Raw genomic sequence first — 72,089 nt, 5'->3', positions numbered from 1 at the left:
AAAAGTGTTTTTTGCAAAGAAAAAATATTACTTGATTGCACAAAATAATATTTCTGTGCAAAAATATTTCCTGAGTAGAAAATGCTGTTTCTTCTACAGAAATTCCTATTTCCTGCACAAAAACTATGTGTGGCATTTGTGCAGAATAACCCCTAAACTGCAAAAACACTTATCAATGATCAGGGTTTCTCCTTGTCAAGGTTCCTTGACACTTGACAAAAACATGCATCTGAGGAAGTAGGTTCAAGTCTATAATAGTTCATGCTACCAACCTCTTTCTTTCTAATAGTCTCAAAGGTGTTACAAGATCCCTTTGCATACTGTTTTTTCAGACTAACATGGTGATGTCTTTGAATTCTGTTCTTTCAGAAAAATGTTTTTGTACCATTTTAAAAAATATTTTTTCAATATTCCTTCTATCCCTGTTGTAAAAAGCCTCACTAGCACAAGTGCAAATGGCTGAAAAAAATTCCTATGATAAACCTTTCAGCCAAGCCCTGGTTTGTATCTGCCCTGCAGAATTAATCCAATTTGATACTGCCATAACTACCATGGCTCAGTGATACAGAATTCTGGAATTTGTATTTTTGTGAGATATTTAGTCTTCCCTGTCGGAGAGCTCTGGTGCCCCAACAAAGACAAATCCCAGGATTCCAGAGGATGGAGCCATGATAGCTAAATTGTCATCAAACCACATTAATTTTGCAGTGTGGCACCAGCCCTAGTTTCAGTTACAGGCCTCCACACTTTAAAGGGTTTAGGTAGTTATGTATGTGCTGGGAAAGACTTCTGTCTGGTAATATGGGGCTTCCAATCAGAGGAGACAATACTGAGCGAGATTAAGAAATAATTTAATTTTATTCTTTTCCCTCAAATGGCTTGTGATACTGACAGCCTGTCAATGAGGGCTTGCCCTCACATGAAATTAATTTCTTTCAATACACAGATGGTTGCCTTGTGTCACACAGCTTGGGAATTACTGGGATAAGGTAACTGCTTAGACACAGAAAGGGGCAAACAGCACACCTACCCACTTAGCTCACTATTTCATCTGTCCTGCTTCTCAAACAAACATAATAATCCCTGATCCGATGATCTCCCCATAACTCCCCCATCCCTGATTGTCTATGCTTAAATCTTTGCAGAGTGCATCTCCAGCGAGAATGTCTGTGCCAAGCCAGACCTGACAAACATCTCCTTCATATTAAACTTTGTCTAGAGATGGGGGTTTCTTTTGATTTTCCTATAAAAGAGGGCACCCCTCCTCCTAGCTCTGAAAGGTGAGCAGAAGATCAAAGCAACCAGTCTTGGAGTTGCCAGACGGAGCACAGATGACGTCACTACACGCAGACGGAAAATCCATTATTCCCCTAAAAACAAATAAACAAAAATGAACAAGCCAAAGCCTTGTTTAATGGCCTTTTGGGCTGGGGTTAGACGAAACATCAGGAGCTATTTAAACATCTCAGCCATGTTGTTTGTTCTGCAGAATACTGTCCTTGCATCCTGCCAGCTCTAGGCATCGAGCTGGCTTTGGCCTCATGTGGTTCCCAGCTGCTTTAATGCAGCTGTACTAATAGTGAACATCACATGCTGCTGCTGACATTTCACGGCCTCTCTGCACCCCTTTTTTCAAGCTGAGCAACATGGAGATGACTTTTATGGCTAGAAGAGCAGAGATCATATATTAAAACTATGGTTAGAACCAGACCATTCAGATTTTGTCCTTAATAACTACTCTTTCTTTCATACTGGTAGAATTGCTGGACTTGAGTTATTATTATTATTATTATTATTATTATTATTATTATTATTATTATTAACCTTTATTTATGAAGCGCTGTAAATTTACACAGCGCTGTACGTGCAATCTTTTTAGTTAGACGGTTCCCTGCCCTCGGGCTTACAATCTAAAAAGACATGACACAGTAGGAGAAGGGAGTCGTGGTGGGAAAGGGTAAGAGGTCCAGCAGTTCCTCTCTACCTCCGAGGCCTGGACCAAGGCAGATGGACTGGAGGGAGGGCTTGGCTTCAAAATGGAAGGTTAATCATTTTCCAGAGTTAATGCCAGAAAGTAAAGAAGATCCTTGTTGAATTAAAAGTCTGTCAATTCAGCTTTCATGTTTTATTTAGGCTGCCGCCACACTGCTACTTAATTCAGGCCCGGCACATACCTTGGATTCTGTGCGGGCTAGCAGTGGCCTTTTTTCCTATAGAGGGAAGCTGCAGCAGCCAAACCGCGTGGCTTCCCGCCGGGAGAAAAAGAACCCGCAAAAAGCAGGTTCTTCTAAAGCTGCAGCGGCGGCATAACAATTGCGTCACTTGTGTACTCATTATGTAAGTGCTGCACAGTGCCATTTGGATGCCATGCAGCGCTTACATAACAATTGTGGTGCCCATGTTTACAGGACGCCCTCATTGTGACGCCTTTGTCACATGCTAGGGTTGCGGGGCGTGTGGGCGCTCTGCCCCCAGGGAACCCTAGCCCATGACGAGGGCGTCACAAAGGGCCCGTGTGTATCTGGCCTCAGTTTGACACTGCTTTAACTATCATGGCTCCATCCTATGGAATCTTGGCATTTGTAGTTTCTTGTGGCACCAGAACTCTCTGGCAAAGAAGGCTAAATACCTTATAAAGCTACAAATCCTGGAATTCCACAGCATGGTGCCATGCTAGTTAAAGCAGTGGCAAACTGCATTAATTCTGCAGTTTATGTACAGCCAGAGACCACCAGATGCTTCTGTATAGCTTGTAAGCAAGACAAGAAGTCAGTAACTCTCCTCTTCTATTGTCCCTCAACCAAGTGGTATTAATTGCACAGTGCCTCCAAACATGCAAGTTCTATTTAGCTGTCACACACACTGCTATGGACAAACCTATCTACAATGAATTAGTCTACAGTAATTCTGTTGTTGTTGTTGTTGTTGCTGCTCCTGCTGTTATGGAGGTGGTGGTGGTGTACCTTCAGGTCATCTCCAACTTATGGTGACCTTAAGGTGACCCTGTCTTTGGTGATATTTGTTTAGGGGGGTTGGCTTTGTCTCTCTCTGATGCTGAGAGAGTGTGACTTGACTAAGATCCCCCAGTGGGTTTCTAAGGGTGAGAGGAGATTCAAATACTGATCACCAGAGTTGTCCAACAAACTACAAATCTTGCCAAGAAAAGCCTATGATAGGTTCACCTTAGGGTTGCCCTAAGTCTTAAACATCTTAAAAGCACACAAGAGGTTTATCCAGTCCATATTCAGGGGAGGGAAGTCAGTCTTTCTTTCTTTCTTTCTTTCTTTCTTTCTTTCTTTCTTTAGGGGGGTATTAGAAGAGATGTTGTTGTTGTTGCTAGCTGTCCTCAAATCAACCTCAATTCATGGTGATCCTGTGGATGAGACATCTCTCAGACACCCTTTCCTCTACCTCTCTGTTCAGGTCCTGCAAGCTCAGGCTCATGTACTCCATGATTGAGTCTAGCCATCTGGCTTGCTGTCTTCCTCTCTTTCTACTTCCCTCCACTTTTCCTAGTGCCATTGCCTTTTCTAATGAGTCTTTAGGGCTGTGCAGACCGGCCTTAAGTGTGGCCTGCACTGCCCCTTTTACAGCCAGATCGGGGCCACAGCAACCACATGCTATACACCATATATGGTATCTTCAGCACTCGTCTCCAGAACCACATCTCAAATGAGCTGATTTTCTTATGATCTGTTTTCTTTACTGTCCAGCTTTCACATCTATACAGTACATGGTGATGGGGAATACAAAGGTGTGGACAATCCTACCTTTAGTATTTGGTATTGTATCTTTGAACTTTAAGATGCTGTATAGTTCTTTCATAACTGTCCTTTCTAGTCCTTATCTTCTTCTAATTACTTGACTATAGTTTCCACTTTGATCAGTGTTGATCCAATGTATGGGAATTCTTTGACTGTATCTACGTTGTTGAGGTATTAGATGCAAAATGACTAAACTAAGGTTGTTATATTTTGGACATATCACGAGTTGATATGACTAATTCAAAAATAAAATTATGCTCAATGAAATGGAAGACATTAGGAAAAGAGAAATATATTACAGATGGATTGATCTGATCAAGGATAAATTTTCAAGACCTGAGCAGAACTGCTGATGACCAGGGCTCTTCGAGGTCCCTCATTCCTAGATTTCCATTAAGTGAAACTGCCGTAACAGCACATAATAACAAGAAGAAGCCAGCATAGGATGAGTTTGGTATACAGGATTGTAGGGTCATACTGCTGAAAATACATTTCTAGACTTATACATGAGTATATACAGTAATCACAGGAAATGGAAGATGTGTACTTGATGGGAATAACATGCTTCTGTGATACAATGTATTCCATCAACGGAGGGAGTATTCTTTATAAATATGAGCTAAATGTCTCTTCTGTTTTAGCCCTAATATTCTGAGGTTGGAAAGAATTATTTTAAAATTACTTAAGTGTCCATTCATTAACATTTTCAAGAACATCCTTTAGCTTGTGAAAACCACCTCCTTTCCCAAGCTTTTTCACTTTATGTCTGGAAATTAAAGTTTGGCTGCCTACCCTTTTATTAATGCAATAATCTTAATCTTAAAAACACTTTGCTGGGAGGATATTCCACTGAAATAAGTAGCAATTACTTTTGCAGTGAGCAGGATACCGAACAGATTATGCAGTGCAGAGAGCACTTGCAACTTAGTGAAAAGATACTAGGACAGTGCTCCATACACCCTCAACTTTCAGAGATATTAGATCCCTCTAAGAGCAGACACCACACTTCTCTTTCTAATATTTCAGCTCTTTTGAGTATGTTTTAGAGACTAAAGTCTTGCACACCATCAGTTTGCTTAAATCTCATCAAAGCCAAATGAGGTGGACCAGTAAAGCCAAAAAGAGAGCAAAAACAAGACGATCCCTCCCAACCACTGGTTTAATTGGCAAACAGAATCTAGGACTAAAGTGTTCAAATAAAGTCATCCAAACAAGTGAAGTGGGCCACTGCATCACTGAAGCTATGGAGATGCTACTGTGTCAATATTTGCTTAGGGTAAAAATGGGTTTTCATGCAAGCCTACTGCACTCAAGAAAGTAAATGATAGCACATTTATGTGATATGAGGCATATTTGGTAGTAATCCAGCATCCATCTTTGAAACATGAGTGCAGGCATAAAGCAGATTTCCATCAGCAGCACCTTTTCACTACAAACCATAGGACCAGCCCTACTGTTTGGGAGAGTGAGCTTGCCAACACAAGCAGCAGATATGGATGGTAATGGAAGCAAACGTTTAACTATTTAAATGGTGTTTTATCACTGGAGATGGGAGAAAAGTGGTTGTAGAAATTTCTGCCCTTGGATATCAAAATTATTTAGTTGGCTTTGGATACTATGCAGCCTGATAAGTACCTAGTACCTACAGACAATAAAGTTTATGACAGGTGGGCAGTAGTGCCATTGACTACAACAATCTATCTTGAACGGACTATTCTAAAAGACTACCTATTATCATTTTTTTCTTCAAGAGTAAAGACAGAAACAGCTAATGGAAAGCAAAGCAAGATCTGTTGACTTTAGTGTCTTGTACTTGAACTACCAGAGGGTTGGGGCTGGCCCAGTTTCTTTTGCATTTGTGACAGCTACAGTTCTGTGGATTGCTGGCAGTTGGTACAATATTGTTCTTAATTGCCATTGTCTACAGAGTTTATCATATGTGGGGAAAATAAGAGGTTTAAACAGTCATTTTCCCTGGAAAGTTGTGTGATCGTGGTGAAGATTTTCACACACATCATGATTGGAGAGGACTTATCCCTTGAATAACCAGGAAATAACCAGCAACAAATCATTCATGGGATTTACCTATGAATGATTTGTTGCTGGTTATTCCCTGGTTATTCCTGGGATAAGTCCTCTTTAATCACCGTGTCACGTGAAAATAGTCACCGCGATTGCTTGACTTTCCTGGGAAATTGGCTGTTTAAACCCCCAATTTTGCCCATAGGATAAAGTCCTACTTCAGCTTGTGGAAACTCTATGAATGAGAGATCTCCAAGATCCCCATTCATCAAGTGCCATTCTCAGATTGTGTAAACTCAGGGCCATGGCTTCCTTGATTGAGTCTATCCACTTGTAGTGCAGTCTTCCTCTTTTCCTACTGCCTTCTACCTTACCAAGCATTATTCTATTTCTAGTGAGTCCTGCCTTCTTATGACATGTCCACAGTACAACAGTCTCAGACTAGCTGTTTTGGCTTCTGGAAGATTTGCAACTTGATTTGCTGTTGGACCCATTTATTTGTCTTTTTCTCAGTCTGTGGTATCCATAGAACTCTCCTCCAGCATCACATTTCAAATGACTTGATTCTCTTCCTGACAGCTTTCTTCACTGTCCAGCTTTCACAACCATACATAGAAATTGGAAATATGATGGTATGGATAATCCTGACTTTGGTAGTCAATGATATACCATTACACTTCAGTATCTTGTCTAGATCCCTCACAGTTGCCCTTCCAACTCTTAATCTTTTTTTGATTTCTTGACTGCATTTCTCAATTTCTATTTTGATTAATGACTGAACCAAGGTATGGGAAACCTTTAACTATTTCAACAATGCCTTCACTGTCTACTTTACAGCTAAAATACAGGAGAGTGTTTGGGGTGAGATATGTCAATTTCTATAAAGAACATTTTCCAGTTCCCCAGATAATTGAGCTACTGTTTGCTTTTTATAGTTTATCTTAATATTAAAGTCAACAGACCAAGCACCAGACTTAACTGTTCAGTGACATAGGCAACAATTTCACTACAGAAATAATGCAGTTTGACACTGCTTTTTAACTGCCATGGCTCAATATTATGGAATCCTGGGATTTGTAGTTTAGTATGGCACCAGAGCTTTGTGACAAAGAAGGCCAAATATATCAGAACACTATAAATCACCAGAATTCCATAGGATCGGGTCATTGTAGTTAAAGCAGTGTCAAACTGCATTATTTCTGCAATGCATATGCAGCAATACCAGCCAGCACATCACTTATGAAAACCCAGACATATCTGGCTAGGCAATATGTGAGTGTGATCAAGAGGTTGCCTAAGATGAGGAAGAAAAGAAGATCTGAGTGGTTTGCTTTTGCCTGAGACCACTGGAAAGGATAAGGTTCTGGCTTCTCCTATCCTTTCCCCTGTGGTGAGTGAATTGGGTGCAAACTGCTTTTGCCATTTGAATTCAGTTTGCTACAACTGAAGCAAGCTGAGAATAAAACAGGAAAGTGGGAAGAGAAGAGAGAAACTAATGCTGTTTAAAAACAACTGAAAAAATAAAAAAAACAGGATCAACTCTAAATCAGGATTAGTACCTGCCAAATTGGGACCGCTGGAGGTTTACACAACGTTATACATAATTGTTACTGTGGTTCCACCACTGTTAGTGAAGATTTTTCTGTTGCCCATATTCAAAAATGAAAAAGAGTTAAATATGAAATAAACGGACCGAAGTAAACCATGATAACCCCTGGAAGCATAGTTTCCAGGGCAATCAAACAGAGCTAGCATTTCACCATCTGTTTCCTGGTCCCTCCTTTTTCCCCCCTTTTCTGCCACTGACAGGAATCTTGCCCCCCCTCCAAAGGAATGCTTGGATTTTATCTTCTAGCTGGTAACTTATTGTTTGTTTATTTGTATCCTGTTCCTGCCCTTTAAAAGGTCCCCCCGGAGTATAGTTTTTGCCTTTTGAACAGTGGCTCTGGCATGTTTTCCTTTATTTGGAGAAATTTAAAATAAATAAATATAAAGGCATATAATTCTGCATTAACTTTCTCAGTTAGATGTTATTGATTTTCAGCTAAACATTGCTGCTTTCTCCTTCAAAACAATGAAGAATAAAATGCTTCCTATCATTGCCTTATATGTGCAGTCTCCAAGCTTTTCTTCCCCTTCCAACAACATCTTGCTGTCACTGAGGGCCTGAACGAACTTGCCAAAATAAAGCTGCTTCGAGTCACTTTGGAGGTATGCTGTTTAAATGCTCCATGCATCCTAACAGGTTGGAAGCCACACCAAAGCCACACTCCAGTCCTAAGGAGTGGAGTGCCACTTTGGCACAGCTTCTGGCCTCTTAAGATGTGTATGTCATTTAAACAACCTCGAAAGTGACCTAAAGAAGCTTTATTTTGCTCTGTCTGTTCAGGCCCTGAGTCCTCAAACTGTTCCTCCCTTTACTGAGCATCATCCTTCTGCTTTGCTTCTGTTTCTCTTGGTTCTACTACCTCTCCTATTTATATAGCAACTGCTAAGCTCCAGACTCATTCTGCCCTCCCACTGAACAACTTGCACTTGTTTCCAGACTATTGTCTATATGATCAGCCAGCCGGGCCACTTGCACCAGTGCAAACTGGGGCTTCACCAGAACACACACTCTCTCTTTTTTTAAAACAACTTTGCATGATGGTGAAACCAGTGAACTTCAAAAGCTTGCATAATCTAATTTGTACCTTTTGGTTGACCTAATATAAACAACAGCGTCATACGTATTTTAATTTTGTTCTGGTTTGCTGAATGGCTTGAAGTGGGACAATTGCAATAGCAACAGCAGCTTCATTTATATACCGCTTCATACTGCACTGAGCAGTCTCTAAGCAGTTTACAACTGTAAGCTAATTGCCCCCAACAAGCTGGGTGCGCATTTAAGTGACCTGGGAAGGATGCCAGGGCTGAGTTGACCCTGGGTCCCTGGCTGGGATTGAACTCACAACCTTGTGGTTTGTGAGTGAGTGGCTGCAGTAGTAGCATGGTATAAGGTTCTTTCACACTACACAATTATACTGCTGAGATCCCACTTTAACTACCCCAGCCGCACTTAACCTGTAGGCTTTTCAAAAACCAGAGCACAGGACATTCTTTGTGTTGAAATAAAGAAGAACCTTCTTTCCTTTCCCATTCTGGGCTATGTTCCTTTGGAGAAAACAGCCAGGGGCATCAATGGATGGAGCTCAAGTTACTTTAGGTGAGGCCAAGTGGACAGAGCCACACCATCTTCTCTCCTGTCCACTAGTGGCATCGCTGGGAATGTGGGGCATGCAGACCACACAGAGTCAGAGGAGCATGACACTTGGTTGGGCCTTCCTCAGAGCAGGAAGGGTGAACACTCTTCCTCTTGGCTACTCCATTGCTGGACTTTCTCCCTGGGAAGGAAGTCAGGCAACAGAGGAGAGGAGGGGTGAATGCTTACCCTTCTCAGGTGACACCTTCCACACCAAACGACACCCTAGCTAGTGACGCCACTGCAGTCACCCTGTTTTTGTCTCTTTCCTCCATCCATTCCTCACCTTTCCTTTACCCACACAAAGACACTCATCTCCCCAAATCCCAGCCAAACAGAAAACATCCCCTTCCTTCTCCGAAAGTGAATTGCAAATATTCAGAGAGCCTCTAGCCTTTAAAAGTTAAAAGGTGAATATTCCATGCTATAACATCAGCTCAGAGGCTTCGCTGCCAGAAGTCCAATATAACACAGATCACACAGCAACTGGAATAGTAAAAGCAGTGTGATTGAAACCTAAATCACATAAGGAATGACCTGGTTCAAATTAAGTTCTGGTTGATTTCTCAGTTATATGGCTCCAGAGCCAGGTTAGGTTGTAAAAGTACAAAGAGGAGACATGAAGCATGTGAATCTCTCTGCTAGAAGTATGGAAGTTCTCTTTCTCAATCTTTTTCTGCTAAAGCATAACCACCTCAGAGCCTCCAAAAGGAAAGATCAATTTTCATTAGTTTGAAAGAATTATTTTTTCTTCTTCTTTCATGTACACTTTGTTTTGGCTGCCAAGCTTATGCTGGCTTTTATTTCTTATAACATTTTGGTTCTATAGAGCCAGGCTTCTTTCTTTTCCTCCTAATAAATTTGGAATTATGCGTTTAGAAACAGCAATGATTCTGCAGCCAGAGTTCCTTATGGTATTTCCAAGATTTGATTCCAACTTCATGAGCTGATGATTCAGCAGTACTGGAGATGATGTTCATTCATAATTTGCAGCTGTTTGATTCCTGACCAAAATGAATTTCCCAAAGCCTCTTGTATTATAGTGTCGAGGTTGGCCACTACTTCTAGTTCATCTCCCTAAAGGGCAGGGGGTAGGAAACCATGTGGGTGGACTTGTGAACTCTTGTTTCCTATTACTGGCACAAAGATGGGTGTTTTGGAGTCCTTAAGAGTTTATTTATGAGCTGAACTGACATAGGTACTAAAGAATGTACTAAGAAAGTACTAACACTAAGGCTACTCAGGAGGAGTGGCTAATGGCCTCCCAAAAGTCACAATGGTGCCATGATTTCAATGAGTTCAAAAGGAAAAATTGAACATCATCCATCTTTTTTACTAGGACTGGCAAACAAACTTTCTTTCCTCTTTATCAGAATTTTTGAAACAGTGCTAAAGCATGAAAGAGCGGGAAAAGAAAGTTTCATTGTCTGTGTGATATCTAATGGCTCCATTAAAGTCACACCAGAGTTGCCTTGTGAATACACTGCCACAGGAGTGTTAGATCTACATTCAGTTTTACACACTGATTGTGTGTTTCTGCATGGCAGGGGGTTGGACTGGATGTCCCTTGTGGTCTCTTCCAACTCTATGATTCTATTATATCTTCCACAGCTTCTCCAAATTGTATGGAGCTTTCCCAGTGCTGAAACCTGTGACAGTAAAGGTTTGGCACCAAGAAAGATCCCATTTAGCTTACAAAAGTTTCTGTAAAACCAGAACTGGATTTGCCATCTCACCTAAAATTGCCTAGTTCCAGGGACAGAAGGGCCTCAGACCTTCAAGTATGGTCTTGCCTATTGTTGCCTATTGTTGTTATCTCAGAGTTTCTGTAACTGAACTTTTTTTCTGGGTTAGAAAACAATAGCTAAGAAAATTAACTTTGCTTTTATTTTATTTTAATCAAAATGTGCATACACTAAAGCAAAATTCATAATAGTTCCCATCATTGTGGCACACTGTACCAGTCTTGATCATGATAGATCAATAAAATATCAATAAAAAATGAAGAGGAGGTCTAGACTGAGAAGAAGAAGGAGCAGAGATAGGAGGAAGGAACACCAATACACAAAGTTTGTAGTTTGGAACTTCTGTGTAAAAGATGAAAAGTTTTGTAATGAATATGGCATTTTCATGTCAGTAAATTTCTTCACAGAAAACAAGCTCCTTGTGCAAGAAGCAGTATTATGTGGGCATAAAATAATATTTTTGTGCAGAAAATGCTGCACAGACTTCAAATAGTCTTTAAGAACTGCAGTTTTCAATAAATGTCATGCAGTAAGTAAAAAAAATGGTAGAATTATATGTTCTTGCCTGTGAGAATGAAATGTATGAAAGTTTATATTCCTAATGGAATTACAAGTGAGATGAGGAATGTGTGCTTCTCCAGATGTTGTTGACCCTGACTCCCAACAACCCCAGGCAGTATGGCCAATGATCAAAGATTATGGAGACTGTAGTCCAAAACTAACTGGAAGTCTGGAAGTATCCCAGTTCTGACTTGCAAGATATGATGAAGACCACTGGATCTAAGCAGTTTATCTATCAAGAATTAGACAGTTTCATTGTCTGCCAATGGCTCTAGTTTAGTATCGTTGAACAGAGCCTTAACGCTCAGGGCAACCTGATGGATGTTAGTGTATCAGTTCTTTTACTTTTAGTCTTTTCTGTGACTTTCACACAGCATACAGGAACATTACCTTTTTTTTTTTGGAAGGAGTTGGTAATGGCCATCCTGGCTGGGGATTCTGGGCTCTGTAGTCCAAAAAGGCAACATTTTCACACACTGTTTTGAATGCTCTTGTTTAATGATAGAATAAAATATTCCAATTTTATTAAGATCATCTCAAAAATAATGTTTTCTGGGGACTGTGTTACAAATGTGTGTGTGCGTGTGTTCTCTTCAGTGTAAAAAACAAAACAAAAATAAATAGCTGATTGTTGACGATAAATGGATTTTATGAACATTTGGGGGGTGGGGAGGGAGGAAGAAACTTCCTCTTACTAACTGTTTCCAAATTTCCTGGCAGCTATAGTTCCTTTCAAGTGTCTTGCCACCCCCTACCTGTCAATTTAGTCTTATTACTTTGGAGACTTTTTTGGGGGAAAAGTTCTGAAGTATCACCTTTTGACCTCTGATGTGACTTTCGTGAAAACAATCTTTTAGCCCTATCATTCCAATCTCTGCATTTCTATCCTGGACATAAGCCAGTGGTTTCCTCTTGTAATAGATACAGAGGCAGGATAACAGATGACAGCCATTCCCTGGAAGACTTTCCCTTTTCCCCACACACCCTTCCTTTGTGTGTCTTTGAAAGCCTGTCATGTAGGATAGAAATGTATTGCCTGTGGTTTGGAAGTGAATGCCAATATCCATGGTTTTCCCCTTCTACAGATTGTTCTGAGCACACAGAACGAGAGGTGGAAAGGCAAGCCAGTACGAACTGTGGAAAAAGAAGAAAAACAATAAAAGTGGTTGAGTTCATACTTGTCTATCTTTTCTGGTTGCATTGTTTTATATCAAAGAATTTTGTGGCACACTGAAGATGAAAAACGTTTTATTTAGCATAAACCTTTAGACAGTACTAGCATAAGCTTTGATAGTAGCTCTGTCTGATGAAATGGGCTGAAGTCTACAAAAGCTTATGACAAATAAAATGTGTTAGTCTTTAAACCATATTTTAGCTTCACGGTTTACTTTGTTCCCCCCCCCCCCAAGAATCTAATAGAATTAGGCCTCCAAGGCAGGTATCCTATGTCATTGTCACCAGAAGAAGTGGAAATAATGTCCCAAAGTTTCAGCCACTTGCTATTGACAAGTTTCTTACCCTCCCTACCCCACCAGCTGTCTCAGATATTTTTCTTCTTTCCAATTTTCAAAGAAATTGATTATTTTCTCTTCTAATTCTTGATTTTGTTTTTCTCTCTCTCAAGCTCTTTCTACTTCCTCTACAGAAATTCCTGACTAAATATTTCTCCTTCTCTACTTGCTCCTTGTCCTTCCTTCTCTTTCATCCCCTTTCTTCACCCTTCTCTGTAGCTACTACACTTACCAGATATACTTGTGTACAAGTCAACCTCATGTATAAGTAGAGGGAAGGTTTCGGAGTCAGAATCATGGATTTTGATATGACTCGTGGATAAGCCAGGGTAGAACTTAGAGGGCTGTAAGAAAGGATGGAAAAGGGAAAACTCCACTTCCGTCCCTCCTTCTCTTTCTCTGGACCTCTCCTGACCACTTTCCAGGTGCCAGAGGGGAGGTTTTAACATTGGGTTCAGGAGTAAAGAAAGTGGAGTTAAAAGGGGTGTTTCTTTGATGAGAAGAGAAGGCTTTAACATCAGATTGGGAAAGGAAAGAAGTGGAGTTAAAAGTGGTATTTCTTTGATGGGAAGAGAAGGCTTTCAAAATGGATCGGAGAGGGAAAGAAGTGGAGCTAAAAGAGGTGTTCCTTGATGGGAAGAGAAGGCTTTTACTTCGGGTTGGGGAGGGAAAGAAGTGGAGTTAAAGAGAGTGTTCCTTTGATGGGAAGAGGTTTTAAAATTGGATTGGAAAACTCTTACACACACACACACTCCTGCCTCAAGGCAGGAAGAGTGAAGAAGAGTAGGGCATCACAAAGGTGCTTGTTTCAGGATCTTTCTAGCAGTATTACTCTATTGACCCATATATAAGTCAACCCAAGATTTTAGGGTCAATTTTGGGGCATACATTTCTCAACTTATAGTCAAGTATATACGATATCTTTTTCCTAATTCTTTGCTGTCCACTTTCTTTTAATCCTTGGAACCCTTAGCTAAATGTTCTCTCCTCCCTATTGCTTTTCCTTCTTCCGTCTCCTAAATACAAGCTCTTGTTAAATGTCTTCACTTTCCTTTCTCTCTTTCTTTCCTTCTTTTTTCACCCAGCGTCAATTTGCACTTGCCTTCACTCCTTTCCTTACTTCCCTTCCCCCCCCTCCTCTTTCTCCTCACTCTTCAGGTATCACGTCTATGTTTGTCTTCTCCCTCCTTCATCATCCCTTTCTTTTTCTCTTTTATCCTCTTTTTCTTTTTACTCACACTTCTCTTAGCTACAATTATCATTCCTTCCTTTCCAGTCTTTTCTCCTTTACTCTTTCCCCAAGAAAATCTTGAAAGCACCCCCCAACACACACACACATACAGAGAAAAAAAGAGAAAGAGAGAGAGATGACTGCAAAGAGAGAGGTAGTAACCTTTTACTTTTCCCAGGAAAGCAAGGAAATTCACTGGGAAAGCAATCATGAATACAGTTGCCTGGGAATAAGTTCCCTTGAACTCAGTGAGACTTCCCTCTGAGCTGACATCCATAAGGTAGTGTGGCTAGAGTATGAGGGAAGCATCTGGAAGTGGAATATTAACGCTGAGACAGATTGTCCATCTGGAATCTGGATTCTCCTGGGATCAAAGGATAGAGTATTCTCTGTGACTCACCATTCTTATGCTCTTGGGAACATTCCTTTTTCTGAAATACCATGCCTTTTGAAGCCAGTCTCTACCATTTCTGGACGAACAAGTTTCTGTTTAAAGGGGTGATTCACTGACCACTGACACTGTAGCCATTTTATTAAGATGAATTAGTTCCATTTGGATCAGTGTACCTTCAACCAAATGTCTATAAAACAGAACATAAAAGAGCCTCCCCACCCTCCCACCCCCATTGAACCTGACAAAATGGTAACCTTGTAGATCATTTTTCCTTTATTCCATTCAGAAATTAAATCTGAACACTGCATTTCTGTTTCTGGCCTCTTTTTTCTTTTCTTTTTTGAAGAATTTTTTAAAAAGAAAATAGTTTTTTGGGGGATTTGGAATTCTGGGATTTGTGGTTTTGTGAGATCTTTAGCCTTCTCTGCCTGAGAGCTCTGGTGCCACAACAAACTACAAATCCTAGAATTCCATATCATTGAGCAATAGCAGTTAAAGTGTTGTCAAACTATATTATTTTCTACAGTGTGGGTGCAACCTGAGTTTCATAGCTCAGTGGGGGAGAACTGGATCCAGTCCAACCGGCTGACAGAGTCTCATCACTATGACACAATGGCAGTAAATAGCTGAGTCCCATACCAAGAGAAATGAGGGAAATAAATAAGCTGTCTAGAAAAAAGAATTTTAGAGTTTTTCATATCAGGATAAGAAATGTTTCACCAACTGATAGTCCCTGGATTTATTCCCTGGGGATATGAACTTTTGATAGAAGTGGAACTGCCTGCTGCACAACATATTTAGCTGTTACCTCTGATAAATGATCAGCGATGAGGTCACTTAAAGATACAAGGGATTTAAAGGCATTTAACCTTGCACAAAACTAAATGTACACATTGAAAGCTGTTGCATGGAATTCAGTTGTGTACTTACCAACAGAGTACTGTACTTGCTGTTCTTTGTGGGAAAACAGCCAAATTGATAAGAATCACACCTGGACCCATTCACTTTAGTTTCCCCCCCGAAAAATGTTACCAATGAAACCATTTCAAAATTCCAAATTAGAATTCATATTCTGGGATGAAAAAAATGTGGCACCCTGATCTCATAGTGATCTGTTTGGATGCTGTGGGAAGCAGACTGAATAGACTTCTGGTCTGGTCTAAGCCAGCAGGGTGCTTATGTTCTTATATTGTGAGTTCTAAAAAGGAGGCAGAAGCAAGGCATTTCAGCATTGTTTTCTGCATCAGCCTTGCAGAAGCAATGAAGGAGTATGGAGAAGGTTTTAAATGTCTCCATCTCCTCCTCCAATTTCCCTCTTTTTCCTCAGCTTAATTCAGGGCCTGAACAGACAGGCCAAAATAAAGCTGCTTTGGGTCACTTTGGAGGTATGCTGTTTAAATGACACGTGCATCTTAAGAGGCCTGAAGCTCCTTAGGACTGAAGCGAGGCTTTGGCATGGCTTTTAGCCTCTTAAACAGCATTTAAACAGCATACCTCCAAAGTGACCCGTAGCAGCTTTATTTGGGCCTGCTGTTTGGGACCTCAGTTGTAAACTAAGGTCAAAATGGAAAGATAGTATTACTCAATTCAGCAGGGGAGAAGATAGGAGGGTGCAGAATTTTTCCCTTCCCTGAAGGCCCAAGTAAAAGAAAACACCTGCACCCTCTCCTAGCTTGTGTGTTACCTCATTATTAACTGTCGCCATCTTGGCCACAGCATGATGTTGCCTGGCCATATGTATCCTGATATTCATCTGTGGAATGTTAGAGGCTATGACACACCCAAGAAAGTTAGAATCAATAAGAGAGAATTCTCAGCTTCTGGACTTTGCTTTTTGCAAAGTAAAGGAGGTGGTGATTGTACCTTGCTAGTGACCCTTTGCAAAAGCCAGAAAACTCTGGTGGTGCTGTTTATGGTCAGCAACTAGGACTACTTTCAGGAGAAGCAATGGTGATCTACATCTCAGAACAGACAGACAGCAAATTCTCTAGCACAGATATTGCCTGCTTCTCACAAGAGTCTTGCCTTTTGTCTGGTGACTATAGGGGCCAGTTGGTATGTGGGGTTAGTGTAGACTTTGCTGATTCCTGTGTTAAATAAAATCTTGAAGGAATGTGCACCACTATTTAAGTTATGTCCTCTGCATATCTACATTGATGGAATAGATATAAAATAAAAATAGGAGTGAGGGGGATGCTCACAACTTACCAGCTGTTGCAAATCTGCTGTCAGCTGATAGATGTATGCAAGCGCTTTTCTTGTTATTATTCTTTCAGAAAGGGGTACCCAGCATTCTTGTTTTCCTTTGCCTCTAAGAGCCAGAAAAGCTGTGCTGATTTTCTAAGCTAATTTAGATGTCTTTGGTCTGTGAGCCAACAAATTGCCATCCATATCATCAGTTTACCAACACAAGAAAACAAAAATTGCTTTCATTTGCTACACTCCTTCATGCTCTAGCTGTGCAATTACTCTAGGGTTTTACTGGCCACCATGGAGGTCTGGAATAAAGAGCCGCAATGTGTGAAGCCAAACAAACAGCAGCTTTGTCCCTTGGCGACCTCGAAGGCTGGTGTCACAGTGATTATCTGCTCTTATGTCAATGTTACTTCAACGGGACCTCAGTGACAGTGAGAAAAACATTGGAAGGACCAAGCATTGCTAAGTAGAGAGGAGGGGGGGGGGATGCTGTGGAGGTATCAAGCTATATTTTCTGGTAGAATGCTGAATCCTCTTGTTTCAAATAATTGCTTATCAGAGCTTGGATGAGTTTGTGCCCGCTATTATAGATGGGTGTTGCTAACATTTAAGGTGGCTCCTGTATCAGAAGAGAAGCATACTACATGATGAAGAAGCAATATATGGAAGAGCTGTATAAAAAAGATGATAAAATGAATGAAATATGTCATGAAGAATCATATCAAGGTGAACCACAGATTCTGGAGAGTGAGGTGGGAGCTGCACTAAGAGAAATTGGGAGGAATAAATTATTATTATTATTATTATTATTATTATTATTATTATGACTATGTTTATTTATACCCCATCTTTCTCCCAGTACAGGGACTCAAGGCGGCTTACAAATCTAAAACAATCCAAATTAATCAGGAGAAATAATCAGGAACAGATGATATCCCAATTGAACTGTTACAGTCCACACAGACAGAATCAACACTAGTGTTAACTAAAATATGCCAACTAATATGGAAAATAAAAACAGTGGTGAATAGGTTAGAAATGGCCAATATACATTCTCATCCACAAAAAAAGGAGACACAAAGGACTGTAGAAACTACAGGCCCATAGCACTGATCTCCCATGCAAACAAAGTCACAATTAAAATTCTGCAGCAGAGACTCCTACTATATATGGAGTGAGAAATTCCAGAGGTACATGCTGGATTCAGAAAAGGAAGAGGCACTAGGGATCACATTGTGATAGCTAATGGAACGCACCAAAGAATTCCAGTAGAAAATCAGCATGCCATAAGCCAGGGCCAATTTGAGGGTAGTTAACAGCAGTAACTGTATCTGGACCTTAGCAGGGGATGTAGATTTCTGTGCTGTGAAAAGATAGGCCTACGTCTTGTTGGCCACATCTGCACTGCACACATAATGTGGTTTGGTACCGCTTTAACTGCCATGGTTCCATGCCATGGAATCCTAGGATTTGTAGTTGGTTGGGGCACCAGAGCTTTCTGACAGAGGGAGAAATATCTCAGAAAAGTACATATCCCAGAATTCTATAGTATTGAGCTATAACTGATAAAGTAGTAAACTGCATTATTTCTATACTGCAGATGCAGCCTTTGTCTTCATACCCACTTTCATGGAATTTCCTACTGTCAGGCCTTTTTCACAAGCAGAGTGAGTGAGTGCCTGTGGGAATTGGGTGCCAGATTTGCCAGGGCACAGTGATGCCATTAAGACCAGAATTTGGGGTGCCAGTCTAGTGCCCCCAGCTTGGCCTATTCTTAATAATAACTAATAAAAGCAGCAGATGGGGAGGATAACAGCATGGTGGGAAACAGCCCCAGGCATACCCTTACCAGGGTGAATGCCAGTCTCTGCAACAAGTGAGAAAGCTGTGCAGCAAAGCACTTGCTAAGGCTCCAGCTATCTCCAGATTTGAGTGATCTCTTGGCCAGATGCTTCCTTGTGGTCCCTTTCTATTTGGGCAGCCCTTTGGCTACAGGCTAAGTGGGCATTTTAATTTCCCATGATGACCCAATATGGTCATCTTGTGTGAGCATTGTGAATACTTAAAATGGCAGTTCACAGAAACAGCTGCGTAATCCAATAATTCCAGAGCAAGTGCCAACCCTGGTGAGATTTCCTGCAGTATTGTGGGCCCAGCTGTTCCCTGGGGGTGCAGAGGGCTGATGCTTGAAAGAGGCAGTACAACCCATATGAAAATTTGAAAGATGATGGTGCTTCTCGCCTTTTAACAATCTATTGTACAGTCCTGATTGATAAAAGCCACAAGGGTTGGCTGGCAGATCCTAACAGGGACAGAAATAATATTTGACAATATTATTTTTAACAGTCAAAAACATGTTTTTTGAATCTTTGGATGATGAGAACCATCACAGTTTGGGATTTATTCTATATAAAATTAGCATTTTATTTATTTATTTATTTATTTTTTGCACAGACAGCACAATTTTCTGTGTAAGAAACAAGATCTTCTGCATTTTCTATGTGGCATTATCTGTGCAGAAAATGCTTTTCTCTCCATGAAACAAACACCAATGTGCAAATGATGCAATGCATAAATCTTCAACTACTGCAGCACTTTCACAGAAAATAATATGTCTGAACAGAAAATGCAGTTATCTGTGCAAAAACACCATATATGAATTTTGTGCAAAAGTCCCAAACTACAAATAATCTTTGAAAACTGCAATTTTAGAAAGCTTTCTCACAGCAGGAAGAAAATAATTAAAATTATTCATTGCTTCCTTCAAGAGGACAATTAGTGAAGAGTTACATCTTTAGTACTAACACATATATTTCGTTATGTGATCATAATAAGAAACAATGACTAAAGACACACACCCCAAAATACCCATCCTTAAGATCAACATACATAGCGTTCTATACACAAGCACCTTTCTCCATGGAGCTGATGGTGACATGAAGTTTCCCTTCAAAGTGGTAGTGGTGGGAAACATGTGGCCTTCCAGATGTTGTTGGATTGCAACTGCCTGTATGCCATCTGACTGTATAATCAATAGTGAGAATCAGAGGTGTTACAGACCAATATCCTCTATGTTATCAGTGGCTATTTCCTCATCCCTTCTTTAAAGAATTAGAGCTACCGGTATTTGTTTTAGAGGTTTGGGGCAAGTTCCTTCTCCTTGTTCTTCCAACACATCTGAAATCTTTTAGCTACTTCACTTTGAACAGGAAAGTATCACTCCTGTGGCTAATGGCTTCATTGCACCTGTTCTTATCAGCAGAACTACTCCACTCATTAATTTATACTTAAACACTATTGGCCCGGCTTATCTGACCCTGTAAGATAAAACCTTCCACAAACAGAAAAAGCAAAACAAACATAGCAGTTTATCGTATGCCCTGAAGTTAGAAAATACCAGTACTCAGTGCTTTGCCTTTTGACAAAAGATCTACAGGTGTGTTTGGGGGGGGAGGGGGGTTCATACAGAGAAGAGAAAATTTCAGCTCTGCCACTGCCAAGAAACCATGTGCCAAATCATTTGGGGAGAAATATTTATTTAGCCATTTAATCAGAAAATTATTTCTCGCTTATCTCCCCTCCTAGCGCCCCCAGGATGACCTGTAAATCAACATAAATTAAAATGTATAAAATAGCATAATAATATAATATAATAGCTAAAAATGATAAATAACATACTTAAAATGAGGAGGGGGATCTATAAAAACAAAGAACAGGATTACTTTTGATGAGTGGAGAAAAAGGACTAAGTGGCCTGGGTAAAACTAAACAAGGAACTAAGCTAATATTTATTGGGGGGGGGGGATTCCATAGTCAGGGAACTTTCTAGAAACAATTTATAGAAATACTCAGTATTGCTTGCATGATTCATGTGTATCATTGCTGTTTTCTTTTTCTTTTCTTTTTAAAACCCAAATCCTGAAAGTAACTGGTTTTTATGTAATGGGGAGACATTGTCTTGTGTAAACTGTTCTTTGTATGACATTAAAAAAAATGGGATCAGGAGGTAATGTCTATGGTGTACTATTAATTTCACACAGTAGCTTTCACACTTTTTACGCATCTAAAGTTAGAGGTAAAATGTGAAAGTTCTATATCAAACATTATTAAAAATAAAACATATAAGAAGTGTGAATCGTTAATGAATCCTGTTCCTGCTGTTTTATGTAATGACTGATATTGCTTAGCACTCATGTAGAGTTCATTAGATTTCCTTAACCATGTTTAAGGAGTCTGCATCTGGCAGCTATATTCTATGTTCCTACCCTTGATGGCATCACTTTTTAGTAATCTGTTGGCTTGTTTGTCTACTCCAAGTTTTCCAAGGGCTGAGAGTGTGAGACTTGCCCAAGGTCATCCATTGGGTATTCATGGTCAAGTGGGAATTTAAACCTGGTTTCCAAAGTCATGCAGCAAGATAACAAGCAACGCCTGCTGACAAGCAACTCCCTCTTTTATACCACATCTATGATGGCGCTTTGGTAGGCCAAATCACTGTATTTTTGGAGTATGCTTCTTTTCAAAGATGAAGTATCCAAGAGTTTCTGTTCTTTTACAGGGGAAAAGAATAGACAACAGGAGCTAGATAGTATTTCCTTCTAAGTGGGCTAGAATGATAATGGAGTGATGCTTGTTGCTGCTGCTGTTGCTTTGTGTCTTCAAATTGTTTCCAATTTATGGCGACCCTAAGGTTACCCTATCATAGTTGTGTGTGTTTTTTTTTACAAGATTTGTTCAGGGAGAGAGAGGTTGCTTTTGCCTTCCTCTGGGGCTAAGTGAATCTCTTGTCCAAGATCACATGGTGGGTTTACATGGCTGAATGGGTATGTGCATCCTGGTCTCCTGGAGTCTTGTGCTCAAACCACTGCACCCTGCTGGCCGATGAAGCTACATCATCTTTTATTTCAGGAGTGGGCCTATGCCTCCCACGTTTCCCAAAGAGAATAGCTAAAAGAGGAAAATGGGAAGGAAGAAGCGAGCACACTCTATCATCATTTTCTCTATGACCTCAGAAAAATGACTTGTTTTGGAGTAAAGGTCCTAGAATTCCTCAGTTAGCTTGGCCAGCAAGCTCTGCCTTGCTAGCTGTATGCTTTTCCCTTAAGCATCCAAGTAGGTTTTGTTGGATCAGACAAAAGGTCAATCTAGTCCAACATCCGTTTTTCAGAACTGGCTGAAAGAAAAGTAGCTTTTCATAGCTTTCATGGAACAATTTATGTAAGAGTCCAGAGGGTCATCTAGCGTAGGGGGAAAAAAACTCAGCACCAAAAAGAAACGTTTTAAAACAAATTGATCCAGTTCCTAAGATTTCTTAAGATTTATCTCCGCCCTCTAAAATGTTCTCCAATTTCCATCACATAAAATTTATGTAAAATGTCCCAGCTGTTAACATATTTTTCAGTTTTTTTGATTTGGAAATTGTCTACCACTCTGTAGCAGAAAAGTTTAAAACACACACACACATTCCAGCAGTGTACTAAATTGAACTGAGACTCGAACTGTCTACTATAAATTAAAACTCGCACATGCACACACACAATTCAATGCAATACTTGTCCAGAAGATTTCCTGGCATAAAAACCCTGTCTCCTTACCATTCATCCAAAGGTCTCACAATGGACTTTAACCAGAGATGGTACTGTCATTATGCAGAGTGAGGTAACCATCATAGGTGGCAGACGCTGATAGTGGAGGGCAACAGTGGCCTCCTCCCAGGCATTTTTCCTAAACTCCTTGAGCACTTCACTCTTTTGGAAGAAAGAGCTATTTATTCCTCATGATGTGTCCCAAATATCCTAAACTAGACTCGAGGACCTCGGGTATGGTGTGACATGTGTGAGGGTCTGCCCTTCCTGTTCACTATTCCCTGGACTCAGTAACAAATGAGAGTCAGTTGTTCAGTTCAGTTACAGCCTCTATGATGCAAGGAGACTAATAAAGGATGGAAATGGTAAAGAGACAAGTCCCACGTGCTCTGAGATGGTCAACCGTTTATTTGAATAAAAAGCATTTATTTATACACGTGGAGCTTTTCGCCTTACCATTTTTTATTTTAATTTAATTTTTTTTTTTGCTTTTAATGTGCTTTTATGTATTCTCTTTACTAATAAATGATTGAGAGTGGCTGTGGGGGGGGGGGTGGAGATGTGGAAGGCAGAAGGTGCAAGATGGCAGAGGTGATGCAGATTTCTCCTCTTGATTGTGTCAGAAGGGGGCACAGAGCCATTAAGCAAAACTTGCCAAGAATCACAGAATCATAGAGTTGGAAGGGCCGTCCAGTCTAATCACTTTCTGCCACGTAGGAATACACAATAAGAGTACTCGCAATAGATGGCCATCCAGCCTCTGTTCGCAAACCACCAAAGAAGGAGACTCCACTCTCTGCTGCAGCTTGACTGAAGCCTTGCATACTTCTAAGAACTGGGAGGAACTCTGCTTAGTGACATATCTGTAAACATGCACTATTGGATGAGTTTCCACCCCTAGTCTTTTCTTTTATGAAAACAGCTGGCACACATTAACCCAACATTAACATAACATAACATAAATAGTATTTCTTTGTCTTCCTTATTCAGAAGCGGAAGCACCATGAAAGCATGGTGGTGACCACCCAATATACTGTGGAATCAGGCTTCTGGCATGGTTTCTGTTGTTTTACTTGGGTCAAGAGCAAGACTGCCACCATATTATGTAAAGTGAGATTCAAAGCCAACGTGTGGGTTTTCTTAGGCAAAGCTCCCAAGGAATTTGGGTGAAAGCCAAAAGAGATTTTGCTAAGACTTACAACATTTTGTGGTGGTGGTGGGAAAATTTCACACATCCATTGGCCAGCGCAAAGTGGATGATCGGGAAGTTTCTCCATGGACAGAGTGGGTGCTACCATTAGGCAGAAAGCAACAGCTCCCTCAAGTGACAGATGCTGCAGTGTGGAGTGTTGAAGCTTAAGCTTTCACAGCCATTCTCTTTTGGGTGTATTGCTACAGATTAGATGTAAGAGAGCTGCTACACTGCAAAATCAATACAGTTTGATACCACTTTAACTGCCATGGCTCCATCCTATAGAATCCTGGGTTTTGCAGTTTGTTGTGGCACCAGAACTCTCTGAAAGAGAAGGCTAAATAGGCCACGAAATGACAAATCCCAGAATTCCATAGCATTGAGCCATGACAAGTGTTTTCAAACTGCATAAATTCTGCAGTGTAGATGCAGCCTCAATGGCTGTCCTACAAGGCAATGAAGGATGCTGTGCTGACACAACCATTGAAATAAGACTGAATTGCCAGTCCAGTCAGTTTCTATATGTGGAATAGGGAGAGGGGGGAGCACCATTTTGTCTTAGGAAGCAAAATGTTTTGCACCAGTCCTTCAATTATAGTGAAATTTCCCTAGTGAAGAGATTTTCTGCCTGGTTCCAGGCTTTCTAAGAAAGTACAAAAGAGTTAAGAGTAGGGGAAACACTGGTTTGGATTGCATTTTAATACAAGCTAAGCAAATTTCACTTTTTGAACTAATGTGTAACTTGGAATATGGTTATCTTGCGGTTTTTACACTTCTATGAATGTTGCAGGGCAGTTCGCCATTTAAAAATGCATAGACAAATGTATAAATCAGGAAAAATAATGTTTGTATAGGAAAACTGTGTACAGTAAATGCATATATCAGGGACGGAACAAGTTTGTTTATGCAAAAATGCATGCAAACATGTGTACAGAATTTCATTTAGACCTAAAAACAACATTCACAGACTGAAGTCGGAAGCAGATGGAACAAACACGTGCCTAAGTAGCTGTAAACTTCATAGATAGTGAAACAGAAAGTTTTGTCCATTTTTTGGAAAGGGGAAATACAGGTTTATACTTCTGTCATAGTGTGTGAAGTGGGAATTTGTGGTTTTTCTCTCCTCCCGGATAAGCTGCTCTTCCATTGAACTTTTGAGGATTTTTTTTTTAAACCGCAGATTTTACTTCATGTATTACCTCAGAAGCACAAAGGGAAGAATCATAATTCATGTGTTCAACTTTTTTGTGCTTCCTTGCCATGTTTAAGTCACTCTATATATAGATAATTCTTTAAGAGCACATTTCTGTCTTTGTTAGCGATGAAGAAAAATATAAAGATAGGGAAGCAGAGCAGAGAGAAATTTGTGAAGATCTGGAAGAGACTGGCTCATTCTGTCTGGCTGTGATTAAGCTACATACGGGGGAGATAGGAAATGTGATTTTGAAATCCCTTTCCTCTGTAGAAACACTTCTATGAATATTGCAGAATTTCGCACAAATGATCCACTTTTTAACCCCTGCGAGTTTTATTTTTATTTGTATAACTAAAATGTCGACACTCAGCCTTATTCATAAGATTCCAGAAGGCTGAGAAGACCTTAAATCAACACAAAACAATCCAGAACCACTCAACAATGCCGCTATTACAAACAAGTAGAATAGAGTACATGTAAATGTAAACTGTATTTTTTCAAAGGCTTCTGGAAGAGAATGTGCTGCAAACTTGGCACTGTCTGAGAGTTACATTTATGCAAGCGTTGATCTGTATGGCACATATTTGGAAGATCAGGTAGAGAAGATGATGGCGTATTTAATTTCAGAGGCCACACTTCTGTTTTACTGACAAAGTTTTGCTGCTTCTCTGTAACCCAGTAATAATACAGTTTGGCTCTAGCTTTTTAATTTGGTCCGAAAAAGAAAAGCCTAAAAAAGAATCTGTTTGGCTCCCCCCAATTTTTATTATTATTATTATTATTATTATTATTATTATTATTATATAGAATTTTACACAGCAATAAAGCTTGCAAATATGGGTATTCCATCTGTGTCGTATCAACTGACTTAAGGAAGGGGGTTCATTAAAATGGAAGGTGCAATGATTTGAAATGGAGCAAAATTAATTGGTCAGGCAATGAAAAACAAAGCTAACTGGAGATCAATTTTCCTTGACAGTATGTAGCTAGGGAGATTATCGCACTGGAGCCTGCCATTTTAAAAAACCTCCTGGATAAGCTTGGTTGCACTCACCTAGCCTTGGTGATAACACCCATTTTTGACTTTTCAATCCCACATCTATCCCGGCGAGATTTGCAGGTGCGATAATCTCCTAAATGCAGTCAACCCTCCACTTTTGCAGATTTGATTACTCACAGATTATTTGCTGCTGACCTGATGCCATTTTTAATAAGGACTACAAGCCTTGAGAGACCGAGAGACTGCAAACATGCAACAAGGCTTGTAAGTCCCTGTTCAAAATGGTGTAGGGCAATAACTGAGGTAGCGGCAAGTCCTTTCAGCCACCCACTTCTGCCTTGCAAAGAAACTCTACCTCCTCAAAAGTCATCCATGGTGGGTTGAATCTGTGGTGTTGTGTGCCTTCAAGTTGTTTCCAACTTATGGAGCCACAAAGGTGAACCTATCATGGGGTTTTCTTGACAAAATTTCAAAGGAGGTTGGTCATTGCCTTCCCCTGAGGCTGTGAATTGTCCAAGATCACCCAGTGGGTTTTATAGCTGAGTTGGGAATCAAACCTTGGCATCAAGAGTTGTAGTCCAACACTCAGACCACTATGCTATGCTGGATCTCAGTTGAATGTATGAATCATAATTTTTTGTGTATTAAATATGGTTTAGGGAGTGTTAATTTGCAGTTTTTCCACTTTTTCGGGGGTGGTGTTCCTGCACCACTAAACCAGTTTTGTACCACCTGACAGAAAAGTCATAAGTTCAGCCAGCATGCTGTTGTCCTTCAGGGGTCTAGAGTCAAGCCTCTTCTAAATTTCATACCCCTTTTAAAACTGTTTTCATATAGCATTTGGGCGTCCTTGCCCAGTCCCTGGCTGAAACCAGACACTGGTACAACTTTTTATCCAAGCCCCTATGCAGGCATTCTCCTCTTCATATGTAAATTTAAAGTGGGGGGTGGGGAAGAGGATCACAAGTAAGCCCCCCATCTGTTCCCTCCCCATACCTGATAACATGCTTGTACCTATATTCAAATGTCCTTACAGAGCTCCTGTGTTCCTTACCTTATTGGTCCTGTTCACAAGAACTTGATAACTGTGATCACCCAAATGCAATAGCAGAACCTGATGCAGAGTTTCATGTTCAATGCATGAAGTTCTAGAATGCCTATTTGAGCACATGTCAGCACATGAGCAAGTAAATGTCAGCACTGAGGTTGAGTTTCCTTACAACTACCTTGTTTTTCTTTAGTATTCCTTTCATTCTCAGGTTGTCCAGCACTAAAGTTTACTCCCTGGCTAATGGTCTGCTATAGATTTTTGTTTTTTCAGAAAACTATTGTTGGTCTTAATGATATATCCATCAAAATTATTTTGTTTTCTTTTTTGTTTTGGCAACCTTTTTTTGTTTAGTCAATCTGGCTTCTAGGGAGAGTTCAGATCTGATTTGTTCTGGGAGTCATTTGTTAATCTTTTAGCTCTCTACAATATCCACAGAACTCTTCACCAGCACCACATCTCAAATGAACTGATTTTCTTTCTCTCAGATTTCTTCATCAGCCAGCTTTCACATCCATACACAGTGACTGGAAATAAGATGGCCAGAGCCATCCTCACTTTAGTGTTCAGTTGTATATCTTTGCACTTTAGGATTTAGTTCTTTCAGGTTGTCTAGTTCTAGTTGATCTAGATGCATAGTTCTTTCATAGCTGCCCTTCCAAGTCCTAGTCTTCTCCTGATTTCTTGACTCCAATTTTCATTCTGGTCAATGATTGATCTAATGTATGGGAAGTCTTTATTTCAATTTCCACATCATCCCTACTGAATTTGTGTAGATCCTCCATGGTCATTATTTTAACTTTCTTAATGTTCAGTATTAAACCTGACTTGGCTCTTTCTTCTTTGATTTTCCTTAGTAATTGTTTCAAATCTTGGTTATTTTCTGCTGGTTTTATGATATGCACATCTTAGGTTGTTGATATTACTTCCTCTGATCTTCAGCCCTCCATTCTTTGATATTTTCTACATATAAGTTGAATAAATAGGGGAATAAACCTTGTAAATATTGGTATTCCATCTGTAATATCAACTGACTCAAGGAAGAGTCTTATTAATAGGATTTCTTTGGAGGGACCGTGATGGCGGGTGTGCTGAGTAGTGTAAATAACTGTAAATAGTTCATTTTCTCTAAGTTACATCAACATTTACAAGTGGGAACATACAACAAATGGAACTTGCTTGTAGATTTATTTATAAATATTTACACAATACTCATAAGTCCAAACTAGACGTTGCAGTAATTGACAGAGAAACACACAGTGAGATAACACAATAGCATTTGCTGTTGTAGCCAAGGCCAGATTAATACATGCCTTGAGCTACATCAGGTTTTAAATGTTCCATGACATTATGGAAGAACTTTATTATAAAATAAAATCTCAAACTGTAGATTACACCAGTGGTGTCTGCCTGGGCCAGAATTCTCCAGGAGCAGCCTGGAGTATCCTGGCCCCAGAGCTGCCCTGATTACCCTCTGTTACCTTGGGGCTCCCATTGAAATGCTGGGATGCTGTTCGCACATGCATTCCACTGCACTACCTGATGCTGCCACTGCCACAAAGAGATGCTTGCTCCGAGGTCAGAATAAGGCACCCAGCATCAATTACGTGGCTGGGTGCCGTGTTTTGAACTCAGAACTAGTGACTCACCTCAGTGGTCATTGCGCCAGGAGGCACAGTGGGATGCATTGAAAATAGTCTCCTGACATCAGAACAGAGGGCACCAGATCTTCCAGGAAGATCTGAAACAAAAGGTTTTTGTTTTAGCCCATTACAAGTGTGTTACACCCAGGCTTTAGGTCTCAACTGGCTGGATGTTTTTTAGACTTTTTGTACCAGAACCAAGATCTGGGCCATGCATTTTTGGTCTCCCAGATGAGAGGACTGGCAATGAGGACATGGGTTTTGGGCTTTTGTAGACAGGGCCTTAGTTCATGTGTAACTAATTGTGTTGGGGCTCATCCAGTTGGACAAAAAGCCTCTAGGTTTAGCAGGCTACTCTGTGGCAGGGTAACACATCTTGGCACAGTTGGTTTCACCCTCACAAGCAAACATGCTAGATCAGTAGCATCACGGTTTGTGTGTGTGTGCAGGGGGCGTGGACCACACTGGGTGACACCCCATAAGGGGGGGTGACATCAGGTCAAGAAAGGTGGGTGACACGAAGTCGGCTCCCCACCCCCTGATGGCGCTGTTTGGGCTGTGCAGAGGCTTTTCCTGGTGCCCAGGCTCTACAGAGGACCTTTTCTTGGTGCCCAGGCCATGTGGGGGGATTTTCTGTGCACCCAGGCCCCACAGGGAACTTTTCAGGTGTCCCCGCCCCAGAAAACCCACCGGAAGTCCTGCCCCCCACATCGGGTGTCACCTGGTGTGAGAATGCCACTGTGCCAGATACATACCAGGGCTTTGTCCTTCTTGTGTCTTCCTGTCTGACATGTGATGTAAAAAGGGTTTCCTCCCCTCTCTGGACATGTACTGCATGGGAAGGAAGGTTAGAGGGGAGCCTCCATGCCAAAAGGCATACCCCCATTCAAGACATCATCAAAGTGAATGCCTAGACATACAGGAGAGAGAAGACTATGAAGCCAGATGTAAGCATTTGCCCATGCCTGTACAGAAACACCCTGGAGTTAAAACAAAACCCTTCCTACTGACTTTAGTTCCAAAAGCCATGGCTGATCCTAGAAATATGTCAGGACAGGGAGTACATCATTTGGATTAAAAGGAGAAAAAAGATCAGTGCAGGTACTATACATGCTGAATCCTGAGGCTTTTTGCCAGTCAAGATGAACCCTCAGACATTTGGATGAGAAACATAAAAAAGACCATTGTTCCTGATTCTTGTTTATATGTCTTGTTTGTTAGTGCTGAGTTTGCTGTAAACTCCAATAAACAGCAGCCTATGAGTCACTGGAGTTGTAAATGAATACAGGCATCTAAATATCACTAAAACCCTCCTTGTGAATGTAAATGGAATGACTCTTCCACTGAGCCAAGGAACTAGAGGAGTATGATCACAGAAAAGGACTGGACTGCTGACGTCAAAAGCTGCAGTTGTCAATTTTTGTATTGCTAAAATTTCCACCCAAGCAAAGGGCAGCCAAGAATATTTAAAACCCAAAGACATAAATAATCTCCTCAATTTAACAAAACCGAGTGGAGCAGTTGTGAAGAAAAGCTAACCCTAAAATAAAACATGACCCTTGGATTGTAGTTCTGTTCAGTCGGTACAGGAGGACATAATTACAGAGTGTGTTCAGAGCTTCCAGAAGTCAGTAGGTGGTTTCGTTTAAATTTGTTCTATATTTTCTTTTTCTGATCCCCTTCCTTCTGCAGATGGACCATTTCCTTTTCTGTTTACATATTTATTCCCTTTCAGCTTGGGCTCTTCTCTTACCCGCTCAGAAGTGGGGGCTTTAAAAAACAAGAACTTGTGCTTGGCTTCAGGCCACCAACTGTGGTGAGAATGGTATCTTTTTTCATCCTCTGATTTGTCTGAGCTCAAGATAGGTGCCTTCCTCTTGGCTCTGTACAACATTTGCTTTACTGCCTTTCTTCTCTGTTTTCCTCTCCATTGGCCCCTTCCCTCATTTCCCCACAGTCTTTTTTTCAATGAAAGGATTCTCTCTTCTGTTCTGTCTCCTAGGGTTGAAGTGAATGAATTGACCACAGAGACAAATGGCTTAAGCCTCTAATGTCTTGGCCTGGTAGCAAATTCCAGCAGCTGCTCCTGGATTCCATTGGCACGACCTTCTGTAAGGTACTGAATGCAGTGGTATCCATAGTGGGCTCCTCCAAAAGCAGCACAGTCGGCTCATTCAAGTCAGGTTCTCTGCAGCAGCACCCATACTTCATTGCACCCCCACATTCTCTAATTTTACCCTGCTTCCTTTCTTGGACTTCTTTTTCTGTAAAAGATTATTTCAGTGTGTTACTAAAGAAAGGTAGGGGAGATACATAATTGAGCGGGTAGCTCCTGTTTTCATGCCATAAGATGGTTTTTAACAATACTGGAATTCAAGACAGTGTATTTTCAGTAGACAGAGATAAATTGGAATGAATGCCATTTTGACATGGTATAAGACCCTTTAAGCACTTTACTTTGTCTACTCCAAATTGTCCCCCCCCCCCAGCATCTTTCCCTTGTGATGGCAGTCAGCTGGATTGTAACATTTGGTCAACTGTCTCCATATGTCAGAGCTCTAAAATTTCACTGGAACCTTCCTGAGTAGCCTGTATGTGTGTCCATACCATTCTCATCATGGATCAGTGTCAGTCACTGAGAGTAGACAGTTCTCAAATCTTCCCTTCCCTTCCTTCTGTTGGATAAATTATGTTGACAGCTATGAGTAATTTGTCAGCATTTTAAAAGAATGCCTGGCATCAGACTAGATAGTGGGGCATAGGAAGTGGTCCTAATCAGCCAATTTTTAACAGCACTTTGTTGAACCATTCTTTCAGTGAGCATTTCTGAATGTCTAATGTAAGGCTGGTGTACCAAGTGAGTTCACCCAACCCACCCCAACCCACCCCTTACTATCAGTTATTTATATACAATGTATTCAAGTGTAGCTGTGTGACCATGAGAATGCTTTTATCATGACAACAAAAAGGCACAAAATATATTACCCTATCTGTTGAAGCTCACTGGCTTCCTCATCACATATTATATCATCATCATCATCATCATCATCATCATCATCATCATCATCATCATCTTTGCCTCATGAAGAAGCCAGTGAGCTTTGAAAGCTAATGTAATGTATTTTGTACCTTTTAATTGGCCTAGTAGAGGCATAACGATGGTGTATATTTTGGATGTTATAGTTCTTTCTATGAATGGCAAAGGTGGGAAATTGAGATAGGTGTTTGTAACATGGAACAGTAGATTCACTTGGATGGAGAGATTCCAAGGGTTTATTTCTCTGAATTAATCTGGGGTTTAGGTCCATCACTGTGCCACTGACCACTCTGCAGCGCCAAGGCAGAGTGAAGCTGGTGTTCACCACACCTTGGGATACAATATAATATTTATATTGACAAAACACATCTGAGAAAGGTGTGGTTCTTAAGGGCGCTAATTTCCCAGCCATTCAAAGTCTGAAATCCTTAAAACAACATGTTAAAACAACAGAAGGTATGAATATGTGCATATGTGTGCATGCATGTCCATATGAATAACTAAATATTTCTCTGTGGGCAGAGGGCCAGTACGGTTAGTGATTTGAGTGCTGGACCCTGGAAGCCCAGAGTTCAAATTTCTGGAAACTTAGGTGATCTTGGACAAAGTGTGAAGCTGAAGGCTTTCATGGCCGGCATCCATGGTTTTTTGTGGGTTTCTAGAACATGGCCACATAGCCCGAAAAACCCACAAAAAACCTTAGGCAAAGTCTTTTTCTCTTTGCCTTAGAGGAAGGCAGTGGTAAATCTCCTCTGAATAAAACTTGCCAAGAAATCCCTAGAACCGGGCTACTGTAAGTTTGAGTAGACTTAAAGATATGTAAAAATAACAATAATATGGATACAGCTTCATGTTTCCCCAGAGGGTATACATTATATGCTACATGAAATACTGTTCTCTGCCTCCTGATAGTGGGTCACCAAAGGACAACATAGCAGGGAACCACCACTTCAAGTGGGAGAGGCTGAAAGGGAAGAACAGTGTTAATTCTCCTGCTCTTACTTGAGGGGCTTCTCGCCTTCCCCCTCTCACCCAGCCTTCCTGAACCCCTTAAAATCAAACATATCGCCAGTGCTGAAATAATAGTTTGCTTTCTGTTCATGAAAATGAAGGAAGGATTGAGTGGTGCCATCTTGCCCATTGCCTCAGAAAGCAAAATGTCATGAGCTGACGATGCATATTATCAGAATATAGCCTCTACCTAGACTTCTTGTACTCTTTTGAGTAAAATGAAAGCTCTTGAACTTAATAGACACTTTCAAGGATGAATAAACTCATCTCCTAGTCCTTTTCCTGTTATTTCTGCTCTTGCTCCTCCTCCGCTTACTACTCCCTTGTTAGGCCAGGAGATAATCCCCTGCTCCCTGGAAGTATGCTACTTTGCAGCAGGCCCCATTAACACAAGCAGGGCAGAAGCTACTTCACCCAAGAAGACATTATAAATGGCTTCCAGCTCTCTGCATATATTCATTTGTATAAAGTGGGAATGGAAACGATGAAATACTGCTTAGAGTAACCATGTGATCTTCAGACTAAACAGAACAGTCTGTCTCTCTGAATGGATTTGCCTGCTTTGCTTAACCAAATGGGAAAGTTCATTTGTTGTTCTAACTTAACTCCTCTCTTTTTCATTTCCCCTCCTAAATTCTCCAGAGTGAACCAAGTCCTACAAAGCCTCAAGGTGGAAGGAACTGAATGTACTCTATCTGTGGCTGGGTCTCCCCAGTTTCCAGTAGTATGGTTATTGTTTTTGTTGTTCATAATTTTATTGTAAGTTTATGATAATACTGAGGGTGGCATTTTATTGGGATATGTTTGGACAAAATATGTGAGAAATACAGTATTAACACACTCTAGTTCTCAATGATGTGCTGCAGCACATTGGAATCATCCTTCTTCACATGTCAGAAATGAATCTCAGGGCATATTTACATGTGCTAAATCTACATCAGGTATGAAAACCATTTTTTATGTTATCCTCACATATAAAAATGAAGTTTTTCTTCCATTTCCAATGGAAGGGACTTTGAAATAAATTTTAAAAATTGTTCAAAAATGCCTTTGTGCAGCAAAAACAATTCTCTTGTGCAATTTTTTTTAATGTGAAACCATCTTTTTGTGCTCAAGTGATTTTTTTTCTCAGAAAATCCCAAAATGCAAAAAAATAAAATAAAATAAATGAAATTTGACCATATTTCCTACAGGGTATGTAGTTGTGTCAAAACACCCTTTCTTAAGGAGGGGAAAAGGAATTGTGAGAATTCTTCCCATCCCTACTTCACATTGCCTTGTAATAGTCTAGGATGAAGGCACTGGGGTGAGACCATTCTACCACCTAGAGACAGACACCAAAAGGCGTTAGCACATCAGATGCCTCTACTACTTGTAGATAAAACTAGGCCCGATAATAATTTTTATTGATGTGGGCTTATAGGGAGGGAAAGAATACTATTACACTATGTAATTTTAAGCCTCCTTGTTGAATTTTATTATTAATAAAAAGGGATGTAGCAAGTGCCTCCTTGTTTCTACACTACAGCTTAAATAATATTTGAATAGGCTTAAGCATACATTATATCAGATTGTTTGTCTTCCCTCTTTCTGGTTTGGTTTTTGTCAGCTTTGTTTTTCCAGCACTTATTCTGATACTGCTTGCCCTTTTAGTTTTCTGTACCTTCTCTAGGGAATCCTACTTCTTTCCTCTTCTAGTGAATGATATGAGATGATGGATAAAATGTCTCCTTTAGAGCTCACCTTCTTGATGTTCATCTGGATTCATTCCAGATACCTTGAGATGGATCTAACTAATAATCCCGTTCCTTTCAAACCATGAGAAACTGGTACATTCAAAAGTGGTGTTATCTCTCCTTGGACTTCTGTTTCAGCTGCATGACCCATTGCACTGTAGATTACCTACTTCTGAAAACCTCAGACAGACTGTAAATAAGGTTTTGGCCGGTACCCTTGGGCTCCTCAGCTTTCATGGAACACAGGCCCCTTTCTAGACATCTGCCATTCAATTGACTGCAGTTTAGCATCATTTGGTTATGAGATTAGGAAAGGAATAAAGATAAGGAAAAAATATATTCACTCTCTTGAGTGACTGGATTCACACACAGCTCCTTCAGGCATAGCTAAGAGGTTTATGTTCTTTTTCAAAAAGGAGTATACTATATTTATAGATCTAGAAATCAAGCATGAGGCAACTCAAGTACACAGAGACACAGTGCTAATTCACTCCAAAAGCAAACATGATTAGAGTCTCTCAAGGTAAATGCAAAACACAGCCTTGAGTCCCCTGGGTTACCAGCTCCACAAAAAGATGACTGGTAGCTCAGGCATTAAAAGAAAAAATGCACATTTTTGTACATTTTATTGTTGTATGCAATAATTAATACCTATGCCATTTTTCACTCTCACTTGTAAGAAAGTCATCAAAAACTGCCAAATTTATTAAGTCTTTTTACATGTTAGGACTGTAAAAAAAAGACCTTAAATATGCTTGGGACTTTTGCACAGGAAAGAAGTTGCATGAGCAGAAAACAGCATTGTCTCTGCTAAAGTGTTAATTTTTACACAGGCAGTGTATTTACTGCACAGCAAGTGTCACTTTTTGTGCATTCTGCCATGTACATTTTCCACACAGATTAAGTCATGAGCTGCAAAGATTCTAGCCTGCCTAGGATTCGCCTCATCAAAGCTTCTCAATATTCAAAAAACTAATTTTGGCATATATTTGAATATTCTTTCTACTCCTACTAAAAAAGCAGAGGTTACAAGCTGATAAGTCATTCCCTTGAGGTGCCCATGGCCAGATTGGCTACTAAAACACCAAAACCCTTGATTTATTTATAAATAATAATAATTAAAAAATTATTTGTATTTTCCTGCCTCTCCCGATGGATCAAAGTGGGATTACAATTGATACATTTCATACAATAATAGATCCAATAACAATTATCTTTAATCACAATTTAAAACAATATGCTATCCAGAAACACTACAATACAATATTAAAATATATCATTACTTCCTAAGACAAAGTTGTCTTCAATTCTCTATAGGGTCACGAGGTGAGGTTTTACTTCAGATCTTTATAGAAGATCAGAGGGGTATGCTTGCCGAAAGAGATCGGTTTTTAATGCCTTCTTAAAGGCGTCTAAGATGGAGATGAGTCAGATCTCTTCCAGAAGGTTGTTCCAAAGTGTGGGGGGCATAGCTATATATGCTCTTTGTATATGACTTAGGTGTTCAATGATATCTCTTTACACTTCAGGATCTTGTCTAGTTCCTTCATAGCTGCCCTTCCAAGTCCTAGTCTTCTGATTTCTTAACTGCAGTCTCCATACTGTTTAATACTCCATATTGAGATATAGAAAATCTTGAACTTTTTCCATGTCCACATCCTGCTTGGAAGTTATGTAAATCATGTATAGCTATTACTGTATTTTCTGGCATATAAGACTACTTTTTAACCCAGGAAAATTTTCTCAAAAGTTGGGGGTCGTCTTATATGCCGGGTGTTGTCTTAGAGGGCTGAAACTTCCAAGCCGGACTGGAGAATCTGTGGTCGCCGCATATGGTGGGGGGGAACTCAAAAACGGCCGCGGCCGTATACCCTCCATATGCAGTGACCATATGAAAGCAGCAAGGGTGGCAATATACAAGTACGGTAGAAGAAAATCTTGGAGACAGGGAGGGCTGGGCAGGCAGGGAATGCTGACCAATCTAAGCAGGCTTTGTATACAACATGTTTTCCTGCTAAGTACCTGCATGTCATAAGCATTCGAATTAAAATTACCATATTGAAATCAAATCTGATGGTTTTTTAATTTTTATTTGGTGTGCGTTGGAAGAGGGGTAGTCTTATATGGCGAGTATATCCCAAACTCTATATTTTAACTGGAAAAGTTGGGGGTTGTGTTATACAACCAGTCGTCTTACACACTGGAAAATACGGTACTTTTGTTTTCTTAATGTTAAACTCCAAACCTGACTTTACACTTTCTTCCTTCACTCTCTTCAGCAATTGTTCCAATTCTTTGCTAGTTTCTGCTAGTAGCAATGTGTCATCTGCATATCTTAAATTATTTATGTTCATTCTCCTAATTTTGTGACTCCTAGCAGTGTAACTATTCATTTATTTCATCCTACCTGTAAGAACAAATAACTGCAGTGATTTTTCTTCCTGTTCTGTAACAACAGGATGGTTGTTCCACAGGTTTTGAGCGCTACCATACTTGAGGACTTTGCTGGGGGGAAATTGATTCATACCAATCCGCAAGTTTTCTGCAGAAAAGGAGTGATTTATTTAGCAATATTTTGGAGGTAGCGTATTTTGTGCGTAGTGCACTAATTCGTATTCAAAAATATTGACTTCGCTTTATAAAACACTTTTTTTCTGTTGAGAAGGTGTTTTCTGCACAGAAAACACTCCATTTGTGCAAATCACATACATTTATACAACTTTGCAAATTCAGACTAAACAAATACACAGATCCTTGTGCAGAAAACATTGACACATGTGGGGGGGGGGGACATGCAGGAGAGGGAAGAAAAACGTTTTCTGCTTAAAAAGCACTTTTCCCCCTCAACTATGGACCCTATCGCATGGGGTTAAAACCCTATCTTACTTTTCCCAAATTCAGTCTTAATTCAAGAGGAAGCTGGGTGTTATCGCAAAGAAATCCCTGCCGAATCACCACCCACATCCATCCCAGGTGCAGCTCGGGTCCTGTAAGCCACTTCAGCAGCCATTTTTAGAAGTCAGAAGCTATGCAAACACTGGGAATATGAACTGGGCTGAAGAAGAGCAATTGTTTTTGTTGTCTAGCTTAAATCCCCCCCCCCAACAACTGAAACACCACCCATAGGTCCAAAACTCTAAAACCTTTGTTGAACCTTACCGGCAGAACCTTAGTGGCAGATTTCGAGATATTATTTTATTTTGCTAGAACAAAAAATAAATAAATCCCCACATTAATTAGGTTTTCAAAGATAGGTCCATGAACACTGGGTGAGGAAGAGTGAGAGATCACAGTGGAGTATGATGGAGAAGAAGGGAGCAAGAAACAGAGAGATGGAAAAGAACAGCAGAATAAACATATTTAAATGTCTGTGCCCAACGGAGTGAAAAGTTTCCATCCACATTTTCATGAAGTCATGTAGAAACTGGCTGTGTAGGCATACAGCTGGCCTGTATTTCAATGATTAATGGAAAGCCACTGATTAACCTCCCTTGGCTCACTAGCTGACACACAAGCATATTTGTTACTTGTTTGAAAATGATCTAAAGTACTGGCTTCGTGCAGCAGAAGTGCTACAGGGCGTTAAGGCTAAGTCAGGGTCAACTGGAGTTACTGTTCCTTCTTGGCTTGTAAGCAAAATCCTTTTCCTGGGTGTACATTAGTAAAGAAAAACCTCTTAAGTTCTCAGAATTGTGCCAATTAATACTTATTGATTTCTGAATGGGAACAGGAAAGGGAAAAAAATGAGACATGTGGATATTTATTTAATCAAAGCAAAAGAAAACCAGTTCTTTCTCTTTAAAATAGCAAAAAAAAGTATCTATGGCCCGGTACAGATGGGCAAAATGTGGCATGGCAGTGGCAGTACTAGGGTTAGGGAGCACGCACCATTCAGACACTCTCTAACCCTAGTACATACTAGCGACATCAAAATGGTGGCACCCTGTCTACATGGGCACTGCCATTATGACATGACAGATGCATAGTGTCCGCATGTCGTGTCGCACTTGTGACATCATGAGCGCACCATTTGCACACTTGGGCGTCGCAAGTGCGATGCAAAAAGAACCCGCTTTTTGCGGGTTCTTTTTCCGCCGACGGGAAGCCTCGCCATTTGGCAGCTGAGGCTTCCCTCCAGCGGAAATCCAGGCGCAGACAGGTCGCCCTTTTTGGGCGGTCTGTATCCCGCCTATATTTCTAATGATTTGTCTGTATAGTAAATATCTCTGTTAGGCTCCTATCGGGGTGATACAATTCCTGGTTCAGTTGCTGGTTGCAGTTTGCTTAAAGAAGTACTCAGTACCTCCTTTTGCAAATACAGTGGGCGCTTGTTATTCACCAGGGTTTGGTTCCAGAATCCCCTGTGGATAACAAAATCTGTGGCTGCTCGAGTCCTATTAAATATAATGGCATAGTAATATGGTGTTCCTTATATAAAATGGAAAAATCAAAGTTTGCTATTTGGAATATATATATTTTTTGAATAAAAATATTCCATGGATGAATCCATGGATAAAAAAATCCGTGGATAAGAAGGGCTGTTTACAAGACAACATCATTGACAAATTAGGGCTAATAAAATCTTCAATCCAACAATATCTGTCGAATCCCAGTTATCCACTCCTGCTTAATTCTTGTTTGTAAATGGAAAAGAGTATTTCCAGTTACAGGATTATGCATCCCAATAGTTTTGAAACAGTGAAATGGAAAAATAAAATGAGACGACTCTGCCATTGCTGCAAAGTTACAAGATTAGAAGAAGAAAACAAAGCAATACCTTTTTCAAAAGTGTGTGTTCATTGTCTAAAATGATGTTAACTGAATTCCATCCTGCTTTTCATCAGGGATGTAAGGCAATCGGTTGTTTGCAGCTCTTGGCTTTTAAGGACGTCTTTGTGCGTTGACTGATCTGATTAGGAACACTGGTGTAACAAGTGGTGTAATTGCACAGACCCAGACAACAAAGTAGATTTTGGGACAATCTTAGGGACAGGGAAAATCTATTAGCCTAGTCTGTATCTATCAATCTAGTTAGGATAGCCAATGAAGGGTGATATAGATCAGCCATGTAAGGAGGGCCACACATCCCTTAGCTCACCAAAGTTTGCTGAGAACTATCCATAGTACTTGCTGCTCTTCCATACTTCAGAAATAAAGCTGTCTGACACACCTTTAACTGTTATGCATCCATCCTGTGGAATCCTGGGATTTGGAGTTTGGTGAGTTATTCAGCCTGGTCTGTCAGAGAGGTCTGGTGCCTTACCAAATTACAAATCCCAGGCTTCTGTAGGATGGTATTGTGGCAGTTAAAGTGGTGTCAAACTGCTTTATTGCTGCAGTGTGGATATACCCTACACCTCACTGTGTCTTTGAAGAGCAAAAATACTCTCAGAATAGAGAAATATTGATTTGTTGTTGAAGAAAAAAGATGCAACCTTTTTCGTTGCTGCACCAAAATTATGGAGTTCCTCCTGTGATGCCAGGTAGGTAGCAGCTTTGATTTTTGGGATTTTGGGTTTTGTTTCGTTTTTGTACCATATAATAGAGGATGTTCTGGTTAGCATTAGATTCATTTATTTCATAAAATACAATCTATCCACTGTTCTGATATTTTGCCATTTGATTTCATGTCATTTTATTGCTTTTAATTGCTAACTGCTCTAAGTGCTGTGCAAATACTAGAAAAGAAGGCTATACATTTGTTCATGAATAAATGAATAAACTCATACAGCGAGTCCCCACATATGAATGTTTTGGAATGCAAATGCACATTCCAGGTCCAAAGGCTCCTAAAGGTGGCTATGATCAGAATGTTGAAAAAAAATAATAATATAATGTTAAGAGTTAAGAAATGGCTGCCAGTATTATTGCACTAAGCAGCATGTAGATCCACCTGACAGCAGGTATATATCCCCACAGAGGTATCATTTACTTCACTCCCTCTTTTCCCATGACTAGTATAGTGGTAAAGTCTGAAGTTGCTCATTACAAAGAAAAAAATCCAATATCCAGGCAGTTGTCTCAATCTCTATCAGAAAACCAATTGTTACAGGGTTGTTGTTTTTTAATTTTCACCAGGAGCATGGCTTTTGTAAAACTGATGAGTCCTAATTGAACATTGAAGACAAAATCACCACAATATACCTTGCAGAACAATGGGGTAGCTGATAACATTACACCATTACTAGGAAAAACCCATTACTCCCCCTGCTTATTTGCAATCACTTGTGAGAGATGTAGCTAACTTCAGATTAGATAACAAAGCCCGAGGAAGATGGCAGATGATGCCATTGCTCCTGCTTATCAAAAGGTCTCAGTACTATGATCCTAGGAGCCCTGACATTGTGACAGCACTTTTCTATTCCATATAGATAAAGAATGCTAAATGACAGCATTAATTTCTGGTAGAAGTGGAAATCAGGCTGTCAGATGTATTACCCTCTGCAAGGGAATTAAATGATATTTTAAAAGAATGCTGAGAATAAAGTGAATTCAGCCTGCTCCACATGTTCATACCTACCTGCCCCACAAGAGCTCAGAGGACTTTCTGAAGTGGTAGATGATCCATGATTTACTTCCACTCGGCCCTCCAACTCTGCATAAAATTGCTCTATAAATGGTCTATCAAAGCTCATCCAACATGACTATGCTCCCCAGGGTCTGAACTGTCTTCTCCAATTCTCAGGGGGAGGAATTCCAGGGTCAAAGTGCTGTCTTGATAAGTAAGTGTGTGTGTGTGTGTGTAGTCCTCACAATTTAATTTTGGTGTTTATTGGCATACTCTGTGCAACTGAGTAACAGTTAGCATACCCTGTGTAACTGGTTGATGCTTAGGGTTAATGACATCTCTAGGGGCTGCACCTTGAAACATCAACTTTATAACATCAACAGGACCTCACCCTGTGACAACATAAGAGGGGGGATCATCCCAAGATCCACTCCTATTTGGGTTGGGAGAGAGCTGGCTTTAAGATGCTCTGGCAGCATGCCACATGTAAATACTGTGCCGCCGGAGCATCTTGAAACTGCCCACGTCTGGACAGAGGGTGGCTTCCAGGAATCATCAGAGCATGCGGTGTGTAAATACTGCAGAACCAAGATGCCCAGAAGGCATCTTTAATGGGCTGTCTATTCCAACCCTAAGTGAAATAGACAGATTTCCCTGTTCCTCTTAAGCTTGCCCATTTGGCTCTGGCTGTTTGCTTGCATTTGATTTTTGTGCTTTAATTGATTAATGGCTGGCGTCCATAGTTTTGTGTGGGTTTTTCAGGCTATGTGGCCATGTTCTAGAGGAGTTTCTTCCTGATGTTTTGCCAGCATCTGTGGCTGGCATTCTCTGAAGATGCCAGCCACAGATGCTGGCAAAATGTCAGGAAGAAACTCCTCTAGAACATGGCCACATAGCCCGAAAAACCCACAAAAGACTTTTAATAGTACTTCTGAAACACAGGATTTTGGCTATTCCCTGTGGAGGGGCCATGGTAAGGCTGGGGAAGATGCTGAAAATGGGTGGGAGAAATGGAGGCTGGATTAAGAAAAGAGTCTGAATTCAAAACCACAGAGTCTTCTTTTCACCAAAGAGGTTTACGATCACTACGTCTGTGTGAATAATTCAACTGAAACCCAGAGGATTGTCACAATCTAACACACACACTCCCACACGCACTGTGGATACATTTCCTGGAAGTAAAATGCACACAAATAAGATTGTACCTCTTTGCACATTTATTTGATATTATGTCCTGTTGAACTTGTAGTGTCCTATGTCCACACAACACATGCATATGTTGAATTGACATTTTCTTATCCAAAGTGTATGGGGATGGGGGGAGGGAACCTTCCTGATGCTTTATAGTTTTATATAAGATTTTTCCATGAGCCAAAGGCAAACAGAAATCCTTTGTTTTTTGTGGGTTTTCCGGGAAATCCTTTGGTCAGATCACTGTATACTCTAAAGAAGAAAACAAGAAACCAAAGAACTGCCTATTCCTGTGTATCTGAGTTTCCCTCTCCAATAATATCTTGTTGCTTCTACCAGCTGCAGCTGCACCTGCTGGAGTAGGCAGAGATGATGATCTTGCTACAGACCGTTCAGCTGTTCTCCTCAGGCAGCCAGCAACAAATCATGTTGTTCCATGTATCTCCTTTGCCTTTTTAGGATGGATTCACAGGATGAAGTATATCTACGATGATGGTTGTGGTGACAGAATTGGGATGAGGCTAAATGAAATACCAGGAGAGACACATTTCTTTTTAACTTGATGCTTTTTTACTACATGTATCATGTGCATGCATGTATATATATACACACACCTGATTGAAGCAACATCAGATGGAGAGAGTATGTTTTCTCTAGTTAAGAAGGTTTTCTATTAGGGAATCCTATCAGCTGTCTTCACTACTCACAAGGGAAAACATATGATACCTCTCTTCCCAAACTGGTAGAAAAACAGCCAGGGAAATATAATTTTGATGAGAATTTCAGAACAAAGGGGAAAGGTTAAGGATCCACATGCCTCCATGACCAAGTCTGCAGGTTCCTACTGGAGAATTTCAGGAGAACAAAAATAAACAGGCAGTGACACACCTCAGGTTTCCCTATTCATTATAAGACTGCATGCTTTACTTTTAAAAATGTTATGCCAGTATGCCAGTAAAATTTCATAGTGGCGTGCAAATAAAAATGAGACCTGCAATGAAACAACAAAAATAAAGTTTTTTTTTAAAGGCAGCAGTAAAACCATAGTAAGATCTTGAACTAGTAAAGAGTAGGACACAGCAGCCAAAGGCTTTCCTAATAGAGGAAGGTCTTCAGTTGACCTCCAAAAGGACAAACAGGAAAACATTTCTCTAGGCAGAGTCTCAGTTCATCAGGTCTGCCACAGAGAACGACAAATTCCCTATAGACTCTTTTCTCCACAAGACAGAATTTGGAGCAGGGAAGTTTTCACATTCGTGGAGTGGAGCTTCCCTCCTATTCCCTACAATCCCAGTGAGTTAGGCCAATGAGAATTTTCACTCCCTAGCTTTCCAGCTTGACATAGAGTATTTCTATATTTATTTCTCTTTGATCTCATTTGCTAATATTCTCCTCATGGCCATTATTACTGTATTACCTGGGATTCTGAATAACTCTCCATGTCTTTGTTGAAGTGGTCTATAGTCCAAAAGAGCTCCCTGTACAATAAATATGTTTGTTTTCAAAGTACTACAGGACTTTTAACAACAACAGTTTGACTGCAGAAGACAAACATAGAAATAGTTATTTTTGACATTTTACATAAGCAGTGCATAAAATATGCATTGTCTCAGGTCTGTATGTTTTGATAAACCAGGGTCCTGGTAAATAATGGCTTAAACTAAGAGTAAATATCATATACTATCTATGCCTGTCATTACATGTACACAAGTCCAATATGTGAAGGAGCTGTGGATCACACTGCATAGCAGAGCATCTTTAGTCAAAAAATACTGTTCCTCCTTTCCCCACAAATTCAGGGCCTTCCCCAAGACACTGATACTTTTCAGAACAAATTTAACTAACTGTTATAAGACCACTACTTGTAAGTAGATATAAACACATACAAATACTACAGCTCCTGATAAGAGAAGAAAAAGTATGGCTTCTAGCAAGTTTGGCTTAGATAAATTGGCAGATAGTGCTCTATAACGAAGCATGTCAATTTCATCATCTACAAATTTGCTCAGGTCTGGGATGGATTCAAATGCAATGTCATCCTGCATTGAGTTGGGGGAGAACTGGTCTGAATTTGACTTCTTCCCTAAGACATGCAAATGGTGGCATTCCTGGAGAGTCTCAGGTTCTGAAGATCCACTAAGAGGTGCATTAGTTTTTGATGTGGACATAAAAAAGGAAGGCTTGCAAGGTCTCTTAAAATTAGATTTGGTCAGTTCTGGGTCAGACGTGAATACAGACTCCTGTGACATTGATTTGAAAGATATCTGGTCAGAACATGGTTTCTTTCCTAACATCTGCATATGGTAACATTCATGACGGGCCTCAGATTTTGCAGATCCACTAAGAAGTGGACTGTCTTTTGATGGTGATTTAAAAGAGGAGTGCTTGCAAGGTCTTTTCAAATTGGGCCTGGAGCGGGTGCGATCTTCATAGGACAAAGTGATGTCATCTTCAGAATGAGGTTTGAAAACTGAAAAGGGGCCACTTTCCTTGTGCTTTCTGGAAGATAAGGACATATGTTCTTCTCTGACATACTTTTTATTAGATGGAGCAGAAGAAGACTCGTCTTTGATGTTTCTTTTGGATAGGGGCTCTGCAGGACACTCTTTCTTCTTTACAGGGTGAAAAATAGAACTGAATGGCTGCTTGCAGTCAGGACATTCAGCCTGGGTTTCCAGCAGGCTCTGTGTACAGGAAAAGCAGAAACTGTGCAAACAGGGGTTTAGGTACAACATATTGCCAAAGGTTCGCAAACAGAGAGGACACATGGAATGCAGGGGTGTCCCAGGTGCCCTTGGCATTTGATGCAAAGACCTCCCGTCACCTTTGGGTGAAGACCCCTTGGTCATTGTGACCTTTTTATTTAGGGATGATGGATCTGTAAGTGACAAGAAGAACAGTTCAGTATCCATATTAATATTTAGAACATTTCATCTTTTATTGCAGAGTGTAATTGAACAACATATTTAGGACTATTTACTCCTGAATAAAGCAGACCCACCATTTCATTATTGATTCAATAGGTCTGCTGTCATTGGGACTAACCAGAAGGATTATGGCCTTAGAATACTCAATATAAAGCTGCTCTGAGAGCCTTTAGGGCTGAAGGGCGGGGTATAAATACTGTAAAGAAATAATAATAATACAGTAATCCACAAATCAGCCCTCTAAGGTACATCAATATTATTATGATCCCATATTGCAGGCTGAAAGGATAAGTAGAAAGATAGTTGGGTCAACTGGTAAAGCACAATGCTGGATTTAAGCACAAACTAAATACCAGAAAGGCGTCAGATCCTGTCTGATTTTGGATGCTAAGCAGAGTCAGCCCTGGTCAGTACTTGGATGGGAGACCACCAACAAATCCTAAGTTGACTATATTTGGCTGTTGGCTATATTTCAGAAGAAGGAGCTGGCAAAACTACCACTGACTATTCCTAGCTTAAAGAAAACTATGAAATTCATGGGATCACTGTAAGTTGACAGGGGGCTTGAAGGCACACACATAAACAAACTGGCTGCATTTCAGGGCAAATATGAGCAAATGACAGGGACATTTTTTGTCTCATACCCCATATGGTGTTTTGGGGGGGAGGGGCTCTGGTGGGGGGCTACAACAGCTGCAAAACAAAGGCTGAAATCCTTAATAGGGTCCTGGAGGCTTCACATGCTGGTTTAGAGTTTAAAATTATGAGTAGCCTCTAAATGCTAAAAATGATAACATTTCAAATTTTATATCAATGTTAGAATTATATATTTAGGCTATGTATGAAGCCTCCTCAACTTGACAGCTTAGGGCCTCAGTATGTGGTGAGGCAGGATCTGAACCTGTCTCATCTCAGCATCGTAATACTATTCTTAGACAAGACAAGACAGATAAGGCAAACATTTGACTAGGATTTAAGGACACATCTAACCTTTATTCATTTTAAAAACTTACTTGTTAACCAATTAGTTTCAAGGAACTTATTATATTATGTTGGTTTTGCATCCCCACTTAATTCCCTGATAGGGCTGCTTGACTGAAAACTAGAGAGGGTCACTGGACTTTTAATGGTTGTGTAGAGGAGGGAAATTGAACAGATGCTGTTTGGTACCTGGTTTGATGGCAGGCAACATCTGCTGAAATTCCCTCTTCCACAAAAGTATTTAAAGGTAGATGAATTGTTTCTAGTTTTTACTCTCACAACCCATGAAATTTCAAATCTACAATTTATAAATTCCAAATAATTAAAAACTACAGAGTTAGTACTGAATCTACTATGCATTTATATATCCATACACACAGCAAAGAAATAATTGAACAGGAAAACTGAATGAGAAGAGCATATGGGAGGAAATGAGAGAGAAAGAGATGAAAACAGAGAGAAACAACAACAAAAAATCTTCTTACAGTGTATATGTTCATACAGTATGAACCCTCCTCTATGCTCAGATATTTACATGTTAGTCAAGGTTTAGATATTTGCTTTTATTAAAGAGCAAAAACATTTATTGGAGGTTTGGACTAAGGAGTCAAAAAGGTGGAAGGCCTTATTCAGATACTGTAAAAATTAAGTTGTGACTGAATGTAGAGTTGTCTATTTGGATGAAATTTGGGCAAACTGTTGAGAAAAGTTGAAAGACTGTTGGAAAGAAATATGATATTTCAGGCAAAGCATGTGTAATGGTGATATTACTGGATGGGATGAAGGAATGGGGTGTTCTGTGTCTCCCTAAAACAGCAAAGACTGTTTGAAGGGCTAAATTACAAATCTGGGAGCTATTCAAGTCAACTAAGACATAAAGGAGATAATACCCAGTTGGGTTTTAAAACACATTTTAAAATAGTACGTTTAAAGCAATAAACAAAATGATTCCTACTACAGCTGGGAACACCTGGTTGAGGAGAGTTGCCAGGCATTTTAATGGAGCCATGAGTCGGTCAGGAGTGAATATATAAAGGAGATGGAGAGAAAATCCCAAGATTCCAAGGCAGTTAGAATTCATGTCTGTTCTAACTGTCATTCCAACTTAAGGCTGCCATCATTTAAAGGGCTGACATTCAACCCATTGATGCTGTGTACCTTCAAGTCATTTCTTATGACATATGAGGACCCTAATATGAAGCTATCACATGGTTCTCTTGGCAAGATTTGTTCAGAGGGGGTTTGCTATTGCCCAAGGAGACCCAATGAGTTTCCACTCCATCTCAGAGTTTCTCTACTCCATCTCAATCAGCCAGTAACTATGACAGTTACCCCAGGCTTTTCTTATTGCCACCTCTCCACTGTTGCTAAGGATAGAAAAGAACTTGAAAATGTTTTTGTTTGTTTGTTTGTTTGTTTTTTAAACTACAAGGCCCAGAATTCCCCAGCCTGCATGGGCAGTCTGGGAAATAAAATGACATGGGCAATCTTGACTTTGGTGTTCAATATATCTTTATAATTTACATGTATTTTTATATTGTTATATTGTTATGCTGTGCAATGACCTTTGGTCAAAAGCAATAAAATTTGAATTTGAATTTGAATGTATACTTGAGGATCTTGTCTAATTCCTTCAAAGCTGCCTTTTCAAGTCCTAGTCTTCTTATGATTTCTTGACTACAGTCTCCAGTTTGATTAATGACTGAACCAAGGTACAGAAAATCCATATTCCATAGTATAAAGCCAGTGTGATTATAGAAGTTTGACAAGAACTTTGGAAGTTATTGTTGTTGATGGCCATCAGGCAATGACTCCTGATTATTTACATAACTTTAAAGTAAATGAAGATGCTGAAATACTCCAAAGTATGATAGACTCAGTTTAGTCATCTTGGCTTCTAGGGAGAGCTATGGGTTGATTTTCCCTAGAACACTATTTCATTTCATTTTATACATACATACCTGAGTACAGATCCCTGCTCAGCCACGAAAACCCACAACGTCACCTTGTCAAACTTTCTCAACTTCATTGGAAGGTGATGGCAAACCTCCTTTGAATAAATCTTGCCAAGGAAACTATGTGATAGCTTCACCATAAGTGGGAGTCAACCTGAAGTCATGTAACAACCACAAATGTATAAAGTATAATGTATTATAATTAACACAGAGAGAGAGGCACAGTTTCTTTTCAATAGTAGAAGTCAACCTCCAGCCACTTCCAGTTTTGTTTTCTTTTTAAAAAGTATTTCTGGGTGTCAATGCAGCTTCCTTAATGTCTTGTGACTGAAAATTGGGACTGAACCCCCCCCCCCCCCGACCATGTCACAGTTGCCTACAGAGTAGCTGTGAAAATATGCAACCTCAAAAAAGAAAAAGAAAGTTTACTTACCTACACATTATACTAATACCTCAGTTAGATGTTGGCGGGGGGGATAGATGATTGCCAGGAATATATTGGGGGGGGCTTTATTTTATTAAGGAGCAGCCATCTTCTGGCACCATCATGGAATGTTGATTTGACCTGCTGCATTCATAGACTTGCTCAGCCTTTATTCTGCAGGAACAGTTGTTAACTATCAAATGGTTTGTTGAAAGACTAAATCAGATTAGGAAATGCACTTTCCCGTCCCTCAAAAGACACAGAAAATGTCCTTTTCAGTACTTGCATTCAAGTGAAGGATAGGCTATACAAGTAAGAGGCGCATCTCTTCGTTTATTAAGACCTGTGAGCATTTATGCAGATGTGGGGAAATTTATTCCTTTGGCAAATATACGTATGTGTTTGTGCGTGTGTGCATGTGTAATTATCAGCATATCTCTGGCAATAGATAAGAAATTCTACTCTGGAAAATGCAGCTGCAGTGTCTTATTGGAAACATATTGTTCATTGGGGTAACTAAGAACCAAAATCAGTAGATCATTGAACAGACCCAACAATGTCTGTGAAAAGCTTCCTTCTCCAAGATGTAGGGTGGGTAATCAGAAGCATTCTCCTAAACAACATGTTCAATTAATAAAAATAATCAGGAATGGAACTCTGTTTTGATTTATATGTGTAGAAGAGTTATAGCTCTCTCAGTCTGATTTACTTCACAAAGTTGTTGCGTGAGAAAGAAGAGGAGAAGGACAGCCATATTGTACATGCCACCTTGAAGCCCTTGGAGGAAAGGAGAAGTTGAAAGAAAGAAAAATAAATGTAAGAATATTTTAAAGGGATTGGTTGGTGCACCAATCAGTATGTGATGTGAAAATAAGATCCAGGGAGAGTCTTCTCACCCTTTCTTGGTGGAAATTCATCTGCAATTGCTTATGCATTTTATCTAATGTACGCATTTCCCTCCTTGACAAAATTGCATTAATGTTCATTTTATGCACAGGTTTGTGTGGAGATTTCCCTCAGAAATATATGTATGTCTGAGGCAGAAGACACTCCATCCCGTTGCCAATCCCAAGATATGTAAAATGTCATTACCAAGAGTCTTTGTAGAGAAGCACTATCTTGCATTGCAGGCTAGCCAGGTCTGGTTAGTGCTCAGCATTTGATTAATTGACACCAGACAGAACCCTGGCCCTGACCTCTATTTTCTTTTTTAAAAATGGATTTGCTGCACTAAAGGTCTATGGGGTCAAAGGAGAGTTAAAGGAGTCATGTGAGCAGAATGATCAGTGCCATATGGTTTTTCAATATGAAACAGAGCCTGTGTGGGGAATTTGGCAGGCTATGCTTGAAGGGAAGTTCTGAGGCTTTTTTACACACTAATATGTTGGTGCAGCTATCACACTACGTAATGCCAGTAGTTGCTGAGAGCTCCTATGTCAGTGGGACATTCTGCTCTGGCTTTTAGTCTGAACTTCAAAGGAACTATAGAAAGTGCTGAACCCTATCTCCCAAGTTGTTTCAGCCCTTTGGATAACTTCTTTGAAGTTTGGACTAAAACTATGAGTGGATTTACCGCTCCATTGATGTGGAAGCCACCCACCAGCACTGGTTAATGCCTGTCTATGCCGGGCATTACTGCATTTGCCACAGTTTTGCTGAAAGGAAAATTGTGACACCTCAGCTAGTAAGAAAGCAACCTACTATACAAAAGCAGATACAACTTGTGATGATATATCTTCTCTTGAATTACTTTGGCTTGCAGGTTAAGGGTAGATAGGTTGTGTTTATTTCTGGACACAGTTATGAAGTTTAAAGCCTGAGATGGCTCAGGTTTAGATTATTTGGAGGCCCATGTTTTTGAGATCCTCTGGCTTTTAGTTTGAACTTCAAATGAATTATTTAATTGCTGAACCCTATCCCTCAATTTGTTTCAGCACTTTGGATATCTGCCTTGAAATTTGGACTAAAAGCCAGAGCATCCATTGATGTGGATGTCACCTACCACTACTGGTTAATATCTCTGCCAGGCGTTATTGCATTTGCGACAATTTTACCAAATGGAAAAATGTGATATCCCAGCTTGTAAGAAAGCAACCTAGCATACAAAAGCAGATGCAAGTGTAGGCCTTCAACAGGACAATCTACAGCAGCCACTTTGAGGAGAATTAAACAATGTAGGTGGCTGTATTGGTTTATAATGGGCGGGGAACATGCAGCCTTCCAGGTGTTGTTAAACTACCACTCACAGCATTGCTAACCATTGGCTACACAAGCTAAGGCTGATAGGACTTGCAGTTTTCATCTCTACTGGGAGCAGATGTTTTGTACAGCTAATAGAGAATGCCAGCTCAAACCCAACTACCACAACATACCTTGAATTACTACAGAAACAGAACAATACATGGTTGCTGAGAAAAACCATTTCGGCTCCATCTACTGTGAGAATTGCATCTAAACTAAGAAGGAACAGGGTAGCCCAGAGGGGTGCCAAAGATTTCATTGTTGTTGTTATGTGCCTTCAAGTAATTTCTGACTTATGGTGACCTTAAGGCAAGCCTATCATGGGGCTTTCTTGGCATGATTCGTTCAGAGCGGTTTTGCCTTTGGCATTCTCTAAGGCTATGTGACTTTCTCAGAGTGACTAGATGCCCTCCTTTTCCAGGGCAGGTCCTACATTTCAACATTCTGTCCAGGAGGAATTCCAAAGTGTCCTCCATTTTGAGCATGACTAAGAAGCATGAATTTACATTTATCTTAATGTTTTTAGTTTTTCTTGACCGTCATATATTTTGAAGTGTTTGGTCCTGTTTTGCAGTTAGGACATCTGGTTACTCAGGGCTTGCCCAAGGTCACTCAGTGGATTCCGAGTGGAATCCTGGTCTTCCCAGTCATAGTCCAGTGCTGAAATCATTACACCACTACACTCTGCTAACCAAAATGTCCCAGAGCTTTGACAATGTGGATGTTGGCTTCATTATACTACTATTCCTAGATACCTTGTGCAGGAGTATAACCTCAGTGAAAGCTTATCAAATGTTTAGATGGCAACACATTTTTAATTTTTAAAATTTGTATCATCTAGTGATATAGTAAAGCACTGAAGCCAAAAAAAGCTCCAAGACTGCCCCACTTTGTCTCTGACAAATGAAATAGATGCAGAAAATATAGAACTTATAAATGGAGCAAAGACTGCAAGATGTGGAGATCAAGTTTCTAGGTTGGGGGTGAGTTAATCATAAACAAAGTATAGAATATTCCATAGGTCCTGAAATAAATACGGGGATCCTAGCTCACAAAACTCCTATGAGAGCCAGCCAAACTTTAATGACTCAGAAAGCTTGTTTGCATTTTTTTTTTGTCACAGACTGTGTAGTAATGAACAAAGAATTGGCTTGTTCCCAAGCATGATAAAAACCAGCCCTGGAAGCATGAATCTTTTTAGAACTACCGCAGAAACAAGAACTGCACTCTCTCCTGTTTTGTAGTTCCCTAGATAAACATTTTATCCAACACTACCAATTATGCACCCCTCCAAAATACCTCTTTCAAAAGAAATGCCCATTGTTTGGCGAGTGGCTTTCCTTCCCAGATCCTTCCATTGCTCCTTATCCCGTCTTCCTTGTTATTTTTTCCCTGTTTGCTTCCCTCCCCTACACCCCCAGTGGAGACTTTATAAAAGCTTTGAAACATGCTGTTTCCAGATGTAAGCCCCAAGTGCCCTGTCAAGAGCTTCCTGTCCTGTTGAGTTCAGAGCAGATGGAATTACACAAGACTTGGCTGAAAGAATCCAACCCTCCATCTCCTTAATTAAACCCGGGGATTGTACAGAGTCTGCCCTATTCTTGCCAAGGGCTCTTGTATATGCCCCCAGTGTTGTCTATGAACAGCTCATTAAAGCCCCCTGATGAGGTGTTTGGAACTTGCCTGTTCCCTTTGACAATTGCACCCCTGACCTTCCGAATCTGAAGCCTTCGAGAGCTGCCACCATGGACAGGGGGAGTGTTTTCACCCTCTGTGAGTAAACAGTGTTTTGTTGTTGTAGAGCATCATGATTTAGAGACCACTTCCCAAGGTGGAGAGAGGAGGTTGTAATTGAATCTACACTTCACGGTTGTATCTTTCCGTCGTTTAAACAAAAGAAGATAGCAAAAATTTATCTAGATGATAAAAGTAATATTTATTTATTTTTATTATTGTATTTATTGTATTTATACCCCATTCTTCAGAAATGCTCTCAGAGTGGTTTACAAATTGATATTTAGACAGTTCCCTTCCCTCAGGCTTACAATCTAAAGACATGACACACAAGGAAAGAGGCGGCAGTCAGGGAGGGGATAAAGTCCAGCAGAAACTGCTTCTTTTTCTCTCCCTTCGAGGCCAAGGCAATGGCAGTTGGAATGGAGGGAGGGTCTTTCTTCTCTCTCTGGGCATATCTGGAAAGTATTTCTCCTTTGTGCTATGTTAGAGAGTTTTGACTGGTCAAGATTGGCCTTGGCCTCAAGTCAGTAGGCCCTTAGTGTAGCAGAAAGAACCACACGCAGACAATGCAGCATTATGCCATTGCAGCACTATGTAGCAACATCGGGCAATGCAAGGGACAAAGACTAGAATTTCACAATAACCAAACCACAATACCTACAGAGGCAAAGGGCAGTGGCACAGGGCAGGAGAATAAGCTACAACTGAAGTGCAGTGCCATAGCTTGTACAACAGCACTTCTGTCACTGTGTTCTGAATGTGCCAATTGTGCAACGTTATGCACTGAGGTTTTCCGCTTCCACCATTGCCTGCTGAATTCACCTGTTCTACATGCCAAGCTCTTTTTACCATGTGCCCAGTGCCTACTCTGCATGCATTTGTTGCTTCCTGAATTCAGGCCACTATGCATGTTGGCATGATGGAAGTAGTGTATTTAACCAATCAGTTTCATAATTTTGACTGTGAGCCTACTGGGATGCTTGCTCCAGGTTTCCCTCATATTACCTCAAACATATCATGAAGTTGCCCATACCCCACCAATAACTATGGCTAAGATCCTTCATCATCTGGCAGAGTGTAAAGTTGCCCTGGTGAAATTCTGCCCTGTCTCCCTCTCTTAGAAGGCAGAATTCATCTTCTTCCTATGAGAATCCCACTGCTATTTATTGGTGTGTGTGTGTGTGTGTGTGTGTGTGTGTGTAACCAAGGAACCTCATGCTATGGTCCTGCAGCCAGACACTAGAAAGGACCTGGGATTACTTTTTAAATTCTATATGGGTGAAAGTGAAAGTGACAAATTTTGCCATTCAGACTTTGCAATTTTAGTGCATAGGTCTGAAAAGTCTGTGTTTGCTTCCCTGCGAACTCAACTGTTTTTCATAATCTTTCATACTTCTGACACATCTGCAACACTTATGTTTTGCCATCAGTTTAGTGTAAAGAACACAAGATTAAATATTTGCATGTGGGGAAAAATGCAACTGACAGATCTTTCTTTCCCTAAAAGTGGGCAGTCTTGACCACAGTCGTGTACATGTACACATGGTGGGGTTCTGAAAGACAATGGCTTTTTCTTCTTTGCCATCTGGATTATGGCAGATAAATAATGCTGGAACCATCCCCATGTCCATTTATTATCTGGGGGTGGAGTTGTTTCCCAGTATTGTTTGGCTGTCTAGAAAGAAGGAACAGACATCATTCTCCTCCTAGACTAAATGCTTATCCTCCCATTTTCCCAGTGGCAGTGACAGTCCTGACTAATCCTCTGTCATCCTACCTTTCCAGCTGCTTTTAAAATGTCCCAGTTTCTCTGTCCTCCTTCCACCTTCCTGCTCTGTCCATGGCTTGCTTCCATTTCCTGCAAACTGAGTTCAAAGTGCAAAAATATGAAGTTAAATCACCAGAGAGGATAAAACGAAAACCTGTCCTTCTCAGTAGGCACAGGCAAAACCAAACTGCTGCAGCCTCTCCTTACTTGTGTTTTCTGCCTCGTTAATAGCTTTTTCCATCCTGAGCATACTCAAATGTTTGGTCACATGTGTCCTGGATTTCATCTATGGGATGTTATATAGCATGTAAGTGAGTGAATGCTGTTCCTTCCCCTCTGTCTTTTCAAAAGCATCCAGATAGCTCTGGGTTAGGGTTCTGGCCCCTAGTGACTGACTGGCTGTGGAGGTTCACCCCAATGTCTTCTAACTGAGCAGCTGGGGAAAAGCAACATGCAAGGAGGTGTTGCACAATGCCTTCCCGAATACTTATGCTGGTCTATCCCCCACTAAGGCCAGAATAACCACTGTGGGGATTCCAGCCTTTACTGACGGCCACTTATTTATCATTTATTGATTTTTCTGACTGTTAAGTGACCAGCAGGTATTCACAATGTTGGACTTTCAATAGCTTTTGTGTGATGGTTGCTTGCGTTCTAACAAGCTTGTATGTTTCTTAACTTTCTTTTGTACTATATGTTTGACATTAATTTGTTACTTTTGATAGTGTGGGCTCATGGACGATAAGAAGCTTGCATGTTTCTCCACTAGTTGGTTTCTGTCTTATATAGGAAGTTAAAACTTAATTCTCCTGAGAGGAAAAAAATATGTAAGAACCAAAGCACACAAAGTTACCTCCTTTTATTTGTCGAAGCTTTCCCACAGGTAGGGGTTACCAGTGACAAAGGAGACAGATTCTTCTGGTTTGAGTTCTTTGGGGGCTTCTGGTATGAGTTCTTTGTGCTACTCAGGAAGTCCAGACAAAGTCACTGGCAATGGTAATGTTACTGTTCTGTGTTTGTTTTTGTTTTCTGACTCGTCTGTCCTTTGCTTTTGGAATCATGCAAATAAATGAGATTTGTAAGCAAGGTCTGCAGCCCCTTAGTGTGCAGTGGAGTTTGTTTTTGACTCATTGTGCTACTTGTCTTCATTTTATTTCCAACTGCATTTAACATCTGAGTGAAAATGAGTAGGATGGGGGGGAAATTGACCCGCACATCACCTTTGTGAGAAACTGATTTTTCCAGTTTGGAAGGTTTGGGAAACTTCAGAATTAATGTTCTCTTTATTTCTTGGAAGGAAAGGAATGAGGTATTATTCAACAAAATAACCAGAAAGACAGGACAAAACAGAGGCTGGATGGCCATCTGTCGAGGATGCTTTGATTGAGATTTCCTGCATGGCAGGGAGTTGGACTAGATGGCCAAGAATCATAGAGTTGGACTAGATGACGGTCTCTTCCAACTCTATGATTCTATGATTCTAACTGTCTCTGTCTGCATTTTGGGATGAGCAAAACTCCCTCGAAGACAGACACACATCCAGTTTTTTTCCCAATTAACCTAGGAGACAACAGATGCTTTTGCTGAGCTGGTGTTTTCCAAGTGTTCTTCATTTGTGATTGTTTAGGGAAAGCTGATGACATTTTGTTGCCTGAGGCAAAGGGTAAGATAGTGCCTCCTTATTCCATATAAGTGGTATAACCAGAATCTCCTCACTTCTCTGAAGGCAGAAAACTAGTTGAATGAAATAGCCCTCTCAATCTATCTCTGCTCTGTCCTCCAATACAGCACTGTTGTTCTCTGTGTATGCTTCCAGATGGCCAAATGAAAAAAAGCACGTCGGGCACATGCACCATTATTTTCAATGGGACTCAAATATTTTCAAGTTGCCAATTTTTTGGGGGGAGGGGTCCAGAATGGATCCCCCATAGATTGGGAGGGGCTACTGTATTGCCAAAAATGCTCTTCTCTAGCTTTAAAAACAGATTTAAAGCCTTGTGTGATAAAGACACTGAAAACACACTAGAAGCTGGAATCCCCGAACCAGTTCATTTAGGTTCTATTTTTCAGCTGTTTATGAACACAGTCAGACCTCATATATTCTATAACTTCATTTATAAGGTACCATTTTCTGTACTTCTTGTTTTAAGGTAGAACAGTGAACCAGAAGCTTCCTGTGCAGACATGTCCTCAAGCAAGATTTACAAGGACTGATTTTCCTGCTTTCAATCATTCATTTCCTTTTAAAACGGATTCATTTCCCTTTCCCAGTCAATTGCTTAAATTTCAGTGCCTGAAGTCCAGTTTGTGCCCTTCTGCACCATTATTTTCTTCTCTGTCTATGACCCAAGAGCTTCAGTACTGTTTTCTTTCCTGAGTCAGGAAGACATGGGCAGCTGGTTAGCGCCTTCCACTCTGCAGTGTTATTAAACCTACAGTATGTTTGCTTTCCTTCCACAGCTGTATTCTGTTCTGTTCTATTGACTGCACCGTCCTTTCTTCATTCTCTGGCACCTAAGCTGGAAGCCAGCTTTTACTCTTTGGGATCTGAGTACCTCCACCAAACCAGAAGAGTTCTCAGGGATAAGTAGAATTCTTCACTCTCTCTCCAAGTTTTAATTTTATGTTTTTGCCATATACCTCTCTGCATCATTCATTGACAAATGCAATGTAGCAAATTTATTTCAGTGATACATTTTAGGTCAGAGTTCAGCAAATGTACTTTCTAGAATGCAGTTCCCAGAATCCCCCAGATAGCATTGAGACTGTTTGGCATTGAGATCAAGTCACTTGACTGGCTACTAGATATAAAGGTTGATCTATCCTATCCTATCTATCTATCTATCCACAAACTTCCATTTTACTCCGCTTTATGTTAACTGCATATGACACCACCATTTGGGCAATGTTTCGCTTGCACTGGTTTTCAAGAGGCCCTACATGTGATTTCTATGAGACTTATACATATGCTTCTGAGGTTGACCTTAGAAGCCAATGGTAAAGAAAGCTGGGGTGGCTAAAGTGCCACTGTCCATTGCTGAATGCAGTTCCTATAAGCACTGGCCAGCATAGCCAATGAATGATGAAGAATGCTGGTAGTTGCAGTTCAGCAATATCTAGAGTGTCATACTTTGTCCACCCCTGCTCTAAACAAAATAGTGCTCCAGGAAAAGAGTATGTTTAGATGACCTCTTCAGCTTTAGAATACTGCCACATTTTTGCCACATCCATTATCCATAAACTCTTTGTACCATCTTTCCTTTGGCAATTCATTCCACCTAGCCACTGATTGGCTGCGAATGGGTGCCATCTGATGTTTATTGGGAAGATAGAGGAAGGAGCAGCTTTCAGCTTTCAGGAACTTCAACAAGTACAGCAGAGATCCAGACAGATGCAGCTAGGGAGCAATGCCAGCTGGACAGCACCCAAATCTAGCTCTACTCCTCCAGCCATTGTCTGTGAAGGTGTGCCTAGGATCCATCTTGTTTGCATTGTGCAGCCAGGAGCAGACTTTGCTCTCCATATGTGAAATGGTAGAACTTTACAACTCTCCAGCACTCTAATAGGATCTTTGCCTACCAAGATTCTTTTAATCCCTACATTTTTCCTCAGTCAAGCACAGTCAAGTCCACCTGGGGGTTTCTCATAGTATTCTACCTGAACATTTGCTTGTTTATATTTTTACAATGACTTTGGGTTTAGATGTTCCCAAACCACATGCTCTTGCACTTTTTAAGGAAAAAGTGGAGCTTGCAACTGAGTTCTAAGCAGCAGAATTATCTATATAATTCAACAGTGGGGACTGGTGGCCACATTAGACCCCCAAAAAACCTTGAAAGGGTTTATTCCTTTACCAATTCACCCCCCAGAAATATCAGGGTTTTGCCTCTAAATGCTATCCAAAGCTCTCTAGGGGATATAGGCGTATTTTTGCTACATCCTTTGCTGCTCAGGTCTTTTTAAACCCAGGAGAGAAATTTTTTGCAACAGAAAGAGACCCAGATGTCACTTCCTGTTCACTTGTATTTATTTATTTATTTATTTATTTTTAAAGAGCATATTTTTCTACCTCCTTTTTCTACTAACAGTTCCTGATTTTTAGAGATATTTTGTTAGGAATTGTTCAGCTTTATGCAATTCTCTTTTCCTGGTGTGCCCTGATCAGCGTGACCTCAACACTGGTTCATTTCCAGGTATCGTGGGTCATTGTGATCCCCCAAATATGTATCAGGTCATCACCATGGCCTGCATTCATGCTCCATGCCAGATATTAAATATAAAAATCCCATATCCACCTGGGGGTGTGGTAAGGTATGTTAACAGCATGTATGTTTAATTTCAGGCACATTAGGAATTTTAAATCTTAGAAATCCAGAGAAATCATGCATTTAACATTCTGTACATACGGTGCGCCCTTGCTTTATGCGGGGGATCCGTTTCGGACTCCCCCGCATAAAGCAAATTACACGTATGCTCAAGCTCCATTTAAACGAATGGGGCTCGTGCATGCGGTGGTGCAGTAATGCGGTAGCATGTGCCCCATTAGTCCCTATGGGACACGCCGCCCCTTCCTCCCCACGCGGCTTTCAGCATATGCTGGAAGCCACGTAAAGCACGCCCACGTAGGACATGGGCGCACTGTAAAATGTATATTGTGGACATCCACAGTGCCCAACATAAACCCTAAAACAGGAATGGTCACAACTGAATGTCAGAACTGAATGAGTGGGAAAACCTCAGTAGAAAATGGAAAATGAATGCAAAAGTTGTGAATGGATGAAATATTATTGCAAATGTAATAAGCCTAGAGTGATGGAGAAAATAGTTCTAGAAAAGCTACCCTTCCCTTTTTCCTTTGCCATTTTCTCACAAGTTCTGGAGCAAAAACAGTAACCCCAGAGTCTATGGCCAGCTTGATACAAACAATAACTCATTCCTTCCTTCAGCTCAGCACATGCAGTAATTCTTTAGTCACAACATTGTTCCCTCATGTCATCACAAAGGGATAACTAAAACTTTTTTTTATATAAATAAAGATCCCATTTGCTAACAGAATGGCAGTCGGCACTAAAGCAAAATGGATATGAGCCTGAAGAACTGACAATCTTGTATATTTTTAAAAATTAAAGTGGATTGGAATTGAGACAAGGAAAATGTCTCGTCTGGCAAATTTACCGCAGAATAATCCCAGGTTCTGACCTGTAGTACACTCTGGGAATTCGAGATATTCGATGTGCAGACTTTTGCATTCGGCCTTCTCACAAGGGGATGAGGTAACATTGCATGAAGCTGGCTCATGGCCTTCTGTAACTCATCATGTTATGAAATGCAAATTGGCAGAAAGGACAAGAAAAGGATTCATGAGTTGGCAAAGCTCTTTGATTTCATACTGCCTTCTTTACCCTATTCCTTCTCTAGGAATGATTTTTTTTTTTTTTTACAGATGGGTGTCTGGAGGTACCTTTGCTTTTTCATTTAGGCAAAGAGTTTGTGGGATTATTCACATCTCAGTAAATGGAGGGGAGGGGAGCTGCAACATCTGGATTCCAGGGTGTCTCTCTTGCAGCCCTGGTCTTTGAAGAAAGAAACATTCTGTTTTCATTTCCTCCTGGGGTGTCATGTGACATACTGCACTCTTTGTGAAACCTTCTCATTTCTCAATTGGCTGCAATTATTGGGTCCTTTGTTTTGCTTGGAGGAGAAGGACAAACTCAGAAGTCAATAGTACACCATGTGGTTAGTCGTTTAAAACAAGATATTTGATCAGTGGCTTTCTGGGTTGAAATCCAGATGTGATATGGTTGCATCAACTGAGTAAACCTTTTTTTAAAAGAAAAGAACCACCACCGACAAAAACTGATGGAACCAATGTGGTTATGTTTATGTGCAGAATGGCAAAGTCAAATAAAAACACCATATCGCTGAACTTGCTGGCTAAGTGTGGTACACAATAGTTGCGTTTCAGCTTGTCAGAAAGTAAGTCACATGAAGAACAGGAATTAAAAATACATTTTCAAGGATATTGAACAAAAGACTGAACCATCTAAGATTTTAAAATGTGTATATAAACCAGCTATTTGTATACAAAGTCTCATGTGTTATTTGATCCAAGAGCAAATATATTTGTCATAGCCAAATATATAGGGCACAGCCCAACCAATATTAGGAACTTTCAAGAGTCATTCTTTCCAAAAACAGATATTTAAGCACATGTATAATCACTTGGTTTAATTTATTAAGCTTTAAGGTATTTCAGTTTAACTGGATTCTCCAGATACATATGAAATAGTCTGAATCGGTACTGTAGCATACGTTACTCATTTGCAGCTCTTTACAAATTGAACCTCACATTTCATGTGTCATGTCATTATGACTTTAGGATTAGTAATAGGCAAAGATATTAGCCACTACAAATTAGTCAGTAACATATATTAATTCCTAGTCATTAAAATGTGTTTTATTAGTTGTCGTTATTATTCAATGGTCATCTGAATAGTTCACAAAGATGCCAAGAGGGAAAAAGAGAAGAAACCATATGCTGTTGGCTAAGCAACAGCATGGTTAAGCCTACCAATGCTGTGAGATTAAAGAGTCCTGACTTCCCCAAGGAGCATGTATCTGAGCTTCATTTAACATAGGAGATACTGGTTGATGGGACCAAAGTACATCATCCCTACAGTTGCTCCAAACTACAAGGTAGTCCTTTCCAGTCCTTAACTGTGCTTCCTCCCACCAGTGTCAAAGGGCTTTGCTTTCTTCTCCCTCTTCCTTTCACATACCCCAGCTGAGAAGAGGAAAGAAAAAAAATCTGTCTCTTGACAAGTCAATACATATGCTCACACTTTTACTCACAGTCTCATAGGTTTTCCACTGGGTATGTTCATCCCCAAAGTCTCTGGGGATGAACTTTGAATGGATGGAGAAATAAGCTTATGAAGGTAGCCTGCTATCACCAACATTGAGATGACAACAATGACAATTCTAGGATCTGAGAGCCATTTATTAACTATCCAAAGCTGAACAACTGTACAACTTCACCAGTCTCACAGTCTATTGTGCCATAATTTCCTGAGATAATTTGGTTTGTTTGTTTGTTTCTAAGGGAAGACAGCAATCCTAAAATTTGGATTAGGATACCTAAGACTTACAAACACAAAAAACAAAAAGACTGACGATTGCTCTATCTTCATTGGCAGTAACACAGGGCCTAAACCCTGCTCTCTTGTGATGGTCTTACTTTTATCAATGCTTTTTTTCATCACCATTTTATGAGTGATGTAAACTGCCTCGGGAATATATCATTCAAATGATACAATAGTCAAATATTTCAAACAATTAAATACAAAATTGTATTTTTGGCACATCACTTGTTAAAGACTACTGGACATTATCCAAAAGCAAGCAGCCTTAACATGACACTTATGTCATGATTGCCATCTCTAGGAGATCCAAAGGGAAGACATATGACATGGGGAATAACTAATCATTAGGAGGAAGGATCTATAGGTTCTATGAAATAAACGTATTTAATCCAACTTCTAGTTTAGGAACAGGATCCTCACCAAGTTGGATGTCTTCATAGTTGGTTTTACTGGTGAAGCATTTTCAGTGACTGTAAAATCACCTAAATAGCACAATCTGAATACCATAAAGGCATCAGATCTTGTCTGATCTTGGAAGCTAAGCAGGATCATCTCTGGTCAATACTTTGATGAGAGACCATTAATGAATACCAGGTGCTTTAGGTATATTTCAGAGGAAAGAAATGGCAAAACTACCTTTTTAGTATTCCTTGCTTAAGAAAACCCTATGAAATCTGTGGTGTCACCATAAGTCGACAGGCAACTTAAAGGTGCCCGCACATCTTCACAAATTCCTTTCAGATATTATTAAGCTCTGACTTTAACAGGGCTATGCACTGTTAGCATCTCCCTTGAGTTCTGCTTACTGATGCCGTATTGCTTTTGTGTATTATTTTTTCTCACCGGCCTCACAATTTCTTCATACACATTGAGTTCCTGTAGTTACAGTTGAACTTTTCAGTGGCATTGTCTTAATTAATTCTCCAATCTGGCTTGAGCGGGTTGTTTTGACAATTTCTTCTCACTGATCAATTGGAGAAGTGGTTTAGTGGCTTTCCAACTAGCTAATGGATTTTTACAAGAAGCTTACAAGGTAATTGTGGGTGAACAAGGACTGTGGTCTACTAGATTTTATCTATGTATATCAGATTTGAGAGAGAGGACAATACAGGCTCACATAAACTGAATCATTCACCTTTTCTTTATTTTAGTATCTCAGCTGCCCAGATAAGGGAACATAATCAGCCAAAGTTTCTGCCCTTGTTCTAATGGACAAACCTTTCTAACTTTTTTATTATTATTTCAAAGAAGTTTATTGGTCTGATAAATTTCAGAATCTTTGTTTTGAGTTACTAAAATGGCTATCTTTGATCTTTTTCACACTACACAGCTATTGTACTTTGATACCAGAACTGCTATAGTTGCATCCTATGGAATCCTTGGATTTGTAATTTGGTGAGGCACTAGACCTTTCGGCAGAGAATTTTAATGAAACTATAAGTTCCAGAGTTCCATAGGACGCAACCATAGCAGTTCTGGTATCAAAGTACAATAGCTGTGTAGTGTGAAAGAGAGCTAAATCTTTAATGCCGGGATGGTCAGATTCTGTACTTTTCAGTTTTACTCTGTTCTCCAAATAGCAAAAACCTAGAGTAGCAAGGTGAATTCCTTCCCTGAGTAAGTTTCCAACCAGAATAATAAGATTAAAGTATTACTCCCTAACATGGGAGATAGCTCACTTTACACTCGCCCCTCCATTATCATGGACTTGAGATCTACGGTTTTTATTATTTGTGGAGAGGTGACCTCTATTAAAGTTAATGGTACGCATGAGAGCGTGCAGCCATTCAAGTCTATGGGGCTTGAATATCTGCAGATTTACAAATTCGTGGGGGTGGGGATCTGGAACAGATCCCTGCGAATTCAGAGGGAGGACTATATTCTGAAGACATTATCACATGAGCCCTGTTCTCGGCACAATCATATTAGTTAATAAAAATGGTAACATATTGGTTTCAGAACAGCCATTATCATGCCTGTCCAAAATAGCATAACCAGGGCTGTTTCTGCCACTGCAGTCTCTTCTGCACTCCCCCTTAACCCTGCCTCCTTGCTCTTTGCCCTATCCTTTTGGGTTTTTTTAAATATTTTTAGTTTTTAGTGCAATTCTGGAGTTCTGCTAATACAATTTAATTTTTTTAAAAGAAAGAGAAAATAAGTAAAAGAAATCAGCCTGCTTGAAAATAGTGAGAGGGAGAAGAGACAAAAGCAGAGGAGGAGCCACTGCCACCATGCAATTGTCAATATTGGAACTGCTCTGGCAGCATTGTTTCCTACCTGGACACTAGTGAGATTGGAAGCTTATTGATGGGTTTTTCCCATCAGTGAAAATAAATGCCCTAACCATGCTTCAGAGACACAGCAGCTATGTTGTGAGGCCCCTCCTTCTTTAACTGTCATCTTGGCCTCAGAGGGAGCCATCAGGCAGACCCAGCAACATCAGGGACTGTCTGAAGGAAGAGGCCCCTCCCTCCTCAACTGTCATCTCGGCCTCAGAGGGAGCGATCAGGCAGACCCAGCAACATCAGGGACTGCCGAAGGACGAGACTTCTCCCTCCTTTAACTGTCACCTTGGGGTTTTTTTTCTTTCTTGTATTACGATTTTTACTGTACACCGCTATGATCATTGTGGAATAGCGGTCTATAAATAAAACATATTATTTATTATTATTATTATTATGTGTTAGAGATGTTGTCATGTGATAAATATTACCCAAGTTGCTTTTTTCCAACAGTAATTACAGTTTAAAAGTCACATGTAGTAATGTCTCAAGATAAATTGCAACATGAGATTCCTTGGTGCCCTTGAATAGTGTCAAAGAAAGCAAATAGGTCATGGCAAGTGATTCTGTCTCTCTCACCCCCATTAACCTTCAGCACACTTTTCTATCTCCCTTTTGCATGACTGCTATCTCCATCATGGTGATGATCATAGAATTATAGAGTTGGAAGATACTGCAAGGGCCATCCAGTCCAACCCCCTGCCATGCAGGAAATCTCAATCAAATCATTCCTGACAGATGGCCATCCAGCCTCTATTTAAAGACCTCTAAGGAAGGAGACTCCACTACGCTCCGAGGCAGTTTATCCCACTGTCGAACAGCCCTTTCTGTCAAAAAATTCCCTAATGTTGAGGTTGAATCTCTTTTTCTGTAGCTTGCATCCATTGCTCCGGGTCCTAGTCTCTGGAGCAGCAGAAAACAAGCTTGCTCCCTCCACAATATGACATCCCATCAAGTATTTAAACAGGACTATCCTATCACCCCTTAACCTTCTCTTCTCCAGGCTAAACATCCCCAGCTCCCTAAGTCGTTCCTCATAGGACATGACAGCAGAAGATGTCAGTAGTCCCAGAAAGGATTACACCTCCCAGCATTCTGTATACCTTTCTACACTGTGGATAGCAAAATAGAGAAAGCTTTCACTACCACATCCACTAGTGAAGCCAACAGCAAGGGAAGTGCACGTGGATGGGAGAAAGAAGTAGTGTAGGAAGTGGAGAGTTGTGAGTGGCTTGTGGCCTGGATGGCAAGGATTTAGAAAGGAGTGGATGTCTTGCCCAACTTGAGCAAAAACTATGGATGTACAGGTTGGGTGTCCATTATCTGGAATTCTGAAACCCAAAATACTCCAAAATCCAAAATTGTCCACATAGGTGGCTGAGATTGTGACACTTTTGCTTTCTGATTGTTCAATGTGCACATTTTGTTTAGACATCCCATTATGTATGTATATGCAAATATTCTAAAATTTAAAAAATTCAAAATCCAAGACATGTCTAGTCCTAAACATTTTGGATAGATGAGGCTCAACTTGCAGCACTAACATATGGCTTAGCCTGTTTCTTTAGATCCTGAGAGCATCTCTCCTTTCCCTTTTAAAAAAATGTGAGTGGGCCTTTTTGCTATTGTTGTCTGCGTTCAAGTCTTTTCTGACTTATGACGACCCTAAGGTTATTCCTACTTATGGCGATCATGGGCTGTTGAAAGCAAACCAAACTGATTGGGAGGCTGAATGCAATTCATGGATTTGGGGGGAAATTGACTTTTCTGGCTTCAATAAAATTACTTGAGTACTTCTTTGAGGAACATTTCCAGAGCAAAGATGATATCGATGTTATGGGAGCTCATTTTCAATGCATGTCTTTCCATAGTGTGCACAGATTTCAATTTCCTTTAAGGCACCTCTCACACCTGATTAAACGTTAACAAGGTGGAAGTGTAGCTGTAGCTGTTAGGCTTTCTGCTGAAGCCTGCCTTGGTGAGTTACAGTGTGGTGTCAGAGGAAACAATCAAGGTGCTGAGCAATTTTCATCACACTTCATTTTGGGGCTGTTTTACTCTTGATTAAATGTACGCCTTCAGCATGGTTGACTGTGAGATACGTGAAAATGCTGTGTTTTGCTTTAGCAGGCAGGCTTAATTTCCTGCAACCTGTTGAACGATGCCCACACCTGATCAGCTCTGAGTTTAAAGGAATCCTAAAGACTTGAGTTTCTTAGACCGCCTCATAAATACACAAGCATTTAATGAAGATTTAGGAGCAGTGTCAGGAAGGTACTCAGTCATTTCTTTCCTTCCCTCTATGGGCCATGGCTCAGGGGCAACGGAAAATAGGAATAACATTTTTTTTAAAGGCAGAATGGGCAGCTTTCTTTCTACTGAGATAGGAGTTTGGTCTGCTTTCCATCTGAACTTGACAAGGGTGGTGCTCATTTCCTCCCTCCCCTTTCTTTTCTTATCCTTCCTGCAAAGATTTTTCCTGTTGAATAAATTAGACCTGGTGTTTATAACTGGTATCTTCCTGCTCTGGCACTCCCCATATATCAATCTATCTTTTAAAAAAGAACATTCTGGAGACCCAACTGTGTAGGGGGTTAACATCTCTTTGCCACTCCCAGGCACAAAATCATGCAGAATGAAATAAAGAGTGGTTAAAAAAACACCAATAAATGAAAATATTTCTACAACCAAACTTTTCACTCTGGATTTCTTGCTAACAGAAATGAATGTACTGTGTCTTCATAAGGGCGTGAATTAAATAAATAAATAAATAAATAAATCACTGACTGGCATTCTAAATTGCAGTTATGGAATCGTAATCTAGAATTACAGATCTGTAATTGCTCTGCATCAACTAATATTATGAATTCATAACCATGATACTATTGTCACAATTGCAAATGCCCCCCCAAAACCTAACTTAACAGCCCACAGCTGCACTGAGCGATTAAGGGTTTTTCTGCTGATGATCAGGGTGCAGCAGGATAATATATCCAGCCCCCTCCTGTCTGTAAGGCCTCCGCAGAGGCCGAGAAGGAGCCCACGGGGCCAGCGGCAGCGGCCTCCTCCCTCCTTATTTAATTATTTATTTTTTGGCTTCGGCCCACAAGTTGTCTGAGAGACAGCAACCCGGCCCCCGGCTCAAAAAGGTTGCCTACCCCTGGCATAGACAAATAAATCCTTCTGCATCCCCTCTACTTCTTGCTGAGTCCCATTTCTCAGAAATATGTGTTTTGAATTATAACTCAAATATGTGATTATTGAAGATCCCACAAACAATTTTGGGTGTCATCCTATACACGAGGGGTATATGGCAACGTATGGTCCTCCAGATGCTAGTGGACTGCAACTCCCACCAGCTTTTGTCAGCATAGTCAGTAGTGAGGGCTAATGGTAATTTCAGTCCAATATCTGGAGGAACCTAAGTAGTTCATTTCTACAATATATATTTGTGTACAGGAAAACACCCAAGTTTCTGATTATTACTAAATATAAAAATAACTACAAGACATCTTCATATACACTACATTCTGGCATGTTAATTTTGCATATCTCCCAAGACACAGTACTCCTTGCTATGTATTCTACTTTCTTTTCAACCAACACTTGGCAGGGCACCTTGACTTAAAATGATGAAGAAAGATTTACCTGTGAAACCTTACATGACAGACTTGTGCTCTGAGCCCAGAAAATGGGTCAGGGGAGAAAAAGTGGCCACCATTTCCTTTGTGTTTTTTATGGGAATAGCAAAAACTGTACTTGCAGCATTGTTTATTTGGTACACTTTATTGTTTAGTTCCTCATGGCCAGAAGAAACAATCCCAAGAATTTGAGAGAGATTATATTTTGCTCTCACATAAAACCATCCAAAATAATTCCGTGCACAGAATGGAAGCCGTCTCCACCCTGAACCAACAAAGGAAAATATTCTCTTGAATGAAATGAAAAAGCAATGTGGGTTTTTGTTTTTTTGGACTATCTCTTGCAGGGTTCATTTCCACAAGATCATTAAATTGCCCTCTTCCTGAGACCCTCTTTCAACAAAATGTCAGTCCACAACCCTTGTAGCTAAATGTCACATTAGCATTCCCTGACCTTCTAGTATGGAAGGGAGTTTTCTGTGTCCCTGCTGTCAATGACTTCCAGAAAGCTGTGTATGGCACTCTTCATACCAAGGAGGGCAATTACATACTTTATGTTAAATATTAGCATATTTATAAAATATACAGCATTTTCCCCCTTAAAAATACATATTTTCTTTTCCTTTTCCAATATATTATGAATGCAAGACAGTCCATTGTACACTGCCCTCTTATACAATATGCCTTTCAGATCTACTGTGGCATAATGGTTACATGAGAGTAAACTGGGAAGGCCCTCCATGTTTCAATTCACACCTCAGACATTAACTGTATGGGGAACCTTTGGGGACCTTCCATGCCCTAGCCCAGGTTCTTTTGTAGTAGAGGTTTTAATAATATTGGCAGGACTTTGCATTTGTCTTGTGCTATTATTGTATTTTTGGGATGGAGAACATTACATTTTGACTATCAGAATGATCCAGGTTCTAGGAGTTAAAACCCTGAAGGTAATATTCCTATACTCTGTATCTTATAGTTTGAAGAGTGACAGCCAGTGTAGTGTAATAGTTTCAGGGCTGAACAAGAATTCTGGGAGACCAGGGTTTGAATCCCCGCTTAGCCATAAGTCACACTCTCTCAGCCTCAAAGGAAGGGAAAAGTCACACACACACACACACACACACACACTGAACAAATCTTGCCAAGAAAGCACTGTAATATGTCGTATTACAGTCACCATAAATCAGAAACAACTTGAAGGGATATAAAAACAACATTTAAAGAATAATATTAATTAAATCTGACCACTGTGAAGCTGGCTGTGTGTACATTTCATTGGTGGATAGTAAAAAGGAACTTCCCCCTAACTTTATGAAGTTAGGCAAATACATTTCCTGAATGATGAGGAGGGGGAGGATGGCTTGAAATTTTGTGTCATTTGGGTGGATGCTTCTATCAAAGTCGAAGGGCAGGGTAAATGTTTACAATAAACAAACAAACTGCAACACTTTGTTCACACTCCTGCTAGTTGTGCTTTACTCATGGGAACCAAGGCTAACAGTCACCTAAGGATCTTCATGACTGCAAAGCAGAGATCTAAATCCAGACCTTTGCTTTTTAAAGCACAGTATCATCCACTAATAATAAGTCTGGACCACACAGTTTCTCTGTCCTATATACTGTATCACTTTGGGGTGTTCTTGTCATGAGGCTGTCATAATGAGACAGCCATTCTCTACTATCAAGCATAGAGTGAGCTTATGAAATAGGATGTCATCATACAAACTGCCTCACATGCTGATCCTGAACAGGTTTTTGAAAGTCCTCTTGATTTCACAGCTATAATCCAGTGGATTATGTTCCAGTGGGAAATGATCTGTGCATGCAGCAGGAAATCCCACAGCTATTCTAGCAAACGTCCGTTCACAGAAGAGAACGTTTGCCAAGCGCTGGGTCATGTCTGCTGTATTTAGGATCAAAGCTTCTAAGTCATACTAACTGCAGGGATACAAAAATACATTTTCAGGGATTTGTTTCAGATCAGGAGATTTACTGTAAAATTTACAACTTCTGATGACATTCTGGAAAACATTACTCAATATATTTTAATCCAATTAACTGGCATAGGAATTTATCAGATGAAGCTATAAAAGTGGAATTTCAATTGGATAAAAACATCTTTGGGTGGTTCTTATCACACAATGTTGTGTTCGTCCTGCTGTTGCCTTGTGTTCCATTTGTTTCTGTAGTGCACCTTTTCATTAACTGACAAATCCCATCAATAGGCTCTCAGTCTAAATGTAATTCCATGATTTTGCTTTAGTTCAAAAGTTCCCTTCTGGTGCAGTTCTGCTTCTTAGGCAGTCATGTGGATGGAAATAGAATCACCTTTTGTTATTAACATTCTGTAAAACTCTTCATCTGGCACAAGATCCATAATTTTATTGAGATAGAGGTTGTTTTTTTAAGAAAAATGCTCATTTTGTCTTCAGTTCAGTGCTTTTGAGTCTCATATCTGAGAGATTTCAGGCTGTGAGATTAAAGCCACCACCTTCTGCGCTATGAGGAGCGACTTAGAGAGGTGAGTATGTTTAGCCTGGAAAAGAAAGGTTAAGAGGTGATATGATAGCCCTGTTTAAATATTTGAAGGGATATCATATTGAAGATGGAGCAAGCTTGTTTTCTGCTGCTCCAGAGAATAGGACATGGAGCAATGGATGCAAGCTACAGGAAAAGAGATTCTACCTCAACATTAGGAAGAACCTCCTGACAGTAAGAGCTGTTTGACAGTGGTACACACTCCCTTCTTTGGAGGCTGGATGGTCATCTGTTGGGGGTGCTTTGGTTGTGTGACAAGGGGGTTGGACTGGATGGCCTTTGAGGTCTCTTCAAACTCTATGATTCTATTATTCTTTTTGGAACTTGCAGTTATGGATGGCATACTGATGATCATACTTTATGACTGGATTTGGTTTTGCTACCAGCTTGATCTTTGCCTTTTAGGATCAGTGATAAAAGAGCAAGTCTTTAAACAGAAGAGGGGGGCACAGAAAAAAGAAAGAGGGGAAGATCTCTCTGAGATTTTGAAGAAATGTCTTCAAGATCTTTATTATTGGAACCAGGGTTGTGCTGCAGGATGGCACATTCCAAAAATGAGATCATAAATTGCCTTATCTGAAAGGGAGGGGGAAAGAGGGACGTGGACAGGTCCATGAGTCAGTGAGAGGAAAAACAGAATGATAGAAGGAAGCCGGGAGCAAGCATTGATCATTAAAATGCTGGGGGAGAAATGTTCTTCAGAGCTATCAAATTGAGAACTGACTATACTTTAAAATAATTTTGTACTCCTGCAATGGATATCTCAGTGGAAAACACACAGCCCTCTTATCTAAGGTAAAGAAAGTATGGGGGTTAATAAAGCCCTAAGATTGGGAGAAGATTTGAGGAGCAATGTCTTAGAGAACATGAAAGGAGAACATAACTCAAGTTGCTACTCAGGGTTCTGAAGTCTATCCCCCAAATAAATTCAGCTTCTTAGATAGCTCCATGGAAATTCACACTGTGAAATCTGGAGAAGATTATTCCCCCCTTGCTATCTCTGGCACACTCTCTCTCTCTCTCTCTCTCTCTCTCTCACACACACACACACACACACACACACACGTGACATGAAAGGCACCAGTTGCCACTGAACGGATGTGTGAAATGTCCCAGTAACTAGTTGGAATCTTGAATGTGAAAGGCCACCGTTTATGTTGCCCAGATTAGTTTATTTAGTTTATCAGTTTATTTCCAAGATTAATTTGGGTTTATTAGATTATTTCCCAGATCAGTTTATTTTCCTGTTAAGCAGTAAGATATACAAAGGAGCTAAAAGGCATGGGGAAATAAGGACCGGGGGGGGGGGGGGATTTGTTTTTGAAGATATATCCAATCTGGAAGAGTATGATTAGGGCCCTGGTCACCAATAATTGATAAATTCACTAATAGCATTAGATGTACCAGATGTCCCCCAAACATCCTATCATGACAGCACCATGTACTCTTGACAGTAGTTTCTAGTTTCCTTGCTAGAAGTAATCGCACAAACCTAATCTGTTCAGGTCAAGCTCAGATATGTGGCATATTTACAATTGGAACATACAGCGGGCCCTTTGTATCCACAGATCCTTTATCCACAGATTCAACTATTCATGATTTGAAAATATTCAAAAAATATATACTTTCAAAAAAGCAAACCTTGATTTTGCTATTTTATATGAGGGACACCATTTTTCTATGCCATTGTATTTAATGGGACTGAGCATCCACAGATTTTAGTATCCATGGAATGTCCTGGGACCAAACCCCAGCAGATACCAGATGCATGATAGACAAGTTTGAGTTCTTAAGAGAACACCAAAATCTCTATGTTTATTTCTGTCTTCCTGATCAAGGGGACGATCTTTTCTGGATTTGGCTTTTGGAGCCTGATTTCACACACGATGGTTTTCATACTGTCTGAAAAGAAGATGCGGACTATGTGACACTAATACTGCTATTTCACATACCCATTTCCCAATGTTTTAAAAATCATATTTTAAAAAGACATCTTTGTCTGCTGAAGGAACTGTGGTTATGAAATTTAGCAGCAACATTCGTGTTTATTTTTCTTGGTCTAATAAAGATAGTACCACAATATGATCCTCAATTAGTTTGCATAGGATCGCAACCTTGAACTGCCTTCCATGTTTGCTCTGATGTTTAGGTACTTCTACATGTAGTTGCAAACTAGAATATGGATCACAAATTGAAATTTCAGACACACACTCACAGCCCAGCATTCATTTTCTTACATATTGAAACATTTTCTTAAAAGATTGTGTTTCTCCTCTTTTTTACCTGGGCCTTTTCAACTTACACTTTCCAAAATGGCCAATTTCCTGGCCTTGGCAACACCTAAGGTAATGCAAACCAGGGCATTTAGAACAAATGTGCCTATTACGTATACTGTCAACACTGCGTAACAGTGCCTTGTTGAAAAAAAATCCTGTTTAGAACATATTAACATTTTAGCAACACTGAAAAGAGTGGCATTTTGATATCACAAAACGTATTCAGGGGGGTAGCCATGTTGTCCATGCAGCAAAATACAACAAAATCCAAAATCCACAAAACTCTTTAGTTGGCTTAAGAAAGGTATCACTGTATTGTGGGTTTGGGCTTTTGTTGTTATCCTGAAACCATGTAATTTCTTTTTA

General features: G+C 40.2%; 1 protein-coding gene and 1 long non-coding RNA gene across 2 annotated transcripts in view; one reads left to right on the top strand and one right to left on the bottom strand.

The window, feature by feature from the left end:
* Window positions 1–12,500, top strand: part of LOC121921677 — an 18,133-nt gene extending 5,633 nt beyond the window's left edge. Inside the window, exon 3 of the long non-coding RNA XR_006102008.1 lies at window positions 12,419–12,500. This is a non-coding gene — a long non-coding RNA (uncharacterized LOC121921677). The remainder of the gene's footprint in view (window positions 1–12,418) is intronic.
* Window positions 12,501–41,935: 29,435 nt separating this feature from the next.
* Window positions 41,936–46,728, bottom strand: LOC121923639. The gene is made up of 2 exons (XM_042454233.1): window positions 46,690–46,728; window positions 41,936–44,689 (listed from the first exon to the last, which is right to left on the bottom strand). The coding sequence occupies exons 1-2, from the start codon at window positions 46,712–46,714 to the stop codon at window positions 43,659–43,661; spliced, it is 1,056 nt and encodes a 351-aa protein (XP_042310167.1). The 5' UTR covers window positions 46,715–46,728; the 3' UTR covers window positions 41,936–43,658.
* Between the last annotated feature and the right edge of the window lie 25,361 nt (window positions 46,729–72,089).

Source organism: Sceloporus undulatus, chromosome 2, assembly GCF_019175285.1.
Source record: "Sceloporus undulatus isolate JIND9_A2432 ecotype Alabama chromosome 2, SceUnd_v1.1, whole genome shotgun sequence".
Lineage (NCBI taxonomy): Eukaryota > Metazoa > Chordata > Lepidosauria > Squamata > Phrynosomatidae > Sceloporus > Sceloporus undulatus.
This window is presented reverse-complemented; position numbering and strand designations above follow the sequence as displayed.

Excerpts from the sequence above, each read along its gene's own strand:
- LOC121923639 (XM_042454233.1), bottom strand. The coding sequence starts at position 46,714 with ATGCCTGGCAACTCTCCTCAACCAG. Across the intron at positions 44,690-46,689 it reads TGGCAACTCTCCTCAACCAG|ATCCATCATCCCTAAATAAA; the intron begins GTGTTCCCAGCT and ends TGTCACTTACAG.